This window comes from Amborella trichopoda, chromosome 12 (assembly GCF_054954075.1).
Source record: "Amborella trichopoda isolate Santa Cruz 75 chromosome 12, AtrichopodaSantaCruz75HAP2 v2.0, whole genome shotgun sequence".
In the NCBI taxonomy this organism is placed as follows: domain Eukaryota; kingdom Viridiplantae; phylum Streptophyta; class Magnoliopsida; order Amborellales; family Amborellaceae; genus Amborella; species Amborella trichopoda.
The window spans coordinates 38,604,081-38,668,248 of record NC_142347.1 but is presented as its reverse complement, the minus strand read 5'-3'; the positions used below and the strand labels follow the sequence as shown (position 1 = coordinate 38,668,248).

Below are 64,168 nucleotides of genomic sequence, written 5' to 3'. Positions count from 1 at the left end.
GCATACTTGGGAGGATTTTTGCAATATGAAATTTTGGGAGCTATCTAAGAATCACTAGATGATTAGAAAGTTTGAATTTAAGTTTTCTAACATTTAGTTTTCACTATCTAAAAATTGAATAGTTTCTAGTCAATCTTGAGATATTATTTTCTTCAAATGTATAGAGGGTAAAAAAAAATTCTTTTTATTGAGGTTTATTATGGATTGAAGATATTACATCTCCAAATTTTGGAATCCTAAAATTAACACTATGAGGCCTTTTATAGGCAACGGATTTGAAATCCGGACTTCAAACCAAGATAAAGTAAAAAAGTGGCCGATACAGGTGGCCATTATGTACAGTGAAAAGCAAATGAATAGTAGACAGGTGGCCGACATCTATAGTGAAAAGTAGATTCTTCCTTATCTTGAGCAGTAATTCATCCTTATCTTGAACAGTGATTCGTCCTTATCTTGAATAGTAATTCCATTCTTTAATCCATGTCATAATCTATGGGTAAGCCATCAGAATTATAACTTGGTGAAGAATGGTTGGACGGACAATATGAGGGTCCAGGATAGATATCATCACTGGAGCTGTCTGTCTATGCTTCAGCTGGAGGAGGGTAATCAGCAAGCCATATTTGTAGTTGATGTAGCAGGGCAACTCCTCGGGGAGTCTCATCATTCCATATTGTTGTTCCTGTATAGACTCTAAAGGAATCCATTATGGCTGGATTCTATTAATGTAGCACATGAGGATTTTTAATTCTTTCCATAATTCAGTTTGAAACAACAAAAAATTTAGGAGATTAGAATCATACCATCCAATAGTTTGAATATGGGGATGTTGGGTAAGGAAAGTATATTCAGGATAAATTCGAGATCGCAGGTCTAGGTGAAAGGCTATAATGATATAGGGTCTGTGATAATAACCAAAAGATTCATTCCATTGATTATAATGGTAATGCTTTAAAAGGCATTTGTAAAAGTTGAAAGCTCTAGGATTGGGGTGGATACAATTATTCCATTGCAGGAAATGACAATGTCTAAGGTAAGACAATAGTTTCCTTGCATGAAAATTGAAACATATATAGTAGTTTTGGGTAAGATACCAAAAAAAGCAAAGAGCTTCTCTCGACATATTATAATAATGTTTGGTCTGAAATAAGGATAAAAATGGGTCTGTAGGATGGCATTGAATTCTTTGAAAACATTCTCCATGATTTCTGATTAATATTTCATGCATTTTTTGTTGCATAATATCATTTATTGCTTCCATTGTCTTGGTGAGTAGAATGTCAAATATTTCATCAAGAACATCTCTTGATTCATCATCTATTCTGATTATTGCTCCTAAAAAGGGAACAACTTGAAGAATAGTATCTTTAGAAAATTTATTTCGAGAAAACATATCAGCTAAGATATTGTTCTTTCCAGCAGTATGTTTATACTCAAAATGCCATTGCCAAAACCAACTTGCCTATCTGAGTAATTATGGATTTGGAAAAATCTTATTTTTGAATTTGAGCATATTTGGAAAAGCTGACAAATCCATCTCTACTAGAAAAGAATGTCCTATTAGATGAAATTGGAAATTTTTCAATTCCTCTTTTTTCTGTGCGGATTTCTTTAAATGTCTAATGGTAATGAGGTTCAGATTCTTTGAATTTTCCACTTTTATATCCGCAAATCATCCTTTCCTTTTCCTTTTCTTCAAGCAAACTACCTGCCTAAAATTCATCTGAAGCATCTGTTTGCAAAATCTGTTTTCTTGTAGATGGGATTTTCAAAGAAGGTAAATTTTGAGAAAGTCTTTTGAGCTCTAGAACACACTCAGTCTGTTTTCTTGTCCATGGTGGTGCTTTTTTCTTTAGTAGAATATAGAGTGGACTAGTAAAGAGAGAAAGCTTATGAATAAAAGGGGACATATAATTTACAATGCTTAAAAATTGTTGAATCTGCTTTACAGAAGATAGGACATTTGGAAAATCTAGTAAGTGTTTTGCTATATGAGGCTGGAGTTTATATATTCCATTATGAAAATGCACACAAAGGAAATAAATTTCTGTTGTAGCAAAGATGCATTTCTTTTCAGAGAGCATAATACCATATTTACAACAGAGGGAATGAAACTTTTTTAACAGGAGTATATGACTATCAAGATCAGGGGAGAAGAGGAGTATATCATTTATATATATCAGGGCTTGTGTTGAGATTGGTTAAAAAATATTACTTAAAACTTTTTGGAAATATGTGGGTGCATTTTTCAAACCAAAAGGCACGACTGTCCATTGAAAATGATAATTTCGTAAACAGAAAGCTGTTTTCGGACGATCATCTGGATGAATTCCTATTTGTCAAAATCCTGATTTTAAATCAAATATGTGTGCGTGAGAAATTTGAAAAAATAGTGTAATTTGATTTGGTAGAGAGAATTTGTCATCTGCAAGAAAAGCATTTAAGGGTTGGTAATTGATCACTAACCTAAGTTTTCCTCGAATTTGTTTTGCTCTTTTATTGACATAAAAAACGTCACAAGCCCAAGGAGAACTGGTTGGCTCAATTAACTGTTCCTTTATCAAATCTTGTATTTCTAATTTAGCTTGTTTCAAAAGATCATGATTTAAACTTCTGTGTGAAGCTTTTGTGGGATTTATGTCCTCATTTTTCTTAAAAGGCAAATTAACATAAAAGTTCTGGTTTCTCCACAGTGGGTTAGTACATTTTTTGAGAAACTCGGAGTGGGAATTGGCACAACAGTCTGACAAGATTTTATGTTGAATGGTTTTTAGGGAATGAGGTTGAGCTATATAGGCTATCCATGGTAAGGTTAGGTTCCTATAATGTAGTCATTTGGAAGTCCATTGAAGTTTTACTTGGTATAAAACATCAAATCAAAGTAAAAGTTCTTTATTAGGTAAATATGATCCTAATAGTTTGTGTTGGATAACTAATTTTGGAAAAAGTTTTATCAAAATGGGTTTGCTAATCTGGATTATGGTAAATTTCTCTCTATTAGCAGCCCGAAAAGTTTGGTTACATGTTTCTCAAAACTGTTTTGGTAGTAAATCTGGTTTTAAGATACTAGTTGATGCTCTTATATCAAAAAATGCTGGTATGGTCAAAGGTTTTGAATGGTGTTCTTGTAGTATCTGGACCAGAGCTATTGGGGTAGGCTGGAAGGGTAAACTGTTTATGTCTGCAATATTTTCCTGTGGGGACAATATCTCTGAGTTATGTGTGTTGCTTATCTCATTTACCTCATTGTCTTCAAAGTATGCAATGGATAACAATGTCTCTGGACTTTGTTTTTCATCAAGAGAAAACACATACTCTAGATCATCATCAATTTCTTCATCTAGAATTTGTGACAGGAGGTGGATTAGTTTTTTCTTCTTTTTCTGATTTGGGCAATCTTTTGCAAAATGCCCTTTTTTACCACAGACATAACATCTATCTCATTTCTTGTGTTTGAAACCTCGAAATCTTGACCGTCTAAGATATTTGAACCTTTTAAATTTTTTCTTTCTCCTTTTCAGTTCAAGCTTCTTGTAGCCTTTCGAAGTAGTTGGACATGCACATTGTTTTTCTGTATCACATTTTATCTTGAGATATGGTTTATCACAAGATTTTCCCAATAAATGCTTATTTTTTTCCATCTGTTTTACAAATTCGTCTTGATTGCACAGTCTTTCTAAAGCATGGAGAACAAATTGATATAATTCACCAAAACTAGTATTTTGAATAGTAAGTCATTGATTTTTTATAGTTTTTGTGGCTTCTTTGCCAAGAGTAGGAGTATAGATTTAAGATAAAATTGTTTTAAATTTACATCATCAATTCCTCCTATCTTATGGTACCTCTTATTCATCTTTGAAAAATGTTTTTTAATATCTTGTCTCTTGAAATAACAACATTTAAGCTGGAAAAATTCTTCTCTTGCAGCTGTTTGTTCGTGTTTCACTTAGCCTGAGAATTCAGAAACTAAATAATTAAGAAATTCAATAATGGACTGACTACTCCTCAACTGTGTTGTCAGTATTCTCCAAGACTTATATACCAATAAAAAAGGCATCATCTTAGCTTAACAATAACTTTAGAAATTGTACTGGCTAAAGTATTTGCTGGATTAAGCATTTCTGAATGCATCCATCCTTGGATTTCTCTGAATCTGTCATTCCATCATGATGGTGGAATGTCATCAATTGTAAAGTCTTTAGATGAGTCACCATAGGTAGGAATAGTTTGGGGTTCATGGTGGTCAGGAGGCCTGAGGTCTTCTTCCATAACTGGGTCAGGTTCATGAGGCGGTTCTGGTGAATTCATCATTAATAAAGATTCAGAATCCATGGAAGAAGAAGATTTATCTTCAATAAATGTTTCAGATATATCTGAAATATCATCTGAAGATTGAGATTCAGATTGAAGATTGACTTCAGGCTGGTTTGTCAAATTCTTGAGAAATGAACTCATATCATTCAAAGGTTTAGATGGGATATTTATTCGAACTGGGACATAAGAGGCTACAACCTCAGATTCAGTATCATATTTTTCAAACATTTAGGTTTCCTGTTTTGGTCATTTGGAATCAGTAGGAGGTTGAACTGTAGTTGAGGGACTGGGAATAGGATGTTGAGATGAACTGGGTATTTATATATTTGATTTTTTTCTTAATTGAAGAAAAAACATTTCTTCAGGAAATCATCTTTCCTCTTCAAATGAACTCAGTGCTCTGAAACCATAAGGTCTGGGAGGAATAAGACCAGTAGCCAGGTAAAGGGTTCTTGTTGGCGGAAATGGATCAGGACTTCTTAAAGTAGGATAATTTTGGGTATATGGATTTGATAACAAGGGTTGGAATTGGGACTGGTATTGGTTCCGAGGGCATTGGGATTTCATCCAAATATCTCTTTCAATGCTTTGCAATTGTTTTTCCAAGAAAGCTTTTTCTTTTCCTTTTTGACTCAGTAAATAAGACTGTTCATGAATATCTTTCACTGTATACAATATTTACATCAATTCTTCATGCAACAATTGAATTTTCTCTTTTAATTGAACAATTCTGCGGGCTAATCCCTGCAGCTGAGAAGACATAACATTTTGTTTTTCTTCTATCCGAAGTACTGCTAAATTTTGAGATTTAGCATTTTCAGCTTGCCAATTCAGACTAGCTTCTACTGGAGGGATGAACTTTTGTACACCTGTAGCATCTCTAGCACTGGGATTCTTAATTTTCCATAGATGTTTTTTCATTTTCTTGGAGTTTCGCATAATCATGTAATGGAGGAAAATTTGAGGAATAATTTGAGCTTTGGGGATCAAAGGCTAAGTATTCTGAGATGCTGTTTCTTTCTGGATCTTTTTGATCATCCCATCTTATAGGGATGATATCAGAAACAATGTTGTTGGAATTTGAATAACCATATGTCACATAATAATCCCATTTTCCTGAACTTTCTCTAAGTAACCCAATAGATGGATCACCTTCTATATATTTTTGATGAAGCTTTTGTTGTGATGATTTTTTCTTTCTGTTTTTTCTTTTTGAAAAATCATCTAAATCATCTTCAAGACGACAAGAGCAATTACAAGTGTTAAACCAATTATGTCCATCAGAAGTTTTTTGTTCATAAATTGGCTTTCATGTTTTATCAAAAGCAACAACCGGGACTTTTTCGAGCAATCTTTGGAATTGAGTAGGAAATATTTCTCTAATCTGATTTTCACTTACTCTTGGAGTCTGGAAATTTATCTGCACAGTTCCATCTGGCATTCTAATCATCTTGGAATCAGATTGCATTTATGTATGGTTTCATAATTTGTCACTTATGTAGATGGAATCAATTCAAGCAACTTTTCTCGAGAGATTTGTCTAGGAATATAATGACAGACAGGTTGGGAATTATTATCAACTTTGATAAACAAGGCTGTATGTTCTTGTTCATGGGGTAAAGTGGTAACTATGTCAAAAGCATGGTTCTGTAATCTATACACCATCTGATAATGGAGGGTAGCTATAGTGGCTGTTTTAATCTGTTTGGTTCCTATGATTTGTAACTGGACTTTAAAGGCTGAACTCAAATGAGGGTCTTCAATTGGGATATTAAAATTTGAGAAAAAGGTAACGAATATGGTTCCTACATTTAAAGTTGTTTGCACAGTTCCAATACATACATGCTGGTATTCTAAAAACTTGGAATCTAACAGAGCAATTCGGGAAAATGCTTCCATACCTTTCTTCCATGAAAAGTCAAAGCTAGCTTTATGGCTCCAAAGTGAATATGAGTGTAACCTTCTCTAAGCCATTGGGGAAATAGGTTGCTGGGTAGGTTAATGGTAATTTATTGTTCAGATTGGGTGGCAGGTATCTGGTGTTGATCAAAAGAAGAGGCTTGGACATATTCTTTTATAGCTTCAGAGTTCTTTTTTCCACATAGCTTTTTGATTCTTTGGTCCAATTTAAACTAAATTTATCATAGACAAGATAAGGATTAATTAACTGACAATTGTTTTCAGAAATTTTTTTCGGGGTATAGGTTATTTCAAAAAGATGATCTTGTTTTGAAAACATAGGACGGAAATTTGTACTAGAAGAAGGAGTGTTATCTACAGATATTTCTGAAACAGTATCTTCTGGCATTTTAAAACCCGTTTTTCAAAATAATTTACTATATTGACTGTATATTTTGAAAAGAAGGTAAGGCTGTATCAATCCTAAAAATTTTTTTTTTTTTAAAAAAAAAAAAAAAAGGAGAAAAGATGCTTTTAAATAGGTGATGGTCTGTTTGAGTATGATGGTCCTTGGGGACCATCACTATTTTCAAAAGTTTTTGCCTTTGCCTTTGCCTTTGCTTTTGTTTTTGTTGCCTGCTGCTCACCACGTCCTTTAGCGGAAGTGGTTTTCGTATGTTAAAAGCAGACGCTTAACGCGACACCTCAGGTATGAGGTAGAGCGTAATAAACTATTATAATAATACGTTATAAGAGTTTAAATAGGGGAGGTGAGCACTCCCACTCTAGAAAATTTTAAGATCTCTCTCTCTCTGGTCGAAACACCGTGAACTTCTCTCTCGAACCGAATTTTTTATCGGAAGCTCCCTCTCAAATAATTGTGGGTAAGTGACATCGTCTTCCTGAAAAATAGTCTATTTCTAATAAATAGTGATATTTTCGTCTAGGATCTTTATTTTATCAGTTTTATGTGTAAGTGACCTCATTGTCTTGAAAAATAATTCATTCTTTTCGCACGTGACCTCATTATCTTGAAAAATAATCTTTTTGATAAAAATTGTGATATTTTATCTATGTTAGAAATTTTGAATGCTGTAAATTAGAAAAATAAATTTATTTATTTTTCTTGTTTATTGTTAGAAATAAATGTGATATTTATGCTTTTACTAAAATTGTGATATTTCTTTCTAGTGTTTTGAATATTTAGACATTGTAAAATTCATGTGCAAATGACTGCCTTATTATTTAAAAAAATTGACATTTTTGCAATTGATTATAGTATTATTGTGAAATGTTTATTTGTGGATTGATATCCCATAAATTGTGATAATTCCGTATTCTTGAATTTTTATAAGAGTTTTTCTATACATATTAAATTGGCAATTATGCTAGAATGCCTTTACAAACTGCTACCTTTCTAAATTTGAGCCCAAAATATTTGATTGGTTATTTTTGAAATGTTATATAGAGTGATTGTTATTAATGGTTTAAGTGAAATTCATATTAATGATTTTAGTGATATGTTGAGTACATGATATTGCTGCTTTCGAATGTTTAAAGAGATTTAGAAATAATTTAAGTATGTAAGTGGACTCATCCGGTTCGCCGGTGAGGTATAAGTGGACCTATCTGGGACGCCGGTAGGGATTAAGTGGACTCATCCGGTACGCCGGTGAGGTATAAGTGGACCTGCAGGGATTAAGTGGACCCATCAGGACGTTGATGGGGTATATAGGTGACCTACTTGGGACGCCAGTAGGGTATTTTGTGAAATCCTTTGAATTATGTACTGCCGTTAAAAGTGTTATAAGCATTTCAATTACTCGGATTATACTTAATTATGCATTTATTGAAAGTAAAACTGTTGATGCATTTCTGTTAATAGATTTCATTTTGAAAAATATTGATATCTTTCAATCATGATTATTTTTAGGATTATGATGAGCACTTACTGAGTAGCCAAACTCATCAAACTATGGTAAACATTTTTCAGGATAACTACGGATTCATTTTGAGTGCTAGTCAAGATCAACCTTGGAAGATACTGTTGTTGTGCTAGCTTTCTTTATTTACTATGTAAGACCTCGCCACTGTAAATTTGTCCTATCAATAGATGTATATATGTTTTGTCTGTCACATCTCAGGAATAACAGTACTGTAAATTCTTGGGGTGTGACAAAGGCCAACTTTCTTTTTCCGTTAACAAGATATGAACTCCAAATATGGCCTTCTAGCCCTTAACAGAGTTTCTGTTATGTTAACCTTCAGAAAGTATTGACAGTGGAATAACATAAACACTAGAAATCAATCTTTAGTTCATACCTCATTTTATGATGCGAGAGATCCTAGACCAGCTAGGCAGACGCAGAGGATACTAATCTCAGTATGAGCTTGAGATTAACCCAGCCAATATACTAATTTTTTTAGAATTTAATCTCAATTTAACATGGCTCTGATACAATTTAAGATGTGCTTACTATAAAAGAAATAACATAGCAGAATAAATGAGCATAAAGAAGACCGAATAAATAGATAGATAGAGAGTTTACAAGTAGAAAGTCATAAACGAAAGCTGGAAGACAAGACAAACAAAGCACACCAAAGCAGTAAACTAGGCTAAGAGGCTCTAAGCAGTGCTCTGCCTTCACATACAACCTATGAGGCCTTTTATAGGCAACGGATTTGAAATCCGGACTTCAAACCAACATAAAGTAAAATCTAATACTCTGTCTAAAATCAAAGGCCATTAAAATCTATTATTTTTTGACAAGACGATAATTTATTTATTTTTTGATACACTTGGTAGGAGTTGAGCCTAAAAATCTACTATTTTCAAAAAGCATAATATCAGTATGTATGAGAGCAGTAGTGATTGTAGAGACAATGATCTTGCATAAATGAGAGATGACAATAATACAAAGCCATTCAATTGTCTGTCCAAACACATCTCGAATATTATAGATTATTTAGCTTTAACCTCAATTGCATGCCTCACATGTAAGATCTAGAGAGAGAGAGGGAGGGAGAGAGAGAGAGAGTTATCAAAAAATATATATTAAAATGTCCCCAAATGATGAACTATTTAACATCATGTTTTGATTTAGTCTCAAGTGTCTATTAACATCTTCGTTTATGAAAGGATGTAGTTTTTAGGGTAGCAACTCTGTTCGTAGAAGTAAAATTGCACTATTATATACTGTTTATTTTAATTGGATGTTGTAGATTTGATACGTCTTTTAAAACAAAAACAATATAAAAAAGTGATACATATGTTTAAAGGAAAAAGTTAATATAAGGCTGCAACCTTGTAATGTAGAACTGCAGATGCACCTCAAAAATCCATCAGAAAAGATAGTTTTAATGTTAAAAACCCTTTGATTGATCATCTCGACATCGAGATGTATGACCATAAAAAATAAAAAGATTTTAAGTCTAAAAAATAGTGCATTTTACAATATATTATCTACACCGTCCATTTTCAAGATTTTCATATATTTATAGATGTACTTGATTTTAACCATTTTTGAAATTTAAAATTTTATAATTAGATATAAAAATATATTTTGAGATAATCCTAAGAACATTTTACATCAAGATTATATACCATGATAAAATTTGAAAGGTGCACCTTACCTCGATAGCTTCGGATGCATTCGTATGCCAACTGCACCCATTTTTAAATATTGTCAAATCTAAACCATTTAGATAAAATAAATGGCACATATTTCTACAACCTTAAATAAGGTTGTAGCCTTATATAAATATTTTCTTTTATGAAAACATACCTAAAGATCAAATGTTTAACAATAACATCCATCACATAAATAAGTAAAACATAGAGGATGAGGTTTGTATAAGGTTCAACATTAAATAATCAAAGTAAAGTGCGACTCCAAACTTTGTCATTAGAATGTGAGATGCAATTTTGATGTCAAAATTTCTTAGGATGACCCGATAATATATTTTCATATCTAATTATAAAATTTTACACTAAAAAATTAGTTCAAATCAATCATATCTATAAGCACATGAAATTTGTGAAAAAAGACCATCCAAATAATGTAATCCAAGATGTACTATTTTTGATAATTGAACATTTTTTTTTCCATATTCATAGATCTCAACGTTGAGCCGCTCAATTAGATGGTATTCCAAACCTTAAAATAGCCTTTTTATTTGATTTTTCTTTTTTATGTCCAACTTAATTCTACAATTAAAGATCTAAACTTTAAAGTTTTGCCAAACGTATACAGTGATTTTCACAACTTCCTAAACAAAAATGGAAAAAAAAGGGAAGGGTGTAGTTGGCATACGGATGAATCCGTAGCGGTAGAGGTAAGATGCACATTTCAAAATTTATCATGGTATATAATTTTGATGTAAAATTTTCTTAAGATTATCTTAAAATCTATTTTTATATTTAATTATAAAATTTTAAATTTTAAAAATAATTAAAATTAAGTAGACCTATAAATATATGAAAATTTTAAAAATGAACTGTGTAGATAATATGTTGTAAAATGTACGATTTTTAGACCTAAAACACTTTTATTTGTTATGATCATATATCTCGATGTCGAAATGATAAATCAAAGGGTTTTTCAACATTAAAACTACCTTTTCCACCTTTTCCGATGAATTTTTGAAGTGCATTTGTAGTTAAGGTTGCATCTTTAAATAAACTTTTTCCATAAAAGAAAAGAAAAAAGAAAGAAATAAACCATGAAGCTCAATAGAGAGCAAACATAAGAGGAGAAAGAACCCTAACGTTCGCTTCTCTTTCTGCTCTCAAACTCTCCCGCCTCTGCTCGTTCATTGTGTTAGCAGTAGTGCAATTCGCTCCAATCCTAACCTCGCTTTTAATGGCTACCAGCCCTGAGAAACCACGCGATATGAATCAAGAAGAAGAAGAAGAGGAAGATTTGAGCTTTGAAGAGTTGGGTTTGGACGCTCGCCTCGTTCAAGCTCTCTCCAAGAAACGAATCACCAAGCCAACCCATATTCAACGAGCGGCCATCCCTCTCATCCTGGTAGCTTCAAACCCTAGATTTCAAACCCTTATTTTTCTGCAAATTTTTGCTCTCTACCAGTCCTTAACCTCTCTCTTCTTCGGCATCAATGGCTCCAGGGTTTCCGTGTTTGCCCAGTTTAAGCGAATGGTTCCTGTTATTCTTCATTATTTACAGAGAAAATGATTGGATTTGATTTTGTTTGTTGAATTTGTGATTTCCTGTCTGATTTATTTTTACTTTTTTTGTTTTCAATTTGTGATTACAGCAAGGCGAGGATATTGTTGCTATGGCTCAAACTGGGTCGGGTAAAACCTTTGCTTACCTTCTTCCTATGATTCAGAAGTTATTTGCAGAGACAAATTCAAACAAGGCGGCTCCTTCTGGTTTTGTGCTTGTTCCGACGAGGGAGTTATGCCAACAAGTAAATAAACCTTAGAACCCGCACTAACTTTTATTCTGTTTTTCTTCTAGTTTTGATGTGTTAATGGAGTTTAAATGCTAAAATGAGTTATGAAGCGTGAAGGAGTGGTTGTTTGATTCTTTCTTGTTCTATTACTTACGCATGGATGTCAAGGAGCTGATTTTGCTGTGAATGCAAGTTTGGTGTTTTTATGGTTACTTGTTATTGAACTTGAAATTAGAGAAGGGACTGATTTCTATTTATTTGATTGAAGTGGTGACTCATTTGTCCATTCAGGAGAATTTAGGTGGGGCACCACTAGGCGATAAGATGAGAGAGAGTAGACTTAGGTTGGCTGACCATGTGTGGCGCCGACTAAGTACAACACCTATTAGGAGGTACGAGTTAGTTTAAGTGGAATGACTTAAAAGGGTAAGGGGCAGACCAAAAAAAAATGTGGTTGGAAGTAGTTCGGAAAGATATGGGGACTTCTGGCCTCACTGTGGATATAACTTTACTAGAGCATAATAGTGGACCCACATAATTGGGAAAAGGCTATGATGACGATGATGATGATGATGATGAAGTGGTGACTCATTTCTAAGGAGTTCATGATAAACCAATTTTTCATTATCGTCACGAAGAAGTTAAATAGAGTTTTGAAATTTTTTTGCCAAAGATAATGATTTTGAACTTTTTATTTAAAATATTATTCATATGGATTGTTTTGATAGGTTCTTTAACTTGGTTCATCATCATCATCATCCGAGCTTTATCCCAACTTCTTGGAATTGGCCACAGGAATCATATTCAACCATTTCGGGCTATTAAGGACCATACCCGGTCAGACCATATTTCACCATATATTTTCTCACTATTTTCATCAATATCCTTTGAGGCCTTCCCCTTGCCCTTTTTAGAGCCTTCCACTTGAACCAAATTACCCCTCATAACCAAATTTCATTAACTTGTTTATTATCTGAATTTGGTGCCGCTTCTCTTTACATAAACTCATGTTACCTATGTTTCATAATTCTTGATGCACATGAATAAGTAATCCTAATATGATATTCCTCATGCAACATTTTTTAATAAAAGTTTGTAAGAGAAAATAAAAATAAAAATAGATGTGTGTGATTAAAGTATCAACCAAAAAACAGAAAAGGGCAAATGATGGTAAAGTAGTAAAAACTAAAGGCGAAAGATTTCATGCTCCTGCATGAGCATATTTTCAATTTACTCCCTTGGAAACCCAATCTTGTAGCAATTGTAGGACCCATATTTTGGGGATGTAACCTCTCAAACCGTAGAATAACCTTGATAAAAATTAATTTCCAAATTACACCGTCTATGCACTTGAAAAAAATAATGTCTCAAGTTTGAGTAGAGACTGCTCAAATTTTGAGGGTGAGATCTCAATGCTAAAAAACTTTAAAATTCGAATTTTCTCTTTTGAAAATGATCATCTATTGATATTTAGGTGGTTCCCAAAATTTTAAATAGAAAACATACTCCCAAGTAGGTCATCTGCCCGAGGGAGTACGTATATGGTATATGCTCCTGTGGGATCACCTTGCACATCTTGCACCAAATGGAATCATTTTATCTATCTTATAAATGGGTGCCGTGAAGATATGAATTTGTGTTTCAGGATGGTGTTAAACGTGTTTTAGGCAGTTTATTGAGGGACTTCTGTGGAAGTAATACTGATTGGCACAATTCTGCAGTTTATTTGCTTCTGGTTAGAATCTGCAGATCAAACAATCAAGAATGTGCTATTTGCTGATCACAAAAGGGACGGGTGATTTCCATTCTCATGTTTGTCACAATCACCCATATTGTGATTGTTTGTGATGAGCAGTAGTTGATATGGAATCCATTTTGCTTGGATGTAAACTTCAGAAGGCTTGTTAGATGCTCTTTCTTTTGGTATAAATGATGCATATTTAGGTACTTGTGCTAAAATATAGCAGTGAAAAAGGTAAGAAGGTTATACTATGGACATTTTAACCTAACATGGTCTATTTCATAAAGCCTTGTGTCATAATTTGGGATTTATATGGGGTTATGAATGCAGAATGGCCTAAATACCTGGTTTGTAGATGCTTGGACAATTACATGATCACGATAATTGAGTATTGTGATTGCAATGAAAAAAAAGTTGACTCTTGTGGTTGCCGCTCTAGAGTTCAGCAGTGCGTCCTTGATAGAGTCATCCAATTTTGATAGACATGCAGCCTAAGTGAAAAAATGCGCATGCAAATATGTGTTGTCCTAGTTTTGAGTGTCTAGTGTTATATAAATTATTGTTTTTACTGTCCTATTTTATAATGTTGCAAGTTGCAATGCATATGGTGGACTTGTATCATTGGGGATACTTATGTAGTTTGTTTTTGTGGGTTCCTCCCTATATTGAAGGATGAACTGTTTAAATTTATCAATGCATATTTATTAAGACTTTCATATTGGTTTCAAGAGAGTTACCTTTTTTGTGGTAATGCCATTGTCACAATTATATTCAGTTTCAGTTATTCAAGGTAGTTTCATAGTGGTTTACAAGAGAGTTGCCTTTTTTGTGATGATTTTGTTGCAATGCTATTTAGTTTTCATTATGCATTATTGACAACTGTTTATCATTAAATTTATGCCATTCTTTCAGGTGTATTCGGAAATTTCATCTCTATTTGAGCTTTGCAGACTTAAAAAGAAAGTTGTACAACTCTCAAGCAGCATGCCTGTACCTGATTTGGTATATTGTTATCATTTCTCCCTACCTGATGATGCTCAGATATCTAATTGAATTGTACTCTCTTTGCTTTAATCACCTTGTGTTTCTTTTTGTATGAGTCTATAAAACCTCTAAATGTTCCCAGACTTGTCATTGGCTTTTACAAATGTGGTAGGGCCTAGGACTTTTGCCTAATTAATGGCATAATTTGTTTGCAGAGAGCTGCATTGGCAGGACCTCCTGATATTGTGGTAACAACTCCAGCTTGCATTTCAACGTGCTTGTCAAAAGATGTTCTTCAAGCATCAGATCTACAGTGTTCCCTTTCTACATTAGTTTTGGATGAGGTATCAAGTGTTAACTTATGTTCTTTGCTACCTAGGCTTGTAATATTATCATAGTATTCCTTTGGGACGCTGTCATGTGAAATCTTGTTTGTAAAATTTTCTAAAATGATCATGTATTGTATCTTGTATTTATTGATTGATATCATGTCCAACAAAAAATTGATTAATAATATTGTTTGCTACCCTTACATGAAGAGCATAATCTTATTAAACACATGTTTCTTTGGTGGGGAAAATTGGTATGCACAATTTTCTTGTCAATCTGAGTTGTTAGATTGCCAATAGAAAAGGTTCATTGTTACATTCATTTGTACTACTATCAATTTAAACACCATTTGCTTATCTGAGTTGACACAGTGCTTATAAAAAAGATATAAAAGTTAATTGGTAAAATGCATTTGCAATACTACCAATTTAAATGCCATGTTGGAGTGGTGACCTTTCACCTAGTTATTGTGTGATATTCGTCATGGTCATCTTCAAAGCCTTTTTCCAACTAATTGGGGTATTATTGTGTGATACTATGATGCTAAATTATTAATGTTACTAAATTATTAATGTTACAGGGACACAAACACATGTGTCTGTTCAGATATGGAAATATTGTGTCTGACACAGTTAACTGTAAAGTGGTGTCTACATGTCCATGCAATTCTGTAGATATGCCTACATGTCCATATATATTTATATACAAAATTAGTATGTAAATGATAAAATCAAATTAAAAATATAAGACTTCATTGCAGATGATGGGCAGGTTTGTCCAGAATTGCAAACACACAGGCCCAGAGTTAGGGGCATGCATTTCTAATTGCAGACACGGCACGAATTGTGTGACACTTGCAACGATGGTAGACATGCCAAAAGCATGTGCCTGACAAGATATTTGTTTAATACACATTGCCGGCATGGCTGAGCCAGGGCTAATGATGTTTGTTGGCTGTTGGGGCACATGTAGGACATGTGTCATCAGGTGCATTGCAATGTACCTGGTATGCATGACATATTAACATCAACATGATAATACTTAACACACGCGTTCTAGCTAGATATGCTCTGCTCTCGTTCACCCAGCTTTCAATCTTGCAACACTACTTCAAATAGCAAAAGCATACATTGCCATCAAAAAAATACATTGCCATCATTGCATTTAATATGCTCGCTTTACTAGGACATTGATAATGAACTCTGTTTTTTCTTCATTGCTTGAAATTTAATCAATTGGTAGGAAATATAATAAAATAATTTATAGCCTTACGTATGTATTGTTTGTGAAGAATTGTAGCATTGAGAATGTCACAACAATGATAAAGATTCCTTACATTTAAATCTGTGTTAGAGATTCTATTCTCTGCTAGTGCTTTAGGTACTTCATCAATGTCCCTATGTAAGTGTTGAAACCAGATCTCCATAACAAAACAAGTTCCCTATGTTGTCAGGCGCCTATGGAACTTGAAGCCATGGATCCCAATGCCTCCATGAACTAGGGGTCACCATAATCACTCATTCATTATATTAGCCCTCGTCTACTCTTAAGTGGTTCAAAAAATGGCCCAAAAGTATTTGGAGACAATATAGTAGTGCCATGCCCACCTTTGTGGCTTGCCCTCACTGGAGTGGTAAAATCCCTTTTGGCCCTGTTTGGGGGTATTTTCTCTCAATAAAATTACGAAGGAAAACTTCTAAGGAAATAGTATTAAATAAAAGGCCACCACTAGCAGAGTGCGGTAGCATCAATAAAAGCAGTCCTAGATTAACTTCAACACTAGAATATCCCCTCAGATTGTTGAGAGAAGCCTTCCTACCAAAAATGAGGAGGGGAATGCCAGGACTTTTCGAGACCTTTATTGGATGCCCCTAGCCATCTTCAATCAAATAACAACTGACACCATCTCTTGGGAAAGGTTTCTACCACACCTTAAAAGCCTTAGCTCCAAGGACTTTAGGAGGAATTGGCACAATATTGTGCAATTATCCCCAACGGTTCTCAGGCCGGGCCTCTTTGGATCCCTCCGCCCCTAGATACCTTCAAGCTAATTATAGATGGTTGCTTTCTTGATAACCCGCGCTCCTTTGGGTACTGTGGCACCTTGGCCTGCCCTGAAGTGGAAATCCTCTGCTTCTCAGGGTTCCTAGGACACTCTGATTTCACAACTACCAAGTACAATGCAATCCTAGAGGGTCTTAAGTGCTGTATTGCTATATTTGCTGGTGTGGGATCCCTTATAGTGGAAGGGGACGCTTGGAATGTGATTAGTTGGGCTGGTAGGGGTGGCCAGCCTCCATGGAGAGTCTCTCATGTTTTCGTCCACTTCTTATGCTCTGCAGGAACCTTCCAGTCACTGTCCGCCATGTCCTGAGAGCAGCCACCTACTGTGCTGATTGGCTGGTTAAGGAGGGTGCTTGAGGTTGCTCAATGACTACAGGGCTTCAGCGGCTTTCTCTCCACCTTCAATGATGCTCCAGCAATTGACCCAGTGTGGCAGCCTCTGATTTTTCTTCCCATGCACTTTTAGCTACTCTCCACCTTCCTCTTTCTCCACATTTCTTCTTCTTTTTACTCTCTTCCTCTATTACTTTTTTCTATCTCTTCCTTTCTTTCCCCCTGCCCTCTCCCCTCAATGAAGGTCTATTTTCTTTGCCCTTTCCCTCATGAAACAAACATTTTAGTATATTTCTTATAGGCTAATTCTATCACAGGTGGCCTCACCTGTTTTTGGTACTTGAGCTGCCTTTGAGAGTTGCTGGTTTTTGTAAAGTGGAGGTTTTTGTTTTTTTTTTCATTTTTTTTGGAAGGTTTTTTTTAAAAAAGACCTTTTTGTTTTCTTGTTCTTTGAACACCTGAGTTGTGGGTCGTCATATATCCTTCCCTCTCCTTTCTCTCTCCCCTCCCTTCTTTTCATCACACTCTCATTCTGGTGCCTGTGTCTTCTAGAGCACCCAGCTTATGGGCTGCCAGCAAGGGGCATGTGGGGCCTTTTGTAATTTTTGTTAAATAGTAATACCAGTGATTTAAAAATCGGCGAGTCGCAACGGACTCACTTGAGTTGGCATGGGAATCGGGTACCCCGTGCCGATTCCAGTGTAAAATCGGGAACCGCCCGGTTCTAGAACGAATCGGCCGGTTCTGCACAGTGAACCGCTTGTATGACGTCATACACGGGTGAAAGTCGCCCGTATCACGTCACATAGCGAGTCACATGTGGCAAAATACCGATTTTCCATAGTTCACAAGTGGAAGATTATCGTCACCCACCGGCCGCGCGTGGATGGCAACCTCGGGCACACGTGCTCAAACCTTTATGAACTTACATGATTAATAAATAAAATAAAAAAATTGGTTAGACATTATTAGAATGCATACCAAATTTCGAAGAACACTTTAATTTTTCAAAATTTTAATTTTTAGATTTCTAGAATAAATTTAGTAAAAGAAATTGTTAATAGAAAGAGAGATTTCAAATGGAATAATTTTTTTTTTAAAAAATTAATTTTTTAGATTTATAGAATAAATTTAGTATAAAAGATTGTTAATAGAAAGCGAGATTTAAAAAAAAAATTATTATTTTTTTTTAAATATTTTTTTTTTTAAGAAATTATTTTCTCCTTATTTTCGTTGTCAACAAAAATAAAATAAAATGTGTCCAAGGCGGAATCGAACTTGAGAAATGAAGGCTCTATTGTGGAAGTGATACCCACTCCACCACATCAGTGCAAGTCTATTTGCTCTCTATATTAATAGTATTTATCCAAAATTCGTCATAATTTAACATACCATGGGAATTATCCCACATCCAACAACAAGTTTTAGTTTTGCATTTATAAGTTGCTTTGTAAGTTTCTAAACGATGTACGCATGTGCTTGAGGTTGCCATCCACGCACGGTCGGTGGGTAACAGTAGTTTCCCATGTGTGGGCTACAGAGAATCGATGTTGTTTTGGCACGTCTCGCTATGTGACATCATACGGACGATTTTCACCCATGTATGACGTCACTTCACTGTGCAGACCCGCCGGTTTTGTTGTAAAACCGGGAAGTTCCCGATTTTACACTGGAATCGGTACAGGTCAACCGATTCCCGTGCCGACTCGTGCGAGTCCGTTGCGACTCGCTGATTTTTAAATCATTGCAATTAACCATTATTAAAAAAAAAGAATATCCATTGCTCGATTGAGTACTTCACTGATTCCAGCATTACTAGGGCTGAATATTTACCTGGTTTGGATCCAAAACCCGAATTTGGGACCCTATCCAGATTTGGGTTTGGATCCAAAATTTGGATTCGATCCGTTGGATCCAAATCTAAAATTTGGATCTGAATAGTTATTTGGATCGGATTCGATCCGGATCTAACCTAGTTATTAAAATATTATATATTATTATATATATGTATTTTGTTGTTATATATATATATAAAATAATTTATAGAATAATTTTTTGACCCCATTGGGTCCAGATTCGGATCCAAATCCCATGTATACTTTTTGGATCTAGATCCGGATCCTAATATTCTGCATCCGATTGGGTCTGAATCTGGATCTGGATTTGGATCCCATTTATGCTTTTCAGATTCGAATCCGGATTCTGGTGGATCTAAACCCAATCTGACCCATTCTCAGCCCTAAGTATTGCCCATTTAAAACCGAACAATTCGAAAGAAAAAGCCCTAAAATTTTCTTGTAATTTCACAATTAATGACTAGTCAATTGACAGTCTTTTTCCCTTTCTCACACACTAGACGAGTTGGACAGTGACAACTCTCTATTCTTCAAGTAATCAACTGTTACACCTTGTTGATAATGGCCAACCGCCCAAACACTTGGATTTTTGGAAGTGCTGGAATCCTCCAAACCCTTAAGCAAGTGTATGTTATGGCTCTCTTTTGAAATATTGTAGGATCTATGAAGAAGGTTTGCTTCTATATTTTTTATTTATTGTATTAAAAGCTCACTCGAATACTGTCTTTTTGAAACTCTTATTTAATATTTAGTTCGGCTTCTGTTTTTTCATCTTAACAGAACTATATATTTTATTTCTTGCTAGCCTGGAAGTTCCATTTGAGATGGAAGTGGTTTTCTCTTTCTATAAATGATGTATTCTCGTGAGAACAGTTGGCCGGTGATTAGTGAATTGTTGATTAATAAGCGATAGTTATGGTAATTTTCAGGCAGATCTCCTCCTTTCATACGGCTACGAAGAAGATTTGAAATCTCTTGTTTTCCATGTTCCTAGGCATTGTCAGTGCCTTCTGATGTCTGCAACATTAAGGTTTGTAACTATTTTTCTGTCCTTTGATGTCTGCTTTTATAGGCTTGGTCTCATAATAGTTGTAAGCGTAGGACCTCTCTAATATCTGCATATGCACCTGAGATATATGTTCTTTTTACACGATAATTTCCATCATCGCTTGCACTTCACGACTGAATGTATGCATTCCTCTCCTTTCCAAATTTTACCATCCCTAGTCAAGAAGGGTTTTGTTTTATTCTTGCGACTGTCCTATTTGTAAGTGGTGTCTCCTCTGTAATATATGCATCTTATCCATTACAGACAATAATAATTCCTTCACTGACCACTCCCCCCTCAAAACTGGTACATGCAAGGCATTACAGACGAGTAATAACTCCTAGTTTTAGTGAAATGCATTTTCCCAAGCTTTTCCTACAATGAATATGGTGAATGCCATTCAGAAGGTTAGATGTCTTGCATAAATGGAGATGGAGATTGTTGGGCTTGCCTCTCTACCTGCTTACTTGTACGTATTTGTGTTAGTGAGTTTGCGTGTATGTGCTTGTTTCATCTGAAGTTGTATGAAATGTGCTCTATGTTGCATTTGTCCTGTATCAAAAAACGATGTGTTATGTGTATCATCCTGTAAGGTCAGGATACACAATACATGTTAATGATATTTTTGGTAATTATTGGCAGTGCAGATGTTGAGAAACTGAGGAAGCTTGTGCTGCATAACCCATCCATATTGACACTTGTGTCAGAGGATGGAGAAACAACTGATAGCATCATTCCAAGTAGTGTGCAGCAATTTTATGTGAGTATTATCGGTTTCTTTGCTATGTTATACGAATAGGCAAGGTAGTGATGAGCATTATTGGATTTTGTTTGCTAGCAAGTATGGTTAGGGGTTTTAGTTTGTCAAGTTTTATATATTCTGGTTTTCTTTATGGACTTAATATCCCTCCGAAGAGGAGCATATTATTTTGACCGGCCTTTTGTTCTCAAAGTGCTTATAAAGTTTTCCAGGCTATTATGTAATGAAGCATAACCATTTTTGCAACTCATTATTCTATATCTTGCCACTCAGCCCCACTTTCTGTCGATTTACCCTTGATTCCTATTCCCTCACTACCCTTTGGATTCCCCTCACCAGAGAAGCATATCAGACAGTGGTCGTTTTGAGTTTGCTTTGGAAATGCATCTGAGGGAGATAATGTGAGGACTGGAACTGTTCTCAAAGTTCTATTCAGAAACATGTAGCTTTCATGACTTGATAAAATTTTCACATATGGGTAGGTGGTTTGATCGTGCACTGCCTTATAATTATGTTTAGATTCAGTGTTACTATTTCAAATGTGTGGTAATCTGATTTCAGGAAAATGAGCTTATGCTAGTATACTGTGGGCCGAAAGCTGATTTTGTGTAACATTATGTTGTACCTTCTTTTTTCAACTTGTTGAATGGTATATTGAGTGGTCACATGCAGAACAATTTTTTATTATAGTCCTTAGTAATTTTGCAGATCTCATGTGATGCTCATGACAAGTTACTTCACATTCTTGCTCTTCTGAAGCTGGAACTTGTTCAGAAGAAAGTGCTCATTTTTGTCAATGCCATTGACACTGGTTACAAGTTGAAACTGTTTCTAGAACAGGTATGTTTTCGTTCTCTGTTAGAAAATCTAATGGTTTTATTAACTATGTCTATGTTGTTCTTTTCCGACCTTTTGATTGTCGTATATATGGAAAAAGTTTATATAAGGATGCAACCTTATAATGTAGAACTACGGATGCAACCTTATAATGTAGAACTACGGATGCCCCTCAAAAATTCATCGGAAAAGGTGGTTTTAATGTTGAAAAACCCTTTGATTGATCATCTCGACATCGAGATGTATGACTATGAAAAATAAAAAGATTTTAAGTCTCAGAAATAGTGCATTTTACAACATATTATCTACACCGTCCATTTTCAAGAGTTTCATATGTTTATAGATCTACTTGATTTTAACCATTTTTGAAATTTAAAATTTTATAATTAGATATAAATATAGATTTTGAGATAATCCTAAGAACATTTTACATCAAAATTATATATCATGATAAAATTTGAAGGTGCACCTTACTTCTACTCCTACGGATGAATCCGTATGCCAACTGCACCATATATATATACATATATATATATTTTATGGGAAAATCTGGGAACAATCCACTAGTTGACCGCTATAGTGTAAGCCCAACGGCCAGATTGAATTTGGGCTAATCAAATGGCCACGATTGCATTTCGTATTTGAATTTTAATTTTTTTTTACAAATCAAAATCACTTGAAACGTTGAATGTCTATTATTTAAAAATAGGAGAATCTAATAAAAATATAAAAAAAATAATTCGCAAGAATTAAATTGACCAAAATACTTTTGAAACTTTAAAGAGTATTTTGGTCAATTTATTTTTTGCGAATTATTACTTTTAATATTTTTATTAGGTGCACCTTTGTGAGAAGACTGGATGCCTAAAATTTCATGTGGTTCAGATTTGTAGAGAAAATATTAAAATGATATTACAAAATGAGGTTGTGACAGTAAGATATATATATATATATATATAGGCTATGATTTCATGTATATAGCCTATGATTTCATGCAATGGTTGTATCATGGTATAATGCAACAACACTTCGAGAAAACCATGTTTGTAATACTTGTATGATCCAAAATTTTGCACGCACACTCTCTTCATCTCAATAATCAATCCCCCCCAAAAAAACGTTTCAATTTGAACCCTAGATATGATCAAAATGAGCCTCCTCCAACAACGAATCTAGACCATTCATTTGGAATTTCAAGATCTTAGCCTTTACATACTCAAAATCAATTTTATCTTTTTTAACATTTTTCATCTAATCATAATAAAGGCATCTAAAAACATTGGTAAAGAAATCTTTTTTCTAAGGCCTAGATCTAAGCATCTCACAAAAATGGACGGCCTATGTTAATTGGGCTAAAAACTGCTTTCTAGGTTGCGTTTTCAAATTTTTCTTTCTTGTGATTGTTCATTAGAATGAAAAGAGTGTATATTTCAAAATTTGGATCAAATAAATAGCCTTAACATGGTTTTTGAACGTGGTTGCATCATATTACTATACAACTGTTGCATGAAATCACTGCCCTTTATATATATATATATTAGAGAGAGAGAGAGAGAGAGAGAGAGAGAGAGAGAGAGAGGTTTATATAGAGCCGAGGCTTTAAACAATCAAATTAGAGCCTACATAAAAAATTTCACTAGAAGAGGTTTGTTTGATGCCCAAATATCCTCAAATTGATCATCTTGATATCAAGATGCATGGACATGAGAAAAAAATAGATTTCAAGTTTTGGAAATAAGTGTATTTTGTAACCCATTTTTAGACCGTCAATTTTCAAGATTTCCAAGTTTTTATAGATCTGTCAATCTACACTATTTTTGAAGCTTTAAACTTTATAAATAAGGATGAAAATATATTTTAAGTTTATCACAAAGATTTCCAATATTGAAACCACATTTCTCGACAATATTTGAAGACAGGCTCTAATTTGATTGTTTAGAGCCTAGACTCTATACAAACCACACCCATATATATATATATATATATTGGAAAAAGTTTATATATATATATGTTTATCTACTGAAAAGGTTTGTTTACCTTGGGCGTGCTTGTTAACTAAAGTTTACAAATTGGTCAGAAGTTTCTTTCATTGTTAAAATTTCATACTTTTTTGTACGGTATATGTTCAATTGCTCCTGATTCGCCAAAGTGGGTTAAACAGTGTATGTATAGAGGGCAGCTCAGGAAAACAACATTGGCACAACGGTATGCAATCCAGCCAGGAACCTCCCAATTTTGAGTTCTAGGATATGGAGTTTTCATAAGTAGTGGTGGAGAGACCAGGTTATTTGGTTCCATGGTTTCATTATCCTTAACAACAAATCCCCCCCACCCAAATCCCCTATCCGCTTCTCCCAGGGCTGGACCTCTTGGCACCTATGATATCCTCTGCTCTGGTAATCAAAGCATCATGAACTCCTCAATCACTCAATGTAACCATTTAAAGAATAAAGATAAATATATATTTATACTCAATAATCACCAGTTTCTATCCAACCTTTGTGAGCTCATTGATGTGACTATCTAAAGATAAACCAAGCATGTACTCAATACCTATCAGTTTCTATCCAACCATGCCGCATTGCTGCCTTTGGTATTGTGCTGCACCATGCTTACTAGTAAAGCCATTATTACAGGAGGAACTAGCACTCTGATTGTCCACTATGCTCCTCAGCTGGTTTTGGTTGTGTTCTTTTATTGGAAGCTTGCATCCAACTTTTCCAGTACCTGCCTTTCTTGGGTCACTTCCCAAGAGATTGAACAACCATGGCCACCTAGAAACAGATACTATTGAGCTCAATCATTAATTCTTGTTGGTTGCACATGTCTAAACAGACATATTTGGTACTCTCTTTGAATAGAAATTTCAAGTAGACGAGATGCCGTATATATATTTGTTTCCTCCAGACTGCTAACTCTCAGTCACAAGTGTTTCAAAAAAGAAACCCCTAGTCACAGTCATCTAAAACTGCATGAGCACTTATGCACCAGCTCTTTTAAGGCTCTCATTTACTGGTTCAGGCCTGTGTGTTAATTAGTTGGTTGTAGATTTAGTTGTTTTGAATCTGCATCTATGAGAAAAGGATATCTCACACTTCTAGCCAATGATTCTTCCAACCTTGCTGTGTTCTAGCTGCTCCTTTTTGTTGGTGTATATTTTCTATTTTTAATTTCTATAATTGACTATTCTAGCTGAAGCTTTATATTAATGAAATGTAAAGTTCTCACTTCTAGGTGTTGCTTGTTCCTTGATTGCTGTAAGCTTGCTGCTTTGCAAAATCTGTTTGTCAGTGAGCTGCTTTTTCTTTTGTATTGTGGCCTTCGCTCCGGCATGCATAGTTTTGTCTTCTATATTAAGTATTTGAATTTTGGAATTCACTGATTTGGCTGTTATTTTTACTAATATTTTGTTATTTTGGGCAGTTTGGCATCAGATCTGCTGTTCTAAATGCTGAATTGCCACAAAATTCTCGTGATCATATTCTTAAGGTATGCTTATCAGTAATTGCCCTTTCAGTATTGTCTTCATTGTCAAAACCTTTTCTATACTATTGTAATTTCTAGTTTCTCCTGAGTTTTCCATGAAAAAGTTGGTCTTTTGACCTTTTTTTTTTTTTTTTACGACACCTATTCAGCTATCCTTTCTTATAAAAAAAAAACTATTCAGCTATCCTAGGACTTATGGGTATTAAGCCTGTAAAGTGAATCCTATATGGCTATATCCATACTAAAACCCACGTCATAATTGTTTCACAAGCCATAAAGCAAAGTAGAAAATATAGCTTTCAAAAGTTTACATGCATCACATTAATTCAAAAGTTGTGTTTAAAGCTTGAGGCCTCAAACTCAACATTCATCTTCGAAGTTTAACCCCTGAACTTGCAACTCATTTATATTTTCATCTCTAAATCGGTAAATTCTACTTCTCATCTCCTTCATTCCATTATGACCATCCCCAACATCTACACCAGTGAGATGCCATATTTACCACTTGTCAGAAAGGTGTTATATTGTTAGGTAATCAAATAATAATGTATCACTATGAGCCTAGAGTCTAAACTTTAAACACTAAAGAACAGAAACGAGGCTTTAATAGTTTCCTCCATGTGGTGGTTTCACTTCCATCCGATCATCTAATACATCTTTATTGCTTTAAAGGATCACTGTTGTTGCTTGATAGCCCATTCTTTCTCAAGATCAATCTTTGTTTCTGAGGCTATGGGTCCATGCATATGGGTTGTTGCATGGTCCTTCATTTTACACATTTCACTAGCTTAGAACTTTAATAGCTAGACAAGTATTCCATGGTTGATATGAATATAGTGAAACACATTATAAATTAAGCTAATTAACAATCCTTTTGTAATAATTTGTTAAATTTGTTGTTTGCCTCTGCAAATATCTCACCAAACAAAGTCACTAACCGTGAAACTACCACCCAATCACCATTCAAACCACCACCATAGTCACCATCAAAACCACAGCCCAAACCACCTGCAAAATCGACACCAAAACCACCACCTGAACTCCACTTGTACCACCATCGAAACCACACCTAATATACATTCAAACCATTGAAAATACTTCAAATGAAGTGCCAAACCACATTTATGTGAAACATCGTACACCACAAAAATCGCTAACCCATTATAAGGTAAATTGCACAATTAAAGTGTCAAAGAGTTATTTAACATAAACTACCTTGTTTTCCAAAAATGTTGAAGTATCTCCCTTACATTTTTTGCACCAAAAGGCCAACAATCTAAAGTAAAACCCCTTTTTGGAACTGGTGCGACTTTTGTTCTAATGCCATAAATTCTTGTGACAGCTTGGAAATATGTTTCTGCTGAAGTTCCAAAAATAGTGTACATATGGCAGATTTGTGAACACTTGAAATGAACATTCCCAAGATAGACCATTTATAGGGCTTGAATTTATTTTTTTCAATATGTGATTGTCGAGGTTGATTTAAACATATTATTTCATGAGTTCTGGGGCATTTCCAAACATATTGTATCATATGTATCTAGGTAGATGGTCATTCATAAGCTGGATATGAAATGGTACTGTCAATCACTATGTGATGTGTCTCACAGTTTTATAAAGTCCCTCTTCTTGTCTATTGGTAAGTACGGTTTACAATGAAAAGTTGTGTGATAATTCTTGGACAAGATTTCTTCTGAGTTGGATATTTTGACATGACTCGGGTGTATTAGTCTATGACTTTGGGGCAGATCTGTGAGACTGTACACCAATGATACGAAGTCTAGCTTGAAGCTCAATCCTTCATCTGACACTCCTAGTGGGTTGGTTGAATATCTGAAGCACATTCATTCTTCTATTGAATCTACTGTACACAATGCGCCAGGTATATCACTAGTTCTGGTTTCTTCATGTTTTCTTTTCTGAGTGGAGCTCACATAGGGAGGTGGTGCATGTAGAAATTCAAAACACGTTCGACCTCTAGAATACTTGACACGACTGTGGCATATTAGCATATGACTTAGAGGCAGAGCTGTGACAGTATACATCAATCACATGAAATCTAGCTTGAAGTCCTGTCACACATCTGATTCGCATAGTTGTCTGGTTGAATCTCCAAAAAACACACCCATTCTTCTATTGAATCTACTGTACACAATGCACTAGGCTTATGAAGTGCAGGTTTGTTCGTGTTTTCTTTTCGAATGGAGCTCAAATAGGAAGGTTGTGCCTCTAGTAATTCAAAACAGGTTAAACTCGTTGCATAGTCTAGCATCAGATGGGAATTTTCAATGTGTGTAGCTAGGTAGATAGTTCCAACCACAATTCAAACAACTGGATGCAACTTCTAGTTGTGAGTTCTACTAGTCACCCTAAATTTATGTGTCACAGTCATGATCATGCGAGAAAGGCAAGCTGTGTATTCATCATTTCGTCTCTCTCACCAGGTTAATTGAAATGCATCTAGGGTGCACACCTATTAATGTTATTTCTTTGAAGAAGCACCAAACAACACTTCGTAGAGGGTCATGGCTGTAGTGCCTACAGCCAAATTGAATCTAATGAGTATGTTCAAGCATCACTCTGAACAATTTCACTGAGCCCAAGTCATGATTTATCTTTCTCTCCCATTATTTTTATCTATAATTCCATATTCACTTCTCAGTTTGTTCTTTTTATTTTTGTCAAAGTCCTTGCAATTCTATTCTGGTTGGGCACTCTCTGTTTGTTTGGTCCTCTTATAAGTTTATTCTGATAAGAACTAAGAATTTTCTTTGCTGGTCCATTTACTCGGTTTGCTAGTCTCCCATACTGAGATCTATTTGAGATGTCAATTGATAGGCATTGCCATTATTCAAACTGAGCGTCCCATGCTGAGATCTATTTGAGATGTCAATTGATGGGCGTTGCCACTATTCAAAGAGGAACCTACTTTCATACTAGATATCTGGACAGCCAAAAGGAAATCACTTCCAAAGAATGGTGATCACTGCACTTGTCCTAGAATGATGGCAGCAAATTGCCAGTTCAATTTCCACCACACAGTGTGTGCACTAAAATGATCATTTCAGAAATTGTTAACATATTTTGGGGCACAGTAGGAAGAATATTAGTTAAAAGCTCATCTGAGTGCTGGGATGTACGGGAATCATGTGGACTTACTATATAAGCATATGGTTTTGCCTCTGATATCACTATGCTATATATCAATATTTACTTGCTCTATTTTTTTATGAACTTTTGATAATATCTATCACATGGGAATCACTTGTGATTGTCGAGGTTGATTTCAAACATATTGCCCATTTCCAAGATAAGACCATTTCTAGGGCATTTATTTTTTTTCTAGGAGAGAAGATGTTGTATTTTCTTACAACATTCACCTTTTGCACCTTTTTTTTGATTGTTTCTGCCTCTCAACTCCCAAGTAAGCATTTATTTTTCATCAGCAAAAGGTGCAAAAGGTGAATGTAATGTCCTAAAACTACTTGGTAAAAAGCCTAGAAAGGTTACGGTTGTGACCTAGAGAGGGGAAAGAAAAATTGTAAAAGTCCTCTATTTGTCTAAAGATTAGGTTTTTAACCCCAAACCCATCCAAAATTTTTAATTGACCAAACTGCCCTTGATACCCTGCTTTAATAGAAAAACTTTGACCCAAAATTCGGCCAAAATTGTCAAAAAAAAAGGGTTCTGTTTCCCCCTTTTCTTTACTATATATTGGACTGGCCTGTGTGGTCAAACCAGCTAGTTGGTGAACCAGAGATTATCCCATTCAGTGGACATGACGGTGTGGAATCACTAGTTCGATCAGTTTGCCCACTGGTTCCTGCTTCTGGCCTGTGTGGTCAAACCAGCTAGTTGATGAACCAGAGATTATCCCATTCAGTGGACATGATGGTGTGGAATCGCTAGTTCGATCAGTTTGCCCACTGATTCCTGCTTCTACCAGCTGGTCTTCTCTTAACTGGTTGCATGGGTGGTGGTGTATTTGGAGCTCCAAATAAAAAATTTGTTGATGGAGACAATATGGAAATTTAGAGACTGATTTTGAGCATTTTTGGGTCCCTCAGCCAACCCCATGTTGCAGGGATTCTTCACCTTAGACTTCGGACCTGTGTTGGACGCAATTGGACATGGGTACGGGTAAAACTATGACATGGACGGAGCTGGATTCTCCATTTCAAACAATTCTGAAGGGAGGATCTTAAGACATGGATTCCGATACATCAGGCTTCTTCTCAAGATGTTACAGATTCTTCTCCCAAATGAATCCAGTAATATATAGCATTATGTTTTTCTTTATTTAAACACTAGACATGGAGAAGGGGTTGCGCAAATCAGACCTTTAGTTCATAGTTATAGAGAGAGATAGCAATGGCAGTAGACATCTGAAAGTTGCAATTACACATAGTATACAGTGGCAGCAATCACATATATACTATTATTTCACTATTGACAAATGGTTGTCTTGATATTGTGTACATCAATTAGACTTAAGGTCTTTATGATTGTCAAAATATCAATACAATCTGATGAGCATTGAGAACCAGCTTGTCTAAGTTCCCTATTTTCTGTGACTGGCAAAAAGTAGCAGGAGAGAAACCACTCCATTGGACTTTCCCGGGATCCTTCTAAGGTCTGAAGCCTGTGCAAAGGGAGGCTCAAAGTAGAGCCTTTCTGAACTAAAGGTTAATACTCTGTCTTTATCCGATGGTGAGCCGTATATGGCGAACAAAAGTTTCCTGAGCAGATCCCAAAATACAACCTCATTGGCCTAAGTCCTTAAGCTCATGAAGTGTGAGTTCAGCGGATTATTGTATAATTTCTAATGTGATTCTTTGTCGTTCCCTGTTATTCCTGGAGTATAGTTAGTTCTGGACGAGCCACCTTTGTTAGAGTTCCTTTCTACTTTTGAGGACAAAAGTACGGTGCATGCAAGCACTTAAGTAGGGAATCAATCCTTCTTTTGGTTGAGAGCAAAGTGGGTGTCCGAAGTAATCAGGTGATGAATTGCAAAGAGATAGATTGAAAATGAGCAGGTTGTACCAGTGCTTTTGGATTACTTCGGTCTCTTGGTCGTTTTGATGAGACTTTAGCCCAACGATTCATATTGTTTGAATGGTCCCACACCAAAATCCACCATTTTAGGTTTGTTTTATGTTGCACAAATACAAGTAAAGGTTGTTCGTATTCCAAGGATAGCTAGGATCTGCATGAGTGGGCATACCTAAATCAATATTTGTAGTGGAACAATAAAACCAATATTCAGCCAACAACACAAGGGTGGACGTTATGTCCTTAATTTGCACAGGTTGGGGAAAGGAACAAAGGTCCTCATGCACTATTTTTTGTTTTTGGGTAACTCCACAAGAAGGAGGTCCCCTTGGATAATTCAACAGGGGAGGGATCCCTTGCCATGGTAGGAATGAAACTCAAGATGTCATGTTATTGCACCCCGCCACCCTTACCAACTAACCTTGAGCTCATTCCTAGGTCCTCAGGCACTTGAACATGGAAATGCGGCCACCCATAACCAAGGGGAGGATGGACTTTTTCCCTTAATTCTAAGACAGCCTGAGAAAGGCCTTGGGTAAATCCTCAAGAAGCCTTAGATGAAACAAGATACATGCAAGCCTTTGGTTACAGATCCATAAAAATTATACTTCTTTTGCCCATGGAATTATGTGTTTTCATTTGACTTGGTGCCACAAGTGAATTGTGGAACGTTCGGACAAGCAGCCAGCTTGGACCTACGACCGGTCGAGAGATTCTTTGTGAGAGATTAAATATTTCATCTATAATACACACTAGAAACATCGGTTGCTGATAAAGAACTTTAGAAGTTCTTTTTTTTTAATTAATTCAGTAGATGAAACTGGCAGAGTTGATTCAGGTATCAAAGAGTTGTGAGAGATGTTTCCAACAAATGTCATAATAGTAATTATAATATATGTGCAAAGTGCTATGCACTAAGAAGTTGCAGTACTCACAGAATTAGGCCGACGTGTCTTACCAAATTAGCTTCCCTAACTAATGTAAAGGTTGACTGAAGTAACTATTAGCTCATTGTTAAGTCCATATGTGAATATCAAGGTTTCAAAAAACGCTAGGTGGTCTGCCTGGCGCCCGGCACCCAGCGCCTAGGCAGGCGGCAAGAACCTCGGGCGCCCTGCAGTGCAACTTCTTAGTTTTTTTTTTATATGTTTGTTATCCAAATGCGCATATATCATATATTTGTGTCAAAATTTGTAATTAATTCCAAAATTTGAACCATACAAAACATTTAAAAGTCTAATAGGCCTACTGTAACGTCTCCAACTCTCAAATTCAGAAATTCTCCATATTGGCATATTCCATATCCATAAAATAAACCATAATAACATCCAAGATTCCAAGTCTCCAACACTCCAAGTCATCAACAAACTGACTTCTAAAACTATAGAAAAACCAGTAAGCCACAGTACCACACAACAAAATAGTCCAAAAAGGCAAAAAATTTACAAACCTCTTAACTAAATAAAAATCGTTCAAATTCCAAATGTCTGAAGCCCAAACCAAGATGGTGCAATAAAGTATTACAGTTGCTTCAAAAGAAGAGAGAAGGCAATCAAGACATCAATAAGAATCTGAATCATCATCTTCATTGCCTTCATCTGCATCAGAATTGAGGCCGTCATCATCAGAATCATCACCCTCTTCTTCCAGAGATTCTTCTGAATCTGCCTCCTCTTCCTCTATCTCCCTCCGTGAAGTACCAGCAGAAGAAGTTGCTCGAGTGGCCCTCTTAGAATCAAAAGCTTGCCCTGAAGCCTCCTCGACCATTTCCCATGTCAAACCCTCCCCAGGGAAGAGCTCCTCAGTACCAGGGTCACTAACTAGCCAATCTGAAGCATTCTCCATGTCTTTCTAAGAGATAGGGTCCTTTTTTGGCTGGTTTTTCTTCTCCTTGATCCTTTGATTCTCACTAACAACAACCGAGTCATTGAGCTTCCTTTGCTCAAGCCTATTTCTTCTCTTTGTATGCACCTATAAGGAAAAATAATGCATAAGTAGCTACGATAGGTCTATGATCTTCTTACCTTTTATGAATCTATATTACAAAATGAATATGAACTTATAAACAAAAAAAGCATATAAAATTTTATTCCTTTAAAATAGTTAAATAGTAAAATACCATCTCAAACGAACTCCAATTGCGCTCACAACCAGAAGAGGTAGTTGTCAAACTTAAGATCCCCATAGCCATCTTCTCCCATGTTGTCTCCACCATTGGGCTGCAATATGTGGGCAACCTTTAATAATTAATTTAGGTATTTAACGTTATCAGAACTTGAAAGAAAATTAGAAATTTATATTTTATAAAACAAAAGTACATAAGTCAAAAGAATATTACCTGGTTCGTCTTTGTTTCTCTGCCTTAATGCCATATCTTTCCCAAATGACATCAAAGAACACTTGTACGAAATTAGCTCTTCAATTGATATCGTATCTTGGATATTTGGATCAGGAACTAATTTCTCAAGGCACTCATTAAAACCATCCATAATTACCCCTTTTGACTCAATATCTGCATCTGCAAAAAAGAATTTGGGGTTCAATTAGTACCCGGCTGCATGCAATGATCGATGGAGCTTCCTATCCATTTGTTATCTATAATCTCCCAAATAGGGGCATACTTAGCTGCATCATCGCCCAAATTCTCTACAATCTCATTCTTAGCCTTTTCTATTGCATCATATATAAAGCCCATGGAGGGCTTATCAGCATCAACCAAGCGCAAGACCTTCACCAAGGGAAGAAATACTAATATCGCATGCTTCACCCTATGCCCAAAAATATTTGGAAAGAATAATATCTCGTGTCTTCTTTCCCTTGGCATCTCTAGATCACTTACACGTACTCCACTTCTCTGAAGGAAACATAGACCTTAATGCGATCCTCCTCTTATACATGCTCTGTATACTTAGGTAGGCAGTGGCAAATCTAGTGACCCGAGGCCTCACTAGCTCTCTCATTTTTGTAAACTTGTGCATCATGCTAAGGGTAAGCATGTGACTGTATATGAAGATTGTAACCTCCTTTGCCTTAAAAATAATTCCTTTAATAGGAGGCAATTCACCAATTGCCTCAAGCATAAGATCTACACAATTCCAAAATATGCGAGGCCTCTTTTGTCGAAGCAAATGACTTGCAGCTAGATTGGGAGCAGCATGATTTGTGACCACTTGAATTACATATTCCTCCCCAACCTCCTCAATACCCTTATCAATGAAAGAAAATATATAATGTGCGTCATGAACATCATTGGAAGCATCGATTGAGCGCAAAAAACTGTACTCGTGGAACAATTTGCTAATAAATTCATGTTACTCCTCCTCCTATCACTCCGCAAAGAAACCTCAAATTTAGCCCATTCCTCCTTATAAGTCTTGAGATATTCATTTGTGTACTCGACTTCTTTCTTTAGTAGTGACTCTCCAATCTCATAAGGAGTTGGATCTTTCAAACCTGGCCCAAATTACCTAATTGCTTCCAACATTGTATGGAAGCTATTCAAACTAGTAGTGTTAAAAGCAATGCACGCATGGTAAAATGACCGAGCAATATACTGAATCGCCCTGGCTCTATCTCCCTTTTTGAACCTATTTTCAGTTGTTACCTGCTTTTTCCCCTTTTGCTTGCCTTTCTCAATTACTGTCTCAGGGCTAGGTGTAAAGAAACTATCTATAGGCCCTCTCGTATGAGCGTTCTTAGACCCAAATGCCTCTTGGTCTTAGAGCTCTGAGTACCAACCATGGCTACCTCTTTTTCCCCCTCTTCATCATTCTCTTCTTCAATTTCAGTATTATCATACAAAATTTGAACCTCTGACCATAATTCTGCTATATCCTTTTTTTCAATTGTTTTACTCTTTTCAGCTTCAATGTACTCTAAAATTCTTTCTTTACAAGATCTGGGACTTTCTTACATGGGGCGACATCACCTTTAATACCGGCAAGATGTTAAATCTATTTATGCCGGCATTAGAAACGTGTCCACAGAAATTGCACATATTTTTATTTCTGTCATTCTTATCCGGGTTAACACAATATTTCCATCCTGGATCTCTACCCCTAGTAGACCTCGTGGAAGACATCTCAAATTGAAAAAATAAATCTCAAATAAAGATTACAGACTGACCTTTTCTACCCAATATCTGATCTTGGATGTTGGCTATCTCAGTCGAGCTACGAATCAACTTAAAAGTCTTCTTATACCACCAATAGCACCCTAAAAATAATTTCAATAAGAAAAACAATATTTTCAATCCACAAGAAGTATTTTCGATTCTCAGCAATTGCTTTAGATTCTCATAAATAAGTTTAAGATTGAGGATTTCTTGTTTTTTTTTCAGTTTGGAGTTGAAAATAAACCCCTAAACTTATTTTATACAAATTTGTGGGTCAAAATGATCCCCTTTTCCCTTTTGGGCGAAGTTAAAAAAAAAAAATTGTAAACTGTGCTGGGCGCCCGCTTAGCCCGCCCAGGTACAACTGACCGTGTTGGGGCACCCGGGTCCAGGCGTGTGGAAAAAGGTTTTTGGGCGCCTAGGCGCCGGGCGGTCCTTTTTTTTAAACATTGGTGAATATTTAGAAAAGCATATACATATGTAAAAGAACTTATCTTTTGCCACTAGACTAACATTGTAGAAAAGTGCCTCTCTACTTTTTTTGATGTTAGGCATATTTGTTTAACCCCCTATTTTGCGTTCACACCTTCTTTACCTTAGAGAACACCTCCAAAAAACATTTGATCATGAAACCCCAATAAATCATTTTTTGAGGAGAGAAAATTGGGTTGATGATAGCCATCGGTTTTGATGGATTGCTAGATCTAGGATTACGTGTGCTGAATTTTTTTTTTTGAATTTTCTAGGTTCATCTAGTATCCAGATGAATAATTAAAAAAAAAAAAAAAAGGAGAAATTTATGCACATGAAGCTTTGAGAAAGATAGAGATAGGAAATGCTTTAGGACTAGTTGGTATCCCAGTAGAGGTTTGGAAGGTATTGGATAGATTGGCATATTTTGGTGTTTGGGTATAATTTTGACTTACCCTAACTTTTCCTTGATATATCTTTGAAAGAGCCTTTTATACTGCATCTAGACTAAGGTGTTAAGCCCATGAGTTTTGAGTTAATGCATTGGTGCATATATAAAGCACCGGGACCATAGTCCGAATGTAGTTTCAAAATGTGCATTAACCTTGATTTGCCCTATTACTAGACTCTTTGGTGAATTTGCACCAATTACGAGACTCTCCGGTGAATTGATCCATCATTCCGCCAATGCTCCGGTGGATATGAAAACAACTTTATTTTCCTTCACACTTTTCAGTACATACAATATCTACCCTCAAATATTATTATTGACAAGATACCTCGGGATCGTTACCCATTTTTGCTAAAGCTTAGAGGTTCAAAGTTTTGTGATCACATTCTTGAAGATTACACACGCTGAACTTGTGGAAAGGAAGACTCTGTCCTTTCATCCAAGGTACTCTTGATGGAAGACACTTCATCCTTCTAGAATGGCGTGCTAATATAAAGATGATGCAGTACACGTTCAAGTGATGACGACCCCCGGAACCAATCATACATAATCACGTGTCATCAAAGTAAGACACGAGGACCACTACACGCCACTACACGTACTCTATCGAGCAACTGCTGGGCACGATCAAGAGCCACTAATCAAAGTGTTTGACAATTATAAATAGCTCAAGCCTAAAACAAAGAAAGAGAGTCGCTGAGAGATAGCAGACGTATTTAAATATTTATGAGTATTGTTATTGTATGAACGAGTGCATACAAGTTGCTGCAACAACAAGATTTACTTGCTAACTCTTTTATATTGTTTTGCTCGACGAATTCATCTATGATCGATTAAATAAAGGTTTTTCAATGTCCATTGTATGAGATAGTGAATGTAATTAACAAGGAATCCACGGTTACCTTGGAATTGTTCGATCTCTAGAAATAAAATAAAACTCTATTTACAGATATATCTTGACAGAGTAGTTGAAATACTTTTTGAGTTTGTCATGTGTTCTTTGCACATTTCAGCTTAAAATCACCCTAACATCTCTGGTGACTCCACTTGGGAGTAGTTCGCCTCTCTTCTTTTCCATCACCTCTCGAATGAGTTAAGGGCAAATGAATTCGTCTACTTCTTTCATGGTCGGAACAATCCGTGTTCCCGTACCGACCGATGCCATCTCTTCGACTAAATAGTCATACGGCCAGCTGCCTACAAACTAGCACCAGCCAACCACAGAGTTCCTGTTCAAGACTCACTCAACAACAGAAGTACACCTCACCTTCAGAGGACGTTAGCATGGTATGTTGTCATGTAACTACCCTTGTTAGAGGTGATAAGGGTCAGTCAACCAAAATTATCATGTTTGGTGATAAGAGATTGTCTGCCGATTCTTTTCTCGATTGTGGTAGGAAAGAAAGGAAAAGTTTCAAACCAATTAGAATAGGGGGAATCGGTCAAACCTGCTCACCTGCTGTGGTTTCAGAACCAACCTTGATTTTATCTCTCAGTTATCTTGAATCCCAAAAGGTTTTTAACAGGAATTTCCCTCGCCTTACACCTGATAAGGGAGTTGCCTCACAAAAATCCTCTGCAGGAGGTATACGGGTATTGAGTGCTGCACCTTTACAACCTCCTCAAGTGCGATGTCTGTTTCAATTGTTGGAGAAGCTTTGACCTACTCCAGATCGAGATGACTATAGGTTCCAAGCTCCGCAACCATAAAGGGGGTATTGAACATATGTCAAGCCCCCAGCAAGCGACTAGCTAGGCCGATAATGCTAAGTATATAAAAAGGAGGGCCCCAAAGTCGAGATCTCCTAAGTACATTCCTTTAAGGACTATTCCAAAGCGGGATGATTACAGGTTTGAAGCTCTATGTAAGCATAGAAGGGGTATTAAACATATATCACGCCCTCAGCGAGTGGCTAGCTAGACCATTAGTTATATACCTACTAAGAAGGTCCGAATCAACATTCAGCCCCATAATAGTGACACCAATGAATGCCTCCATGAGACCCAAGCCCTACGAAAAGATTTTGGGGGTAGGACCTTAATTCCCTCTCCCAACCTTTTGACTGGATTTCTTAGGATACTGTCACTCAGCTAACCTTGATAAATTGTTGTCAATTTATTTTTTGCTTTTTAATGTTGTTAGGTGATGACGTCATAACCCTTTTCATGACAAGGCACAAATTAAAGGGGATATGTCGAAAAAGTCCGTGAGTAGACGATTCTCTTTTAAGATATATAAATTGCGTGAATTCCTTGAAGCTATATATTCAGAAGTCCCTGCTTCTGTTAAAAATCGTTACACCCTTCTTGTAAGTTCGAACACCTTTATCACTAATGTAGGAGACGCCGCTGAATGTAACATGGCGTGCGGTAGACTAGTTTTGGGAGGGGCAGAGCTCAAAGAACCCAACAAACGGGTTAGTATATTTCTCCTCCTCCGGTAGAGGAAGAAGCTTCTCTTTCCTCGGCATACGAAGAGGAAGAAGAAGTTGTCTCTCGGTCTGAAGATGATGATAATGGAGACCCACACCCTATTAACCCATTGTTCGAAGAGGATGACGAGTCAATTAGGACCGAAATCCCACAGCTTATGCCAATGTTAGGGGGTAAAGGTTAAGCGGCATTCCTTGAGGCCCTTCATTGCTCCTCTTCGGCTCGAGTTATTCGACACTCCGTGGCTACTGTAGTAGTTTACTAGTTGTAGCTGCGGGAGATTTTGTCTCACAACCACCAGCAGATGAGGTTTAAAGGGTGTTGGTCGAGAAGGAAGCCCCTACCCAAGCTATACTTTCAAGCCGGGATGCGGAGATTGCAGAATTGAAGGATACGGTTAATAATATCCTCTCTCGTGCTACTCCTGCAATAGTTAACCTTGCACCGCAGGAGTCAATATTACCTAATGTAGGCAATCATATCTTGAGCATGACACAATAGGCTGGTGTTGCTCAATGTTCTAGTTAGCTTTCCTCTAGTACTCCCGGAGTCATGCAAGCTGATATCCATAACATTATAGTGGAAGGATTGAAGAAATTGCAGATACCCGAGGTAAGACCTTATGAAGTTTACCAAAAACCATACCCGACATACATTGATCAAGTGTGCTTCCCGGAAAAGTACCAACCCCCATAGATTGAAAAATTCGGTAGAATGGGTTCTTCCGAAAAGCACATTGCTCACTTTTTAGCTGATTGTGACAATACTGTCAATGATAGCAGACTCCTACTCTGGCAGTTTTTGCGGTCCCTCACTTGAGCAGCCGTTAATTCCTGGGAATAGATGCAAGAGTTGTTTATCAAAGGATCTGTAACACGCGAGCTGATATGTAGGCTATGGAGCTCATTACCACCCAACAAGGGAATGATAAATCTCCCATCTAGTTCATTACGCGGTGGAGAGACTTGTGCATTAGCACCACCAACCCCATTGTAGAAGTCAATGCGATGCAAACCTGTCTGGCGTGCATGACTGTTAAGACAACTCTAAGTTTAGCTTCTGGAAACCCCACTACCTTTTGAGAGTTGCTTGAGTGAGTGGTAGTTATCGAAGGCCTTCAACATAGATAGGGCCCTCAAGAAGATTACCAGTAGCGGTTTAGGTGGAAAGGATAGGGCAATAAGAATTCCAAGGCTGCAATGACAACCACGGTTGCCAAAAAGCAGTCCCAACCAAGTCCAATGGTTCTCAAAAGGGTATCAGAAGGGGTCAATCAGAGTCGCTAGCACAATTGATCGAACCTCACTTAACAGCTCCGATTATTCTAGGATGCCTCCTCTGGCAAATCTGTCCGGAGGAAATAACAAGGCATTTTGGGAAGAGAAGCGTAATAAGAAATATACCTTCAAATATGAAGAGGTACCGCTCATTTTTTGAGCAAATGAGGCAACAAGATCTCACAAAAGAATATCTTGAGATAAAGCCCTTACCCGATGGTAAACGGGTCAATACCTGCAAATATTGCCATTACCATTGCCAATATGGCCACATTCTGTAGGAATGTTATGTCTTTAAAGACTATATCGAGCAACAATTTATTAAGAGGGATTTTCGTATAAATGAAGCACCCCAGGAAAGTCAGGAGCTCATAGTGAATACCATTTTGGTGAGGGCTAAAACGTCCCGTTTCGTTTTTGCGGCTAACTACTGTTCAGGAGCACGCTCTATTCGCTGCATTACAAAGGTTTTTATATTACTGATCCACATCAGTACCCGAAGACCGCAGTACTATGTAACTTGTTCCATCTTATGTAGGTATCTCATCTATTGGATGATGAGGCATCGCACGATGAAGCCAACAACATGGTGCTCAGGTCCGCGTCCAAAGAACGGTCATTGCAATTCAGCTTTTAGATGAAGAGGTCCAAGCTGCTGAGCCTATGGAGTTATCATCTGAGAGTGGGTATGACATTGTAGCCCACCTCAAAAAGATTTTGGCAATGCTGAGTATTTATGATCTGCTCAAGATTTTGCCTAATATGAAGTATAAACTGCTTTAGGCTTTAATGCATATGCCCGAGCCCATGATAGCTTTACGGCCGACAGTTCAGCCTACTGATGATTATACACTAATCACCTTCATTGATAAGGATGTATAGTTGGGCACTAAGGCTCATAACCGACCCCTCTACATCTCTTACCACCGCAATGGTGTGTGGACATCTCACATCATGTGAGATTGTGGGTCAGCAGTGAATCGATTACCAGTGCGTATCCTGAAAAAGCTAGGTTTGACGGTCTACGACCTCAAGCCGTCCAAGCTGGTGATTCAGGGCTTCAATCGGGATGGAGAAAACTCCTTGGGAACCATCAAGCTCACTTTTACGGTCGACGATTTGAGGACCCAACCATTATTTCATGTTATAGATGTGATACTTCCTGTAATGTATTGCTAGGGAGACCATGTTTGTACAACAACGACATTGTCCTGCAACGCTTCATCAGTGTTTCTAGTATGTCCACAACAGTCAGCAGAAAGCGGTTTGTGCGGATAACAACCTTTCTTCTGGACGGAGGCACAATCAGCCGACACAGAATTCTACCTGCAAAACGAGCTGGTGACTTCAATAGAAGAGCTTAACCACCTTGCATATGAGGACTTAAGCCCTCAAGCTTACATTGAGGTCCTTTTCAAGAAGAATATGATGGAGAGCTTGAGGGTTTTATTACTCGTGCGCAGGTATGACCATTGATGTCCCTTTTTCCAACTTGCATTTGTATAAATGGTCCTCGAACAACCCCTATTCTGGACGAGACTTCACCATCGGAGTGGCACATGTATAGCACTGCCACTCATAATATCATGAAAAATATGGATTACGAAGAAGTACTAGTCGCGCTCTTCGAGGAGCTAAAATGGGCTGCTGTGAATAATGGCTGCAAGTCTGGTCTAGGTATGGGACTCGAACAATCTCTTGCTTCTTACCATAAAACATCCTCCCTATTTATGACCATCTTTGCACTGAGGTTTGTTAAACAAACATGCAAAACACTAGTAACCATCTTCATTAGTAAGGGGATGGAATATTTCCTGTGCGAGTTTCAAACACAAGAAAACTCATCGGAAGATACTCCTTCAACGACTCAAAGTACCACCATGGTCATTGAGTTACCTGCCTACAACTCATTATCTTGGCTTCCCAGAATAGCCACCTTTAGGGGGAGAGGTAGGCGTGCCACCATCTTTCATCAAAGGAAGACTAGTGTCTGCATGACCTCAGTTCATGAGCTGATTGAATTTGAGGCTAACTCCCTTCCTCAAGCAGATTTTGATCTTCCAATGACTCATTGATGAGTTATTAAAGAAAAACCTCGGCGATGGGGCCAATCCCCGACCAATCTTTATAAGTGTCACGCTCTCCCCCTAGGAGAGAGAACATTACAAAGAATTTCGTTGTAAAAACATTGACGTATTTGCCTGGACATACCAAGAAATTCCAGGACTCGATTGTTCCATGTTAGTCCATAAACTGACCATTGACCCTAAGGTCAAACTTGTTAAGTAGGATCCACGAACGCTTCGACCGGAGCTCATACCGCAAATCGAAGTTGAAGTTAGAACGGTTACTAGCATCATGGTTTATCCAAGAAGTGGAATACCCTACCAGGATAGCTAACATAATTCCAGTGAAAAAGAAGATTGGGCAGATCAGAGTTTGTGTCGATTTTCGAGATCTGAATGCTGCTTTTCCCAAAGATGATTTCCCCCTACCTAACACTAAAATCTTAGTCGATTCAGTGGTCAAGGCTGAGGTTCTCTCCTTTATGGATAAATATTCTGGGTATAACCTGATTAGAATGGATCAAGTGTAGGCAGAATTTACCGCCTTACGAACTCCCCTTAGGATATTCAGTTACGGGGTCATCCCCTTCGGCCTTAAAAATGCCAGAGCCACATACCAAAGGGCTATGACTACCATTTTTAAAAATTTTCTACTTAAGGAAGTTGAGTGTTTCATGGACGACTTGATCGTAGAGTCAAATAAGCATAACCATCATGCCGAAGATCCTCAGGTGGTGTTCGATTAGCTGCAAAAATACTAGCTCAAAATGAACCCCCTGAAATGCGCTTTTGGCATTCAATCTTGAAAGTTCCTTGGATTTATTGTCTGCCACATGGTTATAGAGATTGACCCTGCAAAAATTAAAGCCATCTAAGAAATGCTGGCCCCTAGAAATCTGAGAGAGCTCAGGTCATTGCAGGGGAAATTAGCATATATTAGGAGATTTATCTCCAACTTGTTTGACAAGTGTCAACATTTCTCCAGACTAATGAAAAAGTGAGTTCCCTTTAAATGGGACCAAGCATGTCAAAAGGCCCTCGATAGCCTAAAAAATTAATTATCTACCCCTCCGGTGCTTTCTGCTCCGGGTAAAAGGCCATTCGTTGATACTTTATATGCGGCCCAAGAAAGGTCAGCCCTCCTCACACAACGTAATCAGGAAGGGAAGGAAGTTGCTCTCTATTACCTTTGTAGAATGATTGTTGGTGCAGAGCATAAATATACCTCCCATTGAAACGATGTGTCTTGCCTTGGTATTTGCAGTCCAGAAATTGAGGCATTGTCTCCTTGAATATCCGGTGAAGCTCATATCTAGAGTTGATCCCATCAAATACTTGTTCAGTTGTCGTTTGGCCAAATGGTTGGTACTGCTCATGGAGTATGACATCATTTATGTCCCCCAACGAGCAATAAAAGGCAAGCATTAGCTGACTTTTTAGCATCTCATTCGGTCTCTGAAGGGTCTTGTGTAATGGAAGATTCACCACGACGACATTCTATTGATTGAAGAACGTCCAACATGGAAAATGTATTTTGACGGTGCTTCCCAAGCCAAGGGCTCCATTGTGGGCATCCTATTTATAACTCTTGAGAAGGGACTACTCCTATATCCCTTCTCCCTGGAGATGATATGTTTGGGAAATCAAGCTGAATGCGAGGCTCTCATTACTGGTCTTCGAATGGCTCTCGCCTTGGGAATTGAAGAAATAGCTGTGTTTGGTTATCGTAGCTAGAAAGTCGTCAGACCGAAGGGCGTTACTAAGTGCATAAGAGTGAATTCCTTCCGTATCATCAAGAGGCTTTGAGCGTGATGCATAATTTCAAGAGGATATCTCTTAACATTTACCATGAAGCAAAAATAGCCAGGCTGTTGCCTTGGTTAGGCTCAGGGTGGTCATAATGCTCCATGAATTTAAAAACTTGACAAGTATGGGTTTAGGAAAGACGATTGCTTTCCTCCTCGGTCGGAGATGGCTCGCTCCTAGAACCTTTGGAAGCCGGACAACTCCTAGAAGCCCTTGAGGCCGTGGCTCAGCTTGCGGTGCTAATAAACTGCGCCCCGGTTGAGACCAGTGATTGGAGATAGCCATTTATAGACTTTATGCATTATGGACTTCTCTCGGAAGAGAAGAATGAAAGGGACTCTGTTCGAAGAAAAGCCTCTATATTTACGATGTCAAATGGAGTTTTATATCGAAGAAGCTTCGATGGCTTGCTGTTGTGGTGCTTAACCAATGACGAAGCCCGCGGGGTTCTCATAGAGATTCATGACGGAATATGTGGCTTACGTCAATCTGGTCCACAACTTTATGAAAGGATCAAGCGTTTGAGTTATTATTGGCCTACCATGATACAAGACAACTTGCAGCATGGAAAGAGAAGCTCTTCCTACCAGTTTCACGGCTATTACATACATGTTCCACCTGAACCGCTCCATCCGACGGTTTCCTCATGGCCTGTCACCAAGTGGGTGATGGATGTGGTAGGGCCCATAGAACCTATCTCAACCAGTGGGCATGTATTCATTTTGGTTGCTACCTGTTATTTTTCCAAATGAACAGAAGCTGTCCCACTCAGAAAAGTCATAGGAAAGACAGTTGCGAATTTCATTCGGAGTCATATTATCTCTAGATATGGGGTACGAAACGTCGTAGTCTCAGACAATGGGACTCTGTTTAATAATCATGATATTTACTGGTTGCAACAAGAGTTCCATTTATCCTGAAAATATTTGACGATTTACTATCCTCAAGCTAACGGTCAGGACAAGACTCTTTGTAGTGCCCTAAAGAAAGTAGTTTCTACTGTTAAAAGAGATTAACACGAGAAGCTATCAGAAGTTCTATGGGCCTACAAAACTACAGTAAGTGGTGCCACCAATGCCAGCCCCTTCTCATTGGTATACAATGGGGAAACGGTTTTACTGATCGAGCTTGAGTTGCCATGTTTGTGTATTGCAGTCCATTACCAAATAAGTGAGGATGAAAGGGCTTAAATCCGACCAAAGGAATTGGAAGCCCTCGATGAAAAACACCTTCATGCGCAACAGAATATTGAGGTCTACCAAGCCTGTATGAAATGGTCATTTGATAGGAAAGTCAAGGATTGGGCCTTCAAGGCAGGAGATCTTATCCTTGCCCTGAGGTGCCCAATTGCGTTCCCCCAGAAACCACAAGGGAAGTTTGAACCTAAATGGGAGGGACCCTATATTGTAAAAGAGGTCTATCCTAATGGTGCCTATTCCTTAGTCAATGAAAAAGGAGAGCCTGCGATGCTAGGAATCAGTGGCAGCTATGTCAAACGCTACTCTGCTTAGCCAAATTCTAACTCTTTGACGCAAGAGTCTAAACTGCATGTTACGCCTCAAATTATTACGACTTAGTCCAAATCGATGCTTTTACAAAAAGTATGTACATGTGAGTCATTGGGACTAAATGAAATTTCATTTTAAAAAAAGAAAAGCAGCCAAAGCCGGTACAATAAGAAAAAAAGGGACTTTGGCCCACATGTATAAACAAAATTGGGGGGGGGGGGGGGTGGGGCTAAGGTTGCCAATCTTGCAACCATTGGCAGAAACCCCCTAATTGCCATGGCACTTGCTGTCTGGCCTCCTCCGAGAGCTGTTGTGCTCGCGTCATGCCAGCAACAATCTCCGCTTCAGACTCTGCTTGGCTGCGAGTTAGCCTTGCTGATAACTCTTGACTCTCTGCCTTCGGGCATTGGCTTTCTGCGCTGAGCCTCTCTAAATGGGCTCGATGCTCAACCATGGCTTCGGTGGCTGCTTCAAACTCTTGGCTCTTTGTGGCCAAAAGAGCTTCGAGCTCTGCAATCGACTTGTGTAGGCCCTTGAGAGAAGTCTCAGCGGCAATTAATGTCTCGTTGGCTCCTGCCTTCTCTGCAGCAATGGCCGTACTCCGGGAACGACAGGCCTCCAAGCTTTGCAAAGCCGAGCGTTGCAGATTGGCCTCTACCTGAGTGAGGCAAGCTTTCTCTCTCCTTACAAAGGTGGGGTTCGCTCGCCTAGCAGTCTCAGCCAACCTGCTAAACTAGGGGAGGAAGTCCTTGGTCTCAAAACAAAGAGAGGCTACCAAGGACACCACCTCTCTTGTCGAGTCGCCGACAGCAGCAAGCTTTGTGGGAGAGAATTCCAAAATCTCCTCACAAAAGAAACATAATAAAGCATGTCCCCATTTTCGACTCAAACTCTCTTGAAGAGAGTCAAAAGAAGCAGTCCCACGATTGGCACCAGGCTGACGTATCGAAGACCCAGCCAGACCTACGACGTCAAAGGATATCGGCTGATAAGTCTAAAGGGTTGACATATATTTCTAGTTTTCTTGATAAGCAAGGGAACTCACCAGGTTTTGTATCCCATCTAAAAACCAGAAGATTGTCGCGAGTTCTCGGGCCAACCTCAACAGCGGCCGCAACAATATTGACGGGAGCATTGGCCTCCAATCCGGTAACCATCGGTGTTGTAATAACACCTTGATTAGGACCACCGCACGTGGCAACTTCCTTCCCATGGCCAGCCTCAAGCCGACGACTTGTTGGCCCGATCGATGAAAGTGCTGTTGGGTGATCTGCTGCAAAAAAAGAAAAGAGCGAGAAGAAACCAATAAATCAGGTGAAAAGTATTTGCAAAAATATTAGAAAAAGTGCCCATACATGCTGGCCATTAGATGTGTCAAGATTGAATATGCACCATTTGGCCTGTAATGTTCCATAGGCATGTGGTTTACACACATGCACATGCACCCTATTTCATGGGCTGGTGGGCATGCATACACACATACATAGTGAACACATGCATTTATGTTTGTGTGTGAATGTGTTTGTGCATACCTGCTTGTGGATCCATGTATTCATATGGTAATTTGTGTTTACGAAATTTTAAATGAACTTAAAAATATAAACAATTTTGTTTCTCTGTTTTTCTAATTGGTTTTTAGTTCTAAGTTTTAGAGAATGATTGGGAAGTGTGTGTTGTTTCTTTCCTGATAATGAACTTCCTTATGTTATTTATTTTGACACTGGAGGTTTTGTTAAGTATTCTCATGTTTTTGGGTTTATCAGGAGTTCAATGCAGGACTATTTGATTATCTGATAGCAACTGATGTTGGCAAATACCTGAAGAATGAAGAGTCTCCTGGGAAAATTTCTGCTGTAAAATCCAAAAAACATCGGAAGCCACTTTTGGATTCAGAGTTTGGGGTGGCCAGAGGAATTGATTTCAAAAATGTCTATACGGTATGTAAACATCTTTTTGCAAGAGAAATGTTTATATGGCTAATGATCATTAGGACTCATCGAGTAGTCACCACCTCTTTTTTTGTCTTGCTGCTTTGTCACATCCAATTTCTAAAACCTGGATGGGTGGGGTAGATCGCCCATGTACTGATCCCTATTTTGATTGGCAATCTGGTGAAAACTAAAAAAGAAAAAAAGAAAGAATGAAATAAACGGTATTATAAATAATATGGGTATTATATTTTACTCAATTGGAAGAACTGAGTTGCCTAGAATGTGAGGCTTCGAATGAATCGTCTTGTGTTCAATAATAACATTATGAAAATGGATAAATATATAATATGTAATATGTATATTATATTCATAGTTTATGTATATTATATTCATAGTACATTCAATATTAATATTATATTGAATATATTTTGTTGTATACAAAAATATGGGATTGCATACTATGAGACTTTGTTTCTTGGTACAAGGACGTTATGATCATTTTTAGTCATTAGATGTGAAAATCCAATAAATGGAAGTGTGTCACAACATTCGAGAAATTTTATTTTGGAATTTGTGCCCAAACAATAACCCAAATTTCAAATGTAATGGTCAATGATGGCTGTGACCTCATTGTACATATTTCTTTTATATATATCTTTTAAATGTTGAAAAAATAGAGCACTAGGAGGGTTTGAACCTTCGGCCTAGTGTTTACAAGCCACACGCTCTAGCCAACTAAGCTATTCCATCTTAGTGTATTATAATCTATATATGAGAATATATAATGGCCAAATAGCCGATTCCTACCAGGAATCTCGACGGTCTTGAACTGTTCCCAACCAGATCGGGGCAATTTCAGTCTCTGGTGACGACTAAGAGGAAGTACTTTGGACTAATTTTCTGTAAGATTTATTTATCAAATCATATGTTGTGATATTATTCTATGTGAGGGGTCTGTATGAGAAATGGGCAATATGTTTGAAATTGTGCGCTATATACTCTGTTAGTCTGTGCATGTATTATATGAGTTCTGTTATGCAATAGAAAAGTTTGAAATATTGAAAATTCATATTGGTTTACATGTTTAGGGTCTTCACTTTCTTTCTTCCACACCCTTGTTCCCCCCCCCCAAATAACCCACACCTCTTCCCCTCTTCTCTCTTGAAATGGTAAATATTAACCATCGTTTGAGAAACCACTTGTTTGAGAAACCACTTGCTTGTGGACATATCTAGGTAGATGGTCATTCATAAGCTGGATATGAAATGGTACTGTCAATCACTATGTGATGTGTCTCACAGTTTTATAAAGTCCCTCTTCTTGTATATTGGTAAGTACGGTTTACAATGGAAAGTTGTGTGATAATCCATAGACAAGATTTATTTTGAGTTGGATATTTTGACACGACTCGGGTGGATTAGTCTCAAGGTTTCAAAAAACGCTAGGCAGCCCCTAGGCGGCCTACCTGACGCCTAGCGCCCAGCGCCTAGGCGGGCGCTCAAAACCTCGGGCTCCCAGCGGTGCAAATTCTTAGTTTTTTTTTTTATATTTGTTATCCAAATGCACATATATGCATATATTTGTGTCAAAGTTTTTAATTTATTCCAAAATTTGAACCATACAAAACATTTAAAAGTCTAATAGGCTTCTGTAAGGTCTCCAACTCTCAAATTAAAATTCTCCATATTGGCATATTCCATATCCATAAAATAAACCATAATAACATCCAAGATTCCAAGTCTCTAACTCTCCAAGTCATCAACAAACTGACTTCCAAAACTATAGAAAAACTAGTAAACCACAGTACCACATAACGAAATAGTCAAAAAAGGCAAAAAAATTACAAACCACTTAACTAAATAAAAATCGTTCAAACTCCAAATGTTTAAAGCTTAAACCAAGATGATGCAATAAAGTATTAAAGTTACTTCAAACGAAGAGAGAAGACAATCAAGACATCAATAAAAATCAGAATCATCATCTTCATTGCCTTCATCTGCATCAGAATTGAGGCCGTCATCATCAGAATCATCACCCTCTTCAACATATTCCTCTTCTTCCAGAGATTCTTCTGAATCGACCTCCTCTTCCTCTATCTCCCTCCGTGAAGTACCAGCAGAAGAAGTTGCTCGAGTGGCCCTCCTAGGATCAGAAGCTTGCCTTGAAGCCTCCTTGGCCATTTTCCATGTCAAACCCTCCCCAGGGAAGACCTCCTCAGTACCAGGGTCACTAACTAGCCAATCTGAAGCATTCTCCATGTCTTTCGAAGAGATAGGGTCCTTCTTTGGCTGGTTTTTCTTCTCCTTGATCCTTTGATTCTCACTAACAAAAACCAAGTCATTGAGCTTCCTTTGCTAAGCCTATTTCTTCTCTTTGTATGCACCTATAAGGAAAAATAATGCATAAGTAGCTACTATAGGTCTATGATCTTCTTACCTTTTATGAATCTATATTACAAAATGAATATGAACTTATAAACAAAAAAAGCATATAAAATTTTATTCCTTTAAAATAGTAAAATAGTAAAATACCATTTCAAACGAACTCCAATTGCGCTCACAACCAGAAGAGGTAGTTGTCAAACTCAAGATCCGCATAGCCATCTTCTGGAGGTTTGGAGCGCTACTCTTGTCTCCAGTATTGGGCTGCAATATGTGGGCAACCTTTATAATTAATTTAGGTATTTAACGTTATCAAAACTTTAAAGAAAATTATAAATTTATATTTTATAAAACAAAAGTACGTAAGTCAAAAGAATATTATCTGGTTCGTCTTTGTTTCTCTGCCTTAATGCCATATCTTTCCCGTATGACATCAAAGAACACTTGGACGAAATTAGCTCTTCAATTGATATCTTATCTTGGATATTTGGATCAGGAACTAATTTCTCAAGGCACTCATTAAAACCATCCATAATTACCCCTTTTGACTCAATATCTGCATCTGCATAAAAGAATTTGGGGTTCAAGTAGTACCCCGCTGCATGCAATGGTCTATGGAGCTGCCTATTCCATTTATCATCTATAATCTCCCAAATTGGGGCATACTTTGCTGCATCATCGCCCAAATTCTCTGCAATCTCATTCTTAGCCCTTTCCATTGCATCATTTATAAAGCCCATTGAGGGCTTATCAGCATCAACCAAGCGCAAGACCTTCACCAAGGGAAGAAATACTAATATCGCACGCTTCACCCCACGCCAAAAATATTTTGAAAGAAAAATATCTCATGTCTTCTTTCTCTTGGCATCTCTGGACCACTTACACCTATTCCACTCCTCAGAAGCAAACATAGACCTTAATGCGATCCTCCGCTTATACATGCTCTGTAGACTAAGGTTGGTAGTGACAAATCTAGTGACCCCAGGCCTCACTAGCGCTCTCTTTTTTTTAAACTTGCACATCATGCTAAGGGTAAGTATGTCACTGTATATGAAGATTGTAACCTCCTTAGCTTTAAAAATAATTCCTTTAATAGGAGGCAATTCACCAATTGCCTCAAGCATAAGATCTACGCAATGTGCAGCGCAAGGAGTCCAAAATATGCGAGTCTTCTTTTGTCGAAGCAAATGACCTGCAGCTAGATTGGGAGCAGCATTATCTGTGACCACTTGAATTACATGTTCGTCCCCAACCTCCTTAATACCCTTATCAATGAAAGAAAATATATAATACTCATCATGAACATCATTGGAAGCATCGATTGAATGCAAAAAAACTGTACCCCTGGGACAATTTACTAATAAATTCATGTTACTCCTCCTATCACGCCACATAACTGTCATCAAAGAAACCCTAAATTTAGCCCATCCCTCCTTATGAGTCTTGAGATATTCATTAGTGTACTCGACTTCTTTCTTCAGTAGTGGCTCTCCAATATCATAAGGAGCTGGATCTTTCAAACCTGGCCCAAATTGCCGAATTGCTTCCAACATTGTATGGAAGCTATTCAAACTAGCAGTGTTAAAAGAAATGGCCGCATGGTAAAACCACCGAGCAATATACTGAATCACCCTGGCTCGATCTTCCTTTTTAAACCTATTTTCAATTGTTACCTGTTTTTTCCCCTTTCCCTTGCCTTTCTCAATTACTGTCTCAGGGCTAGGTTTAAAGAAACTAACTTTAGGCCCTCTCGTACGAGCCTTCTTAGACCCAAAATCCCTCTTGGTTTTAGAGCTCTGAGTATCAACCATGGCTACCTCTTCTTCCCCCTCTTCATCATTCTCTTCTTCAGTTTCAGTATTGTCATAAAAAATATGAACCCTTGACTTTAATTCTGCTATATCTTTTTTTTTTACAAATTTCCTTCTTTACAAGATCTGGGACTTTCTTACGTGGGGCGACATGACCTTTAATGCCGACAAGATGTTTCTTAAATCTATTTATGGCTGCATTAGAAACATGTCCACAGAAATTGCACATAATTTTATTTTTGTCATTCTTTTCCTGGTTAACACAATATTTCCATCCTGGATCTCCACTCCTAGTAGACCCCGTGGAAGACATCTCAAATTGAAAAAATAAATCTCAAATAAAGATTACAGACTGACCTTTTCTACCCAATCTCTGATCTTCGATGTTGGCTTACTCAGTCGAGCTACGAATCAACTTAAAAGTCTTCTAATACCACCAATAGCACCCTAAAAATAATTTCAATCAGAAAAACAAACTTTTTCAATCCACAAGAAGTATTTTTGATTCTCAGCAATTGTTTAAGATGGAAGGTTTCTTGTTTTTTATTTTCAGTTTGGGGTTGAAAATAAACCCCTAAACTTATTTTATACAAACTTGGGGGTCAAAATGACCCCTTTTGCCTTTTTGGGCAAAGCTAAAAAAAAAAAAATCGTAAACTGTGCTGGGCGCTCGCCCAGGTACAGCCACCCATGTTGGGGTGCCCAGGTCCAGGAGTGCGGAAAATTGTTTTTGGGTTCCTAGGCGCCGGGCAGTAACATTGATTAGTCTATGACTTTGGGGCAGATCTGTGGGACTGTACTCCAATGATACGAAGTCTAGCTTAAAGCTCAATCCTTCATCTGACACTCCTAGTGGGCTGGTTGAATATCTGAAGCACATTCATTCTTCTATTGAATCTACTGTACGCAATGCGCCTGGTATATCACTAGTTCTGGTTTCTTCATGTTTTCTTTTCTGAGCGAAGCTCACATAGGGAGGTGGTGCCTGTAGAAATTCAAAACAGGTTAGGGCTCTAGAATACTTGACACGACTGTGGTATATTAGCATATGACTGAGGCGGAGCTGTGACAGTATACATCAATCACATGAAATCTAGCTTGAAGTCTTGTCACACATCTGATACGCATAGTTGTCTGGTTGAATCTCCAAAAAACACACCCATTCTTCCATTGAGTCGACTGTACACAATGCACTAGGCATATGAAGTGCAGGTCTGTTCGTGTTTTCTTTTCGAATGGAGCTCAAATAGGAACATTGTGCCACTAGTAATTCAAAACAGGTTAAACTCGTTGCATAGTCTAGCATCAGATGGGAATTTTCAATGTGTGTAGATAGGTAAATAGTTCCAACCACAATTCAAACAACTGGATGCAACTTCTAGTTGCGAGTTCTACTAGTCACCCTAAATTTATGTGTCACAGTCACGATAATGCGAGAAAGGCAAGCTGTGTATTCATCATTTCGTCTCTCTCACCAGGTTTAATTGAAATGCATTAGGGTGCACACCTATGAATGTTACTTCTTTGCAGAAGCACCAAACAACACTTCGTAGGGGGTCATGGCTGTAGTGCCTACAGCCAAATTGAATCTAATGAGAATGTTCAAGCATCACTCTGAACAATTTCACCGAGCCCAAGTCATGATTTATCTCTCTCTCCCATTATTTTTATCTATAATTCCATATTCACTTCTCAGTTTGTTCTTTTTATTTTTATCAAAGTCCTTGCAATTCTATTCTGGTTGGGCACTCTCTGTTTGTTTGGTCCTCTTATAAGTTTATTCTGATAAGAACTAAGAATTTTTTTTGCTGGTCCATTTACTCGGTTTGCTAGTCTCCCATGCTGAGATCTATTTGAGATCTCAATTGATAGGCGTTGCCATTATTCAAACCGAGCCTCCCATGCTGAGATCTATTTGAGATGTCAATTGATGGGCGTTGCCACTATTCAAAGAGGAACCTACTTTCATACTAGATATCTGGACAGCCAAAAGGAAATCACTTCCAAAGAATGGTGATCACTGCACTTGTCCTAGAATGATGGTAGCAAATTGCCAGTTCAATTTCCACCACACAGTGTGTGCACTAAAATGATCATTTCAGAAATTGTTAACATATTTTGGGGCACAGTAGGAAGAATATTAGTTAAAAGCTCATCTGAGTGCTGGGATGTACGGGAATCATGTGGACTTACTATATAAGCATTTGGTTTTGCCTCTGATATCACTATGCTATATATCAATATTTACTTGCTCTATTTTTTATGAACTTTTGATAATATCTAACATATGGGAATCACTGGCTATCATCAGGTAATGCCGAGTCCTGGCTGTTGTGCGTAGACTCTTTATAAGTTCTTTGCTACCAGACGATTGTATAATGTGTGAAAGTGGTCTTTCGCTATTTAACAATTACTGTGTCTGATCCCTGCACCACATTCCCAGGTTATAAATTTTGACATGCCTCGAAATTCTTCTGGATATGTTCATCGGGTTGGACGGACAGGAAGAGCACTCAACACTGGGGCATCTGTTTCTCTTGTGAGTTTTCTTTTGCGTATATCTCTACCTGTGATAAACGTAATTACTTTGTCGTCGAAACAAATATTTAGAAATTCACTGAGTCTACGCGAGACTTGCACAAACTGAGATGGCTCAGCAGGGCTGGTGGGTCTGAATGACTGTTATAGGACAGCCTAGTCTCATAGGCTTCTGTTGAAATTTCAGCCTTAGCCTGTTGTCTTGCTAAGACATGGCTGTTACCGTGCTGAGCCAGAGCCAATCAAAAGCATCAGTGGAAGCTATGTCGTATCATATTTATCTTTGTGGTTCTTATCCGTTCTATTTAAAGGTGCTCTTAAATTGTCACTTCATTGGGTAGTAAGAAATGAAATAGTTTTTCTATTTATAATTTTCATTTCTGCACACAATGAAAATAATTTCAGGTGGCATTAACTATCTTGTGATTGATGTAGTTTGGACATCATATTCTCAAGACATCATGGATATCCATGGAGTTGTATTTGTAATTGAATGGAGGACTCTTTCTATTTAGCATGGATTCTCGTTTTGCAATTTTGCTCCTCTTTTAATGTGACTGTGACATAAAGTCAAAGTTTCCTTTTGCCTCTTTGTTTTTGGTCTTCGGGTGGAAGAAACGAGAGGAGCGAATACACTGCATCGTGACTATGCTGTTTAAGTGCAGTAGATAATATTTTGGCCATTTCTTTAAGATTACTTGTAAATATTAAATAATCTTCTTTTTTTATTCAATGTGTATATATATATATATATATATATATATATATATATATATATATATCTTTTGAAATTGTAATGCTATTCTCATAATAGTGTTCTTTTCTTATTCAATGTGTGTATTATATATATATATATATATATATATATATATATATATATATATATATATATATATATATCTTTTGAAATTATAATGCTATTCTCATAATAGAAGTCTCTTTCACAATTCTTGATTTCCAGACCATAAAAGCAGAATTCATGATATCTAAACCTAAAAGCAACATATATAGTTAAACATTAAAAAAAAAAGCAACATATAATTTGGTACCATTCATTAAAAACTTAAAAGCAACTGGCATGTTATAGTATTTTGGATTTTAAATAAAACTTAATAAAACGTAAGAATACGTACACTTTCAACATAATGAAGGACCAAATTGGAATTTCCAAGTTGTGAAGAAAATAATGAAGGTAGAACTATCATAATGAAGGACCAAATTCGAATTTCCAAGTTGTAAAATAAAAGAATGAAGCTTGAGCTATTAGATGTATAGTATCGCCCTTCGTTATTCTTTCAGCATTATGAAAATTTCAGTGTTCTTTGAAGCTCCATTAACTAAGTCTATTGGCATGCATTCTACTGTCATTAGGTTTCTGAAAATGAAGAGGAGGTTTTTGAAGAAATCAAGTCAATGATGGGTGACAATTCATACCAGGCGGCTTCAAAGTTTATTGCACCGTTCCCCTTACTTACAGAGAATGCTGTAGAGTCACTACGCTACAGGGCTGAGGTACGCACTGCTTTGTTTGTCTATTTCTAACTTTAGCAGAGGTCCTGCTTTTTCTAGATGGATAGGAAGTTTACATGTAACTTTATATTTTGATGAATTTGTTATTGTTCTTTTATGAGATTTTGCTACGTCCTTTTCTGCTTGCTGTAACTGACTACTAGAATTCTGTAATGCTTTTGTTGCAAATTAAAACTACAGTTTGCTGTCTTTCTAGTAAGTGCCTATCAGTGTTACCGGAACTGGAGCAGGCATCAAATAAAAAGTGTCTTGTCTGGTTTTCTAAGGTAGGATTAGTGGTTGCCCAGTTGGACTGTTTTTTATTTTCTATACAGAAATTGGAGAAAATTTTGAAAGATGAAACGATAAAATAGTGATTTATATACATACGGATGATTTCTAAAAGGTTAGAGAGATTATTTTCACATAGAGAGAGATCTTCCTGATGGAGTGAGAGAGCTTCATTTTCCATGGCGAGGGAGGGAGGGTCAGCTCCCTTCTGATGGTGGGTGTTTTAGATATCAACGTATAATGCTCAAACTAAAACAGGCCAAAAAAATTAGACCTCTATAGAGGGGGTCCAATCCGTAACCAAAAAAGCCAGGTCCTATTCTGGTGGTTTACCTGGTTAGTTGGGTACATGGTCAGTTCCGTCCAGTTCTTGGACACTGCACCAATCTGGTTAAAGGCCCTGTTCCAGTCGGTTCCAGTAGGATTGTCCTGTCTGGTCCAGTTGTAATAATGCTGGTTCTTATTAATGTAAGTAAGGATGCAAGGGAATTTTTTAAATCAATTGAACACTTTGATTACCCCCTGGTTCTGTGAAATGCTCAAATTGTTTGAGAGACTGATATTTTCAGTTCTTTCTTAAGGCTATTAATTAGGGAAAGTCCACTATTATCAAATGGGCTTGAAGAATCATAGTCCATTGAGATCACAATTGTTCAGTGTTATTGAAGGATTCCTACTTATCTCTATGACCGTTCATCATTTGATTGGAGGGTGGTGACCGTATTGTACTATGGTTTTCAATAGGCCATTGCGTTTTGTATACTTCCCTAAGAATATTTTTTTTTGATATATATATATATATAAAATTGAACTTGAGTTTTTTTCATCATTTCTTTTTATCTAATACTCCATTGTTGGTGTTATATTCTATTCTCTTTTCTTTTTTGTGGTTCATTGATTTTCGAATTGTTTTGTGTTTCATAGTTCTTCATCGGCTTTTATCATTTGTACCCAATTTGTAGACATGAGCTCCGTCATTTTTAAGCTTAATTATGTGGAGACTTTGTTCTTAAACTCGGGCTTACATGATACCTCTAATGAATTGTGGTACTCCACAGGATGTTGCCAAATCTGTAACAAAAATTGCTATCAGGGAATCACGAGCTCAAGATCTGAGGAGCGAAATTATTAACTCTGAGAAGTGAGTGCCCCATAGATCACGAGGGCAACCCCCTTTGTTTTAAATGGTGATTTGTGGAACTGTGGTGTTATGCAATGCTATCCTAGGTGATTATCATGAGGTTCTTCTGAAACCATGCTTTTTGGAAGAGAACCAAGAGTCATAGTTGCAGATGACACTTTCATTCAGTTTCATGTCTAATAAATGCATTGTACACACTTTCATTCAGTTTCATGTCTAATAATAATGATCAGATGAAAGGAATCTGATCGTTATTATTTTTGCATTTCCTTATAAAGAAAATAGATTGGTGGTATTTTTCCGTACATGGTTTGGCTTTTACAAAGTCTGAGATGTTATTTTTATGCAGGTTGAAGGCTCATTTCGAAGACAATCCTCGGGACTTGGGTAATAAATACTTATCATTTTTCTCTGTTCTCCAGGACATAAAGAATGGTGGAAATGAGAGAATGTCTGTGTTATTATCTGCATTATAAATATTTGGGTGAGGTTTGTATAAGGTTGCAACCTTACAATCCAATTAAGGAGCACCTCTAAATTTTATCATGATTGTAATTTTGGTATAAGAAATTCTTTGGATGGCTTGATAATCTATTTTCATCTCAAATTATAAAATTTTAAACTTTAAAAATGATTCAAGTCAAGTAGATCTATAAACACATGAAATCTTGAAAATGGACGGTCTAGATAATGAGTTGGAAGATATACTATTTCACGGATTTGAATTTTTTTTTTTTTCATATTCATACATCTCGAAATCGAGATGATCAATTAGAGAGTTTTCTAACATCAAAACCACCTTATATGATGGATTTTTGAGGTGCACCTTAATTCTACATTTTAAGGCTGCAACCTTATATAAACTTTTTCCTAATTATATATTACTTCCTAGATTTCTATATGTGGAAGTGTGCTTTCTCTACACAGAACTACTGAAGCATGACAAGGTGCTTACCAAGAAGCCTATCTCATCGCATCTGCGCTCTGTGCCCGACTATCTAGTGGACCCTACAACACATGAAGCTAGCAAGATTGTTAAGCTCTCAAGGGCAGCAATGGGCCAGAGTGACTTAGGCCACAAGAGGCGGGGTAAGAAAATAATCAGGGGAAAAAGTAGAGATCCTCTCAAAACCTTCTCTGCGCAGGTACGAAGTGCTGGTTTTTGCGTTATTGAGTGTGTGCGTGTGAGAGAGAGAGGCTTGTGGCATTTTGGACATAATACCATCGTGCTTTTTTTTTTCTAGAGAGACAAAGAGAGGCTTGTGGCATTTTGGATACAATACCATCTTCTTGCTTTTTTTTTTACCTAGGGAGACAAGAGGCTTGTGGCATTTTGGATATAAATACCCTCTTCCTTCTTTCTTTTTATTAAATTTGCATATGTTGCTTTTTCTTATTTCAAATTTATGACTGAAGTTCTGTGGCATTTTGGCTGTTTTACTAAATTTTTTTGTAATGGAATATTTTTTTTCTTAAATTACGTTTGTCAACAACTAGTGAAACTGACAAAGAAGAAAAAGTTGGGAGGAGAAACTCGATTGATCTGATTTGCTGTAATGTTCTTTTTCTTCATGGTGCAGATTCGCAAGCAGGGTTTGGCAGGAAAGGGGGAGAAGAGGGAAAGAAAAGGAGCTGACCAGCAAAGACAGAAGATGTCAAGGAAAGCTGATTGAAACCTAGTTCAACAAAAGTCGTAGTAGTGCCATATTCTTATTTATTTGATTTTATGGCTTCAACAACATCATGGGGATCATTCCCTGCAGTTTTGTCCTGATTCATGTGGATGAGTTGCACTCCATGCTGTTCCTGTTTGTGTGCGTGTGTGTGCGCGTGTAGTGTGTGTGTGTGTGAGAGAGAGAGAGAGAGAGAGAGAGAGAGAGCAAAGTTGATTCTGTTGTGAACAGTACAAGTTTGATCGAATGTCAAACTCAAGAAAATACATATCATGATAATATGAACTATAGAAATATGGAAAGCCGAACTTCAAATTTTGGAGCATTTAAAATGCTGTTTTTATCGAATGCTTCCTGGATCTGAAAAGCTAGCATTGATCTGATATGTAATGCTATTGGCAGGTACATTGTTATTGAAAGTTGGGAAAACAAGATGGTATTTGATGTTTTTTGCTTTGAATGGAACATTTAATCTGAGGACACAAAATATGAAACTTAGTGGACTTGTGATGGATGTGTTCTATTATTGAATTTATTAAAATTTGCCTGAAATAATGACTTGAGTTGGATGGAATGTGCGACCTCTTTGATAAAAATTGAATATTTTCATGGCACACCTCCATATTTTAGAACCCCATCAATGGATTATTTAGTATCAAATTGAGTTTTCACTAAGATTAGAATCCAATGGGTAACCCAAGGTCAACGCCAAAAGTCCCACACAACGACTGGATGCATTACCATTATTATCCGAGTTTCATCCCAATTGTTTGATGTTCGTTAAAGCTAGGAAATGTTTTGTGGAAGCAAATGCTAGTTGCTTGTAGATTTCAAGAACTTAATCAGAGGACCCTCGAGGTATATCCAAAGGGAAAGAGGGAATCAATGGGAGAGCGGACGACTGTGTTGAAAGAATGCAAATGGATACCGAAAAGTCACACGATATGAGAGAAATGATAGCTAAAAACAATGAGAGCTGAAAGGATTATTTATAGGATACACCCAATGGAAGGAAAGCTAAATGACAACGTTGGCGGTAGCTCTTAAAAGCACTTGGGATAGCTGGAATTGGAAGAATAGTGAGATATAGTGATATATACTCTAGGGAATTTCCTTGGGAAATGAGGCAAAATTAAGAGCCCTATAGGACGGTATGGATAACAGGATTTATACATTGCATTGATGAATGAAATGAACAAATGTAGAACTCGTTAGTGTTTTAAGAGCGTCCAACTTTAGACGTCAAGAATTTTAAAAACGCTCAAGTACCATTTTTTGTAGACAGTTAACTGAGATTTCATTGAGGAAATGAAAGGAGCGTACAATTTTTTTGGCCCACACAGATTTATAAAGAAAGAGAGAAGAAATAAGAGAAAATAAGGAAAGAGAGAAAATGTTACAATGAAGTAGTACTTTTGGTTAGCCCATATGCTATAGAATTCCTTTCTATGTTGATTTGTGAAAAGAGCTCTTGTTCCCCCAAAGATGTGTCATAATCTTCGTCAAATCAGCAGCCTACTTCTAGGGAACATAAAATGGGTCCGAATGCCATTTGATAATGTTGGAAGAATTCCCTTCAATGATCAAATGGAGGACTATTCTGTCAACTTTAAGCATAATTATTGAGGCCTAAAAATTTTACTTCAATCGCTTGACATGTTGGAAGATGCCCCTACAATGCCCATCTAATTTGATCATTTTCACCTCGAAGAAACCCCCCCCCCCCCCCCCCCCCCCCCCCCGCCCCTTAGGCAACTCTCATGAAATTTTGCCATACTCTCATCAAAGTTAAGTTTATACCAACCCGTTGGTGGAGCATTCCATAGTGTCGACCTAGCTACCTTACGTCTCTTTGTCCTTGGGAGATGTCTACAGTTATTAAGGAAGTCTGCCTCCAAGACATTTCGGAAGCTCTCAGTAGCTCTCGCCCATTCTGATATCGTTCGCAAAATAACAATCTTGAGGCGGTCCTTAGCCCTCATTTTGTATTCAAAACTTCTAAGATTTCTCTTCTTCCAAATATGCCACAAAGTTGTTGCTACATTGATTCTATGAAGCACTATCCCTTTTTAAATAAATGGTAAGTATGTGATGCAAATAATATTAAGGTTGTTTTAATTTTTTATTATTCTTTAGTTTATCTCTTTAGGAATAGGAGAAGAGGTGCGCAAGGATATTTGTGAGCGTTGAGTTTATGTGCGAGTTGATATTTCTAGATTGAGTTAGTTAGTTTAGGAATATAAATAAGATAAAGTTAAATCTAGGGAGGTTTTATCCTTATCAACAATAATCAAAGTTAGGAGAATTTTGGGTAAAACCTGGGATAGAAACGAGCCTAATTTTTGGTACATGAATTAAAGAGAGAGAAGATATGGAAAATTTGACACATGATTTTAAGAGAGAGAAAATTGGAAAGAAGAGAAAAAATAGGAAAAGTGTAGAGAGAGTTTTTTATGTTAATGTTTATCTTATTTTTTAGTCTATTTAAAGGGGGATTTCCCTTCATTGTAAAAAACAATTGAACAATTGAACAGTTGATGAGTTGAATAAAATTTAGTCTCGTGAAAAGATTATTATTTTGGGGTCGATTCCATCTCAGACTTTGAGAGATGGTATATTCTCTCAACCTTGGGGCGGATTCCCTCTCAGACCTTTGAGAGAGGGTATATTCTCTCTCAACCTTTTATTTTTATTTTTTTTATGGTTTTATTTTCTCAATTTACATTAATTGGTATCAGAGCAAGTCAGATCCATAGCAAGCTAGATCTTCAGAGGGCAAATGAGCGGAAGAGATATCCAGTTTGTTCGCTATGGATAATCGTTAGATAAAAGCTATAGAAAATTTGACTAAAGCCGTAGAGGATTTTCGAACTGAATTAAGTGAGATGAACCAAGGGATACAACGGTTGGATCAGAGGTTGCAATGAATGGAAAACAAGCTTCATCGTGAAGAAGGTGCTTGCAGTCACATTCATCTTGCACCGGTAATTCCACAAGAAACCAAGAATGTTGATTTCAAGCGTAATGAAGAAATTTACATCCGCTTTCTATAGAGCAACCACAAGATTTTGATATTAAAATCGATCTCTTAAAATTTCATGGTCAAAAGTGTTCATCGTCGATTTCATATGGTGCATCTTTGGATCAGCCCAAGCTCGTATTCAACAATTACTCTTGGAACACAGTTGCAGGCATCAGTCATCGTATTCAACAATTACTCTTGGAACACAGTTGCATGCATCAGTCTTGAAGAATGTGTTCCAAGCATCGGTCTTGAAGAAATTGAAGAAAACATACCGAGGCTCATGGTAGGGACTTCATCACCAACTTTTGAGGTTGAGGTCGAGCTTCTCCCAACCCAGGGAGAATGATGCAAATAATATTAAAGTTATTTTAATTTTTTATTATTCTTTTGTTTATCTCTTCAGACATCCACGGTAATTAAGTGGGTAAGAGTTTATAGTGTGTTTATTTTGTATCAATTAGGTTAGTTTGAGAAATATAGTTAGGATAAGGTTAAGTTAGGGAAGGTAGTTTAGGAGTATAAATAGGATAAAGTTGGATTTAGGGGTGGATGAGTTAATAAAATTTCTTATCGTGAAGAGATTTTTGGGGTGGATTCCCTATCAGACTTGAGAGAGGGTATATTCTCTCAACCTTGGGGTGAATTCCCTTGTAGACCTTGAAAGATGATATATTCTCTCAACTTTTTATTTTATTTTATTTTTTTTTATTTTCTCAATTTACATCAATTGGTATCAAAACTACATTAATTGATATCAAAGCTCCATTAGTATGTCATCTGGAGCATAAAATGTGAGATGGTTTCCAGCATCACCCAAACACACTATAATTTGGAAATGACCCACCTCCATTGAAGCATGGTTACAATGTAAGCAGGTGGTCATTTGTTTTCTTTTTGTTTTTTCCTTTTGTTTTTGGTAAATAAGTGGGGAATACATGCCCTACCCGTTTTTAAAAATAATTGGCAGTTTTCAGATGCGTCGGTAGGAATGAAAACTTAGACCGATAGGAATGAAAACTTAGACCGATAGCTGAAGCTCAGGTGGTCATTTGTTTCTACCTCTTCTTTACACGTGATATATCCATTAACTGAAATCCGTCGCCTCTTTATTAACTTATCCACAATACCAACCAACCCCAAAGAGGCCTTGACCATTTGAGGAACTTTTAACCTCCAAACTTTTAGACACCCAAAGGGATTAATGAAAAATCTTTCCAAATAATAGCCTATACAGAGACTTTACAGAGAAAAAAAAAAAAAACCATGGTTTAAGTTTCCACACTAGTCGGTCCGGTCTGTTAGGAGGAAGAAAAAAAAGAGAGTAAAGCACCATCAGCAACTCTGCCTATTGTTGAGCAAGGTCCTGATTAACTCTTCTATACAATAGTTTATCAAAAGAAACTCTTCTATGCAATAGCTGGATATTCGAAAGCACATTATAACCCTCCCCAATAACTATATCGTTGGCTAATTCCCTCTTATGAGTGGATCACTTGGATAGGTCAGGGTAAGCAAACTTCAAGGATCGACTCCCAAGCCATTTGGTGGACCAGGATTTTATACGTCTCGCATCGGACATGGACAAGCAGCAAACTCTCTCTTTATCCTTTTTGAAGCACAAAAGATTTAACAAGAAGACATAGATATCTGTGTCATATTTGTTGAAGGGAAAGCTTTCTATGTTTCCCCTACAACATAGTAGTTCTAACCCCTATCATTCAGTCGTCCATTTTTTATCAAGAGAGTCACTCATCGTTTGATATTAGATTCGACGTCTTAAAATATTTTATTTTAATTTTTTTAATATAATTTTTTGAATATGAAATTTGGTATGTGCCATCTTTTCATTGGGGCGCACCTATAAAAAATATTAATAATAATTTTTCGATAAAAAATAATGACCAAAATACCCCTCGTTCAAAATTTGGTGTCAAAACAGTTTATAGAAAAAAAATTATAAATAAAACAGTGTAGAAACGTGACATTGTGATTGAGAAAATCTTAACCCTCCATTAAAAAATAGACCTTTAGATAAGGGGGAGCATAGAGCTTCTATATTGTAGAAAAACATAAAAAGCTTTCCCTTTGTTGAATAAAACAGTTTTCCATAGCTGCCATCCCCCCTATGGCTAACCTCCAACACCATTTAGCCAACAGTGCCTCAAATAGCGTCTGATTAAAGTGTTGTAGTCTTCTAATCCCAAGGCCACCTATCGTCTTACTTATACCAAAAAAAGGAAAAAAAGAAAAAAGGCCACCCATCTTCTTAGATAAACGTATTTCCTCCCATGATAAGATGGTATTTCTTATGCTCTACCCCTTTACTCTATAAAAAAAAATCCTTATTAAACGTTTCCTCCCATTTGATAAGATGGTATTTTTTATGCTCTACCCCCTTACTCTATAAAAAATTCCTTATTATACGTTTAAGTTTCTGAATTATCGCTTTGGGTGGCAGAGAGTAGTAAAATGGAAGCTTTAATGTGTATCCCAATGTTTCATATAAAATATCCTCTGAAATAGGTTCTAATGCTCAAGAGAGCAAGTGTATAGTGTTTGTCGCTCATTTTATTCCAGCAAAAAAAGAGTAAGAACTTATTTTTTTCCTAAACAAAAAAAAAACAAGAAAAAAAGAAACATTCATCCTCCTTTGAATCGTACACCAATGCAAAATGACGAAAATGGGCTTGATCCCAACCCCGTCGAATGCGTTCGCGCGTTAACAATTTCTTGAAAACGAACACTGGTCACGTAAAATAGGGGTACTACTGTTCGCGCTTCGCGCTCATGTTTTCCCGAACCACCGAGAAATGGGAACGGCAATCGACCCGACCTGACCGGTACCCGTAGTTATAAGGCATATAATGGCAATCATGTGGATTATCGCAATGTTGATAACATTTATTGAGTGGGTGCAAAAAAGGGATTGTATATTTTAAGATTATTTACCTTTCGAAAATCATAATTACTCCGATGTCAAATTAAATAGATTGAAATGTTTTACAAAGATGGAGAATTTGTTTTTGAACTTTAAATCACATCAATGAACGTTTCTAGCTATTGGATTTGAAATTTGATGGACAACAGTAATGATGACCTCTTTGTATGAAAAGCAAGCAGTATCTTTGTACAATTTTATAAAAAAAAGAAAATAAAGATAGATATAGTGTATATAATGGTAAAAAAATGATGAATAAATAAAATAAAAAAAATTAAAAATACCCTAAAAATCAACTTTCTATATATCTTATCCTAAATGCTTTTTATATTATGTTTTAAACCTCAACACTATTTTTACATGTATTTTACCCAGTCAAACAGTCAATTCATTTTGACATAAAATTATTATTATTATTTTTTTTCCTTTTTAGTCACAAGATCCTCTCTACCTCTTTCCTTCTGTCCTCTCTCCCCTTCTCTGCCTGATTCTCTCTCTATCTCTCCCTACCCTCCCTCACCATTTCTTTCTTTATTTTTTTTTTCGATCCGGCAAGCAATTATGTTGGACCACATAAATTCCAACAAGTTTTATCCTCATGTTGTTCAGCACACTGCTTGTTGGACTGAAATTTTTTTTGTAGTCTGGCATAAAAAAAGTATTGTACCGACACACTTTTTAT

General features: G+C 37.0%; 1 protein-coding gene and 1 long non-coding RNA gene across 11 annotated transcripts; both read left to right on the top strand.

The window, feature by feature from the left end:
• The first annotated feature begins 10,989 nt into the window (after positions 1-10,989).
• Positions 10,990-58,010, top strand: LOC18446885 (P-loop containing nucleoside triphosphate hydrolases superfamily protein). Of its 10 annotated transcripts, none has more exons than XM_088853721.1 (16): positions 10,990-11,243; positions 11,491-11,646; positions 11,923-12,023; positions 14,285-14,374; positions 14,572-14,700; positions 19,869-19,969; positions 20,630-20,747; positions 21,456-21,587; positions 25,008-25,073; positions 46,012-46,185; positions 52,815-52,910; positions 54,281-54,421; positions 55,768-55,850; positions 56,200-56,237; positions 56,778-56,995; positions 57,431-58,010. In XM_088853721.1, the coding sequence occupies exons 4-16, from the start codon at positions 14,357-14,359 to the stop codon at positions 57,521-57,523; spliced, it is 1,407 nt and encodes a 468-aa protein (XP_088709847.1). In that variant the 5' UTR covers positions 10,990-11,243; positions 11,491-11,646; positions 11,923-12,023; positions 14,285-14,356; the 3' UTR covers positions 57,524-58,010. The 10 variants fall into 10 exon arrangements, with proteins under 10 accessions (XP_088709847.1, XP_088709846.1, XP_006857052.2 ...); XM_088853720.1 differs by having other exon boundaries at positions 56,760-56,995; XM_006856990.4 differs by lacking the exon at positions 11,923-12,023.
• On the top strand, positions 36,372-45,537 carry LOC148779576 (uncharacterized). The gene is made up of 2 exons (XR_016045797.1): positions 36,372-36,445; positions 45,322-45,537. It is a non-coding gene; the product is annotated as an uncharacterized LOC148779576 (long non-coding RNA).
• Positions 58,011-64,168: the final 6,158 nt, after the last annotated feature.

Excerpts from the sequence above, each read along its gene's own strand:
- LOC18446885 (XM_020675193.2), top strand. The coding sequence starts at position 11,076 with ATGGCTACCAGCCCTGAGAAACCACGCGATATGAATCAAGAAGAAGAA. Across the intron at positions 54,422-55,767 it reads CACTACGCTACAGGGCTGAG|GATGTTGCCAAATCTGTAAC; the intron begins GTACGCACTGCT and ends GGTACTCCACAG. Across the intron at positions 56,238-56,759 it reads AGACAATCCTCGGGACTTGG|TGTGCTTTCTCTACACAGAA; the intron begins GTAATAAATACT and ends TATATGTGGAAG.